Source organism: Hydra viridissima, unplaced genomic scaffold, assembly GCF_058129835.1.
Source record: "Hydra viridissima isolate aposymbiotic clone 2 unplaced genomic scaffold, HvirCarnegie_v1 scaffold_1, whole genome shotgun sequence".
NCBI lineage: Eukaryota > Metazoa > Cnidaria > Hydrozoa > Anthoathecata > Hydridae > Hydra > Hydra viridissima.
The window spans coordinates 453,760-525,848 of NW_028324300.1; the positions used below are offsets into that span (position 1 = coordinate 453,760).

At 30.9% G+C, this 72,089-nt stretch overlaps 1 protein-coding gene and 4 pseudogenes across 3 annotated transcripts; 2 read left to right on the forward strand and 3 right to left on the reverse strand.

The window, feature by feature from the left end:
• Positions 1-11,021: 11,021 nt before the first annotated feature.
• LOC149892774 (uncharacterized) lies at positions 11,022-39,098 on the reverse strand. Of its 3 annotated transcripts, XM_090066590.1 has the most exons (11): positions 38,917-39,098; positions 32,135-32,161; positions 23,958-24,213; positions 23,818-23,843; positions 21,757-23,748; positions 21,113-21,635; positions 13,803-13,828; positions 13,406-13,714; positions 12,939-13,293; positions 12,172-12,730; positions 11,022-11,220 (listed from the first exon to the last, which is right to left on the reverse strand). In XM_090066590.1, the coding sequence occupies exons 2-11, from the start codon at positions 32,136-32,138 to the stop codon at positions 11,176-11,178; spliced, it is 4,095 nt and encodes a 1,364-aa protein (XP_089922716.1). In that variant the 5' UTR covers positions 32,139-32,161; positions 38,917-39,098; the 3' UTR covers positions 11,022-11,175. The 3 variants fall into 3 exon arrangements, 1 of the variants encoding a protein (XP_089922716.1); XR_016444936.1 differs by lacking the exons at positions 11,022-11,220; positions 12,172-12,730; positions 12,939-13,293 and having other exon boundaries at positions 13,620-13,714; positions 21,761-23,748; XR_016444933.1 differs by lacking the exons at positions 11,022-11,220; positions 12,172-12,730; positions 12,939-13,293 and having other exon boundaries at positions 13,620-13,714; positions 21,761-23,843; positions 38,917-39,095.
• Positions 16,150-17,418, forward strand: LOC145195960 (uncharacterized; annotated as a pseudogene).
• LOC145189158 (uncharacterized) lies at positions 28,314-30,764 on the reverse strand (annotated as a pseudogene).
• An 8,547-nt stretch (positions 39,099-47,645) lies between the features above and the next one.
• Positions 47,646-48,695, forward strand: LOC149892775 (uncharacterized; annotated as a pseudogene).
• Positions 48,696-57,285: 8,590 nt separating this feature from the next.
• On the reverse strand, positions 57,286-57,955 carry LOC149892776 (uncharacterized; annotated as a pseudogene).
• Positions 57,956-72,089: the final 14,134 nt, after the last annotated feature.

A 72,089-nucleotide genomic window follows, 5' to 3' on the forward strand; every position in this document is an offset into this window, starting at 1 on the left:
AGTATTAATTTATTGATAATATAATTATACTATCAATAAATTAATCAATTTTTAGTTAACTAAAATAGTTCATTTACTAATGAACCTAAGTCATTCAAATTGTAAAACAATACATTAAAAAGATAACACAATATTAATGAAAATAATAGTTAAAAATAAAATGAATATTATTATAATATTACTCATTAATATATATTATATATTAATGAGTATACAAGAATTTTATTTGTTTTTGAAAATACCACTTTAAAAAACTGAAAGCGTCAATCATTACGCCTTTTAATGGCGTTCGATTTTTTAAGCATAAAAACCCAGCGGCTGAGATAGCTCGTTGGGACTCCTCACTTGTCAGCCGTATGAATAGTATATTATCATATGCTTTTTGAAGGTGATTAGCTCTTCCCAGCAAACACAAAACGTTCAAGAAACGTTCGTAGAACGTTAGAAACAGCCGGGCACGTTCTAAGAACGTTCTAAGAACGTTTCCAACGTTTTTCGAACGTACTTGAACGTTTTGTGTTAGCTGGGTTGTGGCACCACTTTTAAATAACGAAATTTCTTTGTGAATTTCAGAAGTTACACTTTCTACCTTTATAGGTTATAGGTTAAAAAATATTTACTTAATTTCTAACTTTTTTTTAAATTTCTAAGGTTCTTAAACTATTTCAATTTACGTTTCTTTATCAGATCTATAATTAAAACTGAATCTGTTTCTGTGAAAATAATTACAACTTTGAATAACTGTAAAAAAGTTTATTTATCTAATTAACCTGTATTTTGAAAGCTTCATTAATTTAAACCGCAGTTGAAGAATTTTTTAGAATCACGAATACATTTCGTCGCATAAGAATTATTGGGTTCAATCGAATTTTTTGTTGTTGTTGTGAAAATTTAATTTTCAATTTTTCTCAGTTAAAATGTTTCATTCCTGTCATTTTTTATAATTAAAACTATACGTCTTTTTCCTTATTTATGTTTCATAATTAAACTGATAAAATTATTTATATAATTTTTAAATTTTTTGTTTTTATTAATAATTGAAGACATAAGTGGATGAAGGCGTTATGTGGCAAAAATCAAAATTCCACTTTTTGGCACAAATAAAGGTGTTAAGTAACGCTCTTTCACATGAACATAATGACATCCACTGTGAAAATCATATTTTAGCACATTTTTGTGCGGTGCCATTATGTTCATGTGAAAGAGTGTTACTTAACACCTTTATTTATGTAAAAAAGTGGAATTTTGATTTTTGCGACATAACGCCTTCATCCACTTATGTCTTCAATTGTTAATTAAAGCTTTTATTAATAAATTCTTATAATATAAAAAAAGCAGATAGAATCCTCTTATTCTCATGCGACGATTTGGAATTAAAATGAAGCTGGAAGTTCGAAATAAAACTAATTAAAATATTGCAAAGAGAATAAACAGCTATGTAACAAGCATTTTACAAGACACTTTAAGATGTACGAATAAGTTAACAGCTTAATCCCTATTTATCTTTACTTTTTTTATTTTATTCCCGAAATCCCGGGAAATTTTTATGAAAAATGCCGAGATTACGGGATAAACAATTTATACGGGATCCCGGGATTGTCATCCCAGGGTGAAACGCGCTTGAGGAACTCTTAAGTTTAACTTTTTACAATTCAAATTTCTATAATTCGAAAACCTCCACAATTCGAATGGATTTTTCAGACCCATCAGTTGCGATTATCTCCATAAATCGAACTTTTTTAATTTCTAAAGGGTAAACTTATTTTTCAAATTTCGAATGTTTTGATTTTTTGTTGTGCGAATAAGCCGGGAAATATCTTTTAAATACTTGAAATTTAAAAAAAAATTCACGAAACTAAATTATTTTGTACTCATACCACGATTAAATTTTATACATGGTTCCTTTTTGTAAGATTATCAAAGCTTTTTCTTGAAATATATATTTTAATTTGATCCTGTTCAAATTAGCAAATTATTTTCATTAAAACTGTTTTGTTTTTTTTAAACGCATTTTAATCGAAATTTTAATTGAATCTTTTATTTTTTAGTTCAATGAATTAAACTAAATTGAAATGTTTTTAAACTTTTATTACAGTGAAACTAAAAATCTGTCAACAAAAATTTACCTTTGAATTAACGAATACCGAATAACGAATACAAAATAAACCAACCAATTAATTTGAATTTCCTTAATGACTAACCCACGCCATTCAAGTTTCTTCTTCGCTTCATTAGAAAAGAAATCTTTTAACAAAACAAATGCAACTTCGAAGTTCTTTTTCTGTAACATAATACTAACTGCTAACTCAAGTTGAATTTCTCTATTCTTAATAACTGATCTGTTTAAAACAGCTTTGATAAATATATATATATATATATATATATATATATATATATATATATATATATATATATATATATATATATATATATATATATATGTATATATTTTAAATAATATTAAAGTTTTTTAAACAAACCTTATTGAAATATCTGTTACTGCGGGCTTAATTTTATCGGGGAGATTCAAATCCATATTCGTAGATCGTGGTTGGTTCTCAAGTAAAATCTCTAGAAGTCTGTAATTATTTTCATTTGCCGCCCAACATAACAAAAGCATGGCTGTAACACTATGACGATTTTCTTGAAGTGATTCATGTATGATTGTTGAAAGTTTGCTCGGAAATTTGTACATAACGTACCCCACAAATTTAGGATTGTTCTTGTTGGAAGCTAATTTTAGGCACAAATTGAAGCAATCACGAGTGACCTCAATGGTTATTGTTGCATCTTAGAGGTTTCGGAGATCCTGCTCTCGGTTATCCGATGCATCTTAAGAAAATAATATAGAAGCACATTATGCTTTTTCAAAAACTCATGCGAAATGTTAAGAAAAGACAAAAACAAAGATAACCTAATTGCAACATCCAAGTAAAATGAAAATCAGTCAATCAAATTCTAAACGGTGCAAGGCACTACAGCCATATATTTGCTCAGGCTTTGCTGTTGAGCTGACGGGCAAAGTTGACATGGTTAATTAACATTTTCACCACGGATAGCGAACCGCCTCAGCACGTCCTTCATATGTTCGAGCTGCGTGCCATACATGCTGGATAGGGAAACCATTTTTGGCTAATTGGTGAGATAATAGTTGGTGAATGATCCGACTCTGTGATAGAAACGTTGTTAAAATCTTTGATGTGCTATGAATACCCCTAAGTGTATTCCTTTATCAAGAGATGATTTAGCAAAGTTTATAGATGACTATGCACAGGAAGGGTAAGATGGGATAACAGAATTTTTTCTATGATCCACACCATTTGAGCAGGGTACCACACTTGGTTTAGAACTATCGCAAGGAGTGATGGTGTTATCCTCAAACCCCTTGATTGGAACAAAAGCAATTTTAATTTAAAAGTGATTGAAAAATTGGGTATTGCTAAAACTAGAAAAATATGGATACCAACAAATATCTTTAAGGAGATGGATGAATTGAAAGTTAGAGTGCTTACCGACATTGAGTCTCCTGAAAATGCGGTCAAAAGTCATGAACAGTCTAGAAAACTTGTGTTAATTAGTCAAGGAAGGTAGAGGAAATTCACCCATCTTTGATAGCGCATCTGAGGAATTGAGGAGATGTAGTTAGAAATTAGGAGACTAATAAAGAGAACTTCGCAAAGGAGAATATTGTGATAATTAAAATGAAAGCGAGGAAATATATCGGAAAGAGATATGAATTACTCAAAAAGCAGAGAGACAACCTTGAACAAAGAGAAAGTGAATGTTCTGGTGCTGAAGGCAAGGTAAGACATGCAACGTTTGGCATGAAGAACCAGTTCCAACGGATAGGCGAACGGAAAGAAAAAATAAAGTATATCGACGAAATGGTCGCCATCGATGTAAAACCCGGTACTGAGGGCATAGATGTATTAATCCCAGGTTTAACGAACAGACCACCTAAGGGTAATGACGATAATTTTCCTCGGGTAAGCAAATACTACTATCCAAGACCCGAGTTTAATAAAAAATATGTGTATTAGCCAACTACGCCGCTTCCTAATTCCATTTTGGGAAAAGCAAATGTCAAACAGACAACTAAGGCATCCGTAATCACAAACGGTATTTCGCAGTGCTCGATAAAAATTTCTCATATTCAGACACCGTTAATCTTCATCAACGCTGGTTTCTCTTTTAGGCTGTTTAAATTTCGCCGTAAATATAGCGACAGTAGCGTGTCTTAATCGCTATGGTATACTTCAGCAACCATTCATGGGAGCATTAAACAGGTTCGACCTTTATTATAGATTTAGAAGAATTCTCTGGCGTTTAGGCGTTCTGCTTCCTATTTCTAAAATCTTTGATCCATGGAAAGCAGAGATTGATACTTCAGCGCTTGAGGAGATAAAAAAAGATTTTAGTGTTCCAGCCGGGGTTGAGGTACAAACATGGGCAAGGCGATTCAATAAGTGGCGCTTCGTACAGGGTGGAAAAACCGACGGCTATTTGATCATTAACACGGCTGCCGGTCAGATCCTTGAATTAACGAAGGGGATTTCTACAGCTTGTTTTAGAGCAATCTCAGAAAGTATAAAAGCTTATACAACATATCTCCTCTCAGCGCAGCCAACGACTCATGGAACCATCATAGGCTCTTAAGCCAGCGCAGTAGATGCTAAGGCGGAGTTCGTAAACGTTCTAATAGTCTACATTGAACGCCCCAATCACTTCGGTTCCGTCATCACCTGCTACCAGAACATATTATCAAACGCCTCCAGGTCTTAATCTTATTGCAATCAACCTCGGATTTATGACTGATCCAATGCAAGCGTTTAACAATGAGTGCAACATGAACCAATGCAAGAGCACAATAACCAAGCTCATCGCTGGTTCTTGTTGTTGGGAGCCCTGGACTTGTACCTGCATCAAGTACACCGAAGAACGGGATTAGACCAGTGTATTAACCATTTTCTGTTAATTTCGTGATTTCGCGAGGTTAGAATTATTTTGTTCTATCTCCAATTTTAAAAGTTGGGAGAAAATGAGTTATAAATTTTAGTTAGTAATAATAACTTTTAAAATACGCATTATTTTATAAATTTTTTTCTAAATAATTTGCTTAAACATAAAGTGATTAAAGCATAAGTTATTATTTCTTTAAAAATAAAAGCTAAAACTTTAAACAATTTTTACTTTTAGAAAAATCAAAAACTTTCTCCCAACATGTAAACTTGGAGATAAAACAAAATAATTCTAACCTCGCGATTTCACAATTAAAAAGATGAAAGCTACAGTTCCTATTGCAGGCGCAATATAGCTGGGGTTCGCTGTAAAGCTGCTAGTAAAGCGCTGCTTTTTCACCCTCTTACTTGTATTGCCACCAGTATCCTGTTTCTTTTCTGGTTCGGATTGCTCATATATCTCATCATCCACATTTTCTGTAGCAGCGGATGCGATCTCCAACTTCTGTTTTTCCTTGTCTTACTTTGGTCTTGACCGTGTCTGATTTGTGACTGTGTCTGACTTCCGTGTCTGACTCGTAACCGTGTCTGACTTCCGTGTCTGACTTCCGTGCCTGACTTGTGACCGTGTCTGACTTCCGTGTCTGACTTCCGTGTCTGACTTCCGTGTCTGACTTCCGTGTCTGACTTCCGTGTCTGACTTGTTTCTGACTTGTGTCATTTGCCTGAAATGTTTAGAAGCTATGACTCTGATGATGTGTGTATGAAATGTTGTAAAACCATGGCTCTGAAGGAACAATTGATTGAAGTTTGGTTCTTTAAATAATAGATAGGTGTTACAATCCGACTATTCCTTGAGTTTTATGCAATATTGGGTAAGAAAACTGAGATGCGCGCCCAGAAAGTACTAGACTGGTCTTGACGGGTCATTAGGTTCCAATTGAAGTCTTTATAAATAAGTGTATCACAGCGCAATGTCAGATAATGGAGCCCTAGCCATATCTTAAGACATGGAAAAATCATAACTTTTGTCGAGGAACGAACTAAGAATGGATATGGAAGATGCTAGGAAAGCAGATGATGGTCGATAAGGAATAGTTCCTTGCCAGCCTCGTTCCCAGCAATTGAAAAATTGAAGTGCGACACAGAGAGCACATAATGGCTGCTGCTATTAAAATGGCTATATTCAGCACCATCGCCAGCGCGGCTGCTTTCACTGGCAGTCAAGTCTCAAAAGTCACAAAAGCTTTCAGGGAACGAGACCAACAATATGATCGAACGACACAGTTAAGCCATGGATGGTTTCACTAAAGAGCAGCAAGAATACGCAAAAAAGCGCGCTGAAAACCTGGATAAAACCAAAACTCGTCACGCAGCTGAAAGTACATGAGTGCTAGAAGAAAGAAACCCGCTAAAGAAATATTCAATCCACATCACCCACTTCTTTGCCGCTCACTAGCTACCTCAGAGCTTCCTCAGAGAGCTACCTCAGAGAGCTACCTCAGAGAGCTACCTCAGAGAGCTAGCTCAGAGAGCTACCTCAGAGAGCTACCTCAGAGAGCTACCTCAGAGAGCTACCTCAGAGAGCTACCTCAGAGAGCTACCTCAGAGAGCTACCTCAGAGAGCTACCTCAGAGAGCTACCTCAGAGAGCTACCTCAGAGAGCTACCTCAGAGAGCTACCTCAGAGAGCTACCTCAGAGAGCTACCTCAGAGAGCTACCTCAGAGAGCTACCTCAGAGAGCTACCTCAGAGAGCTACCTCAGAGAGCTACCTCACAGAGCTACCTCAGAGAGCTACCTCAGAGAGCTACCTCAGAGAGCAACCTCAGAGAGCTACCTCAGAGAGCTACCTCAGAGAGCTACCTCAGAGAGCTACCTCAGAGAGCTACCTCAGAGAGCTACCTCAGAGAGCTACCTCAGAGAGCTACCTCAGAGAGCTACCTCAGAGAGCTACCTCAGAGAGCTACCTCAGAGAGCTACCTCAGAGAGCTACCTCAGAGAGCTACCTCAGAGAGCTACCTCAGAGAGCTACCTCAGAGAGCTACCTTAGAGAGCTACCTTAGAGAGCTACCTCAGAGAGCTACCTCAGAGAGCTACTTCAGTGAGCTACCTCACAAAGCTACTTCACAGAGTTACCTCAGAGAGCTACCTCACAGAGCTACCTCAGAGAGCTACCTCACAAAGCTACTTCACAGAGTTACCTCAGAGAGCTACCTCACAGAGCTACCTCAGAGAGCTACCTCAGAGAGCTACCTCACAGAGCTACCTCAGAGAGTTACCATAGAAAGGCACTTCTAGAGGACTACCGCAGAGGGTCTAAAATGCTTAACGGAGTTCAGCCCTCGATTGAAAGAAATATTTAATAAACGATATTTCCAGCTAGTACTTTTAACGTACATCATTTTCAATTTATTGTCAACTTTCACAAAAGATGTTAAAAAAACTCACTCAAACAGATTTTGATGAAGCGGAAACTTGACATGGAATATATATCCAATTATAAAAAACTTCTTTAAAAAATATTTGCACAATTTATATTTGTCAAATCCATAAAAATATCTTTAAGACCTACTTAAAAATACCTCTTAAGGTATATGTACATGATTTCAAAGAACTACGTCAATATGCGTTTTTCGTAAGTTTTTAAAAATGTTCGGACATTACTATCTGACACACACATACACACACACACACACACACAGAGATATATATATATATATATATATATTAGGGTGTCCCGTTTTCAGGTTCACATTTTATTTTGACTGCTCCTAGCATTTTTCTGCTGTGTATATGTGAGAAAATGAGATCTGTAAAGTTTTAGAGCTCTAACTTTATTTTTGTGACTACACAAGCCACATTAAGTTTCAAAAATCATGATTTTTGGGTGAAAAAAGCCTATATTTACAGTGCTTGTGTAGTCACGGTTTGAAAGATGCAGGCTAATCTTATGTTGAACCATGTACTACTAACCCTCATTAGTTAGAAAAAAATTAGGAGCAGTTTGAATAAAACAGTTAGTTAGGTTTGAAGTGAGTTCAAAGATACGCAGTTGACACAATTTACCCATTTTTATGCGGTTTGATGCTGTTGACAAAATCAAACAAAATACTGATCTAAAATCCTAAGATCAAAGATAACACCCTTCTCTGCTGTGGATTCTCTAATGATTCCAAGCTCATTTGTGAGGAAAATTGTCAGTGTTTAATTAAAAAGGTCACTGCTATTTATGAAAAAGGTGGAATTCCAATATATAGAGTGGACAAAGTGCAGAAGAAAATGATGGAATTACTTATTTCTCTTCAAAAAAGGCAAAACACTAAAGAAAAGACTATAATTTTCAAAGACAATATTTTTTCTGTACTTTTTGATGTTATGCTCAGTGATGTGATACAAATATTAGAGAAAGATAAGAAAAGATCTCAGGAAGACAAGGCAGAAGATATCATTTTCATAAATGATCAAAGAAGTTGCAGGAAAATGTACATTAGGAAGAAAGATGAAAGGTACATTTATTCTGCTCAAAGATCTCAACAGGCAAGAGTAAGAATGTCTGGAGCAGATCATGACCAGAGTTATCAGTCTGAGCTGCAGATTTCATCTTCAAGTGAAACAGAAGTATCTTCAGAGGAAAAAGACACCTCTAATTATACAGACCTGAGTAATGATGAGATAGATCCACAACCATCTACATCTGCTGGCATAGTAGGATATACTGTCCTTGTTTCGAAGGTTAAACATGTAAGCATCAGAGTTCAATCCAATATTTTAAAGCAGGTGGCTGATACAAGTGGACTTTCCAGTAAAGGTATGTCAAAATCCAATATACACAGAATTCGTAGAAAGGTCATAACGGAAACAGTGGAGGAAGCCAGGGAAGCTTTAAAAGCAAAGGCTGGATCAAACATGATTCTTCATGATGATGGTAAGCTAGTCAAAGAGTATACTATGGAAAGAAACACAAAAGAGAGCGCTTAGCATTGAGTGTAACTTGTGATGGAAAACATTTTTTGCTTAGAGTACCTCCTATCACTGATTCTACTGGAGCTTGTCATACTGAGAAGATTATTGAGATTTTAGAAGAAAACTCACTCAAAGAAGACATTAAAGGTCTAGTATTTGACACCACTGCGTCAAATACAGGTAAAAAAAAAGGAGTAAATTCCAGCTTAAACATCTATCTTGGAAGACCTGTTATGCATCTTGCTTGCAGACATCATGTCTATGAGTGTCATATTTAAAATGTTGCAAAGCTCTTCAGGACAACCTCAGTCCAGATAATCAACTCTTCAAGAAACTTTTGAATGAGTTTTCTCTTATTCAGATTGAACAAAATAAACTTTGCAAATTCAAATATGGAGTATATCAACAACTTGACAGTGCTGCTAGAGTACCCCTAGTAATCATCGCAAAGTTGTTGGATGAAGAAAAATTACCCTGAGGTAATTATTGGGAGCTAGCGGAAATTGTTCAATTCTATTTATCCCCAGAGATTGATCAACTGTAAGTGCGACAATCTGGAGCAATTCATCATCAAGGTTTATGGCACAGGCTATATATTTCATGAAGCTGCAAATTCTGAGCCAAATGACAGGTATTGTTTACACAGCTTCTATAAAAAGAGAAGTTGAGGCCATCTCTCAGTTTGCAGCATTGCATTATGCAAAGCGGTTTTTAACCTCGTCTCAGACTGCAATTTCTTCAAGACATGACATAGAAGCAATCTGGGAGATGAAGTCATACATGAAGAGCAGACCTAATGTTGCAGCCGATTTTCTCGATAGCTTTGCAAACTATACATGGTATCTTCATCCAACTTTGATCCCATTTAGTTTACTGGATCCTGGAGTGTCAGATGAGGAAAAGACTGAAATGGCTGAAAGAACCCTGATGATAAATGATTCAAAGGAAAAAGATCCTCTGTCATTAATGTATAAGAAGGTTAATTTATCAGGTTTCATTGACAAAAAAGAAGAGAGCCCCAGGTTGTCTGGGTTTGGTGATTCAGAATCCATTTTGATATTTAACATCTTAAAAATGGATAGCCAGTAGCTTAAATGGATGATGTAGCTTAAAGTAAAAATAAAGCTTAAAATAAAGATAAAGCAGCTTAAATGGATGATGATTCCACCTAGTAAGTGGAACAGATTGTCTGGCTACACAAAGCCCAAGGATTTAATCTCTAACATTCCTGTAACTAATGATGTTGCAGAGAGGATTGTTAAGCTTATACAGGGCTTTGTTGATGGAAGCCATGATGAAGAGCTGAGGCAAGATTTTCTCCTAGCAGTGGACCAGAAAAGAAAGGCTGGAAGACCCCAAGGGGTGGAAAGAAAAGAAAATGTTAATATGTTGTAGAATTAGTGGTTAAAATATGTCTAGTATAATATATAAATAAAATTAAACATGTAATAGGTACTTTTTAACCGATTTTGAATTTTTGTTGGTCTAATTAGGTGTGTAAGGGGTTCGGAGATCGATTTAGACCCATTTCATAATGATTAGATCAGTATTTTGTTTGATTTTGTCAACAGCGTCAAACCGCATAAAAATGAGTGAATTGTGTCAACTGCGTATCTTTGAACTCACTTCAAACCTAACTAACTGTTTTATTCAAACTGCTCCTAATTTTTTTCTAACTAATGAGGGTTAGTAGTACATGGTTCAACATAAGATTAGCCTGCATCTTTCAAACTGTGACTACACAAGCACTGTAAATATAGGCTTTTTTCACCCAAAAATCATGATTTTTGAAACTTAATGTGGCTTGTGTAGTCACAAAAATAAAGTTAGAGCTCTAAAACTTTACAGATCTCATTTTCTCACATATACACAGCAGAAAAATGCTAGGAGCAGTCAAAATAAAATGTGACCCTGAAAACGGGACACCCTAATATATATATATATATATATATATATATATATATATATATATATATATATAAATTGTGCAAATATTTTTTAAAGAAGAATTTTTCAGAAGAAGAGAAAATATAGAATCGCTAGGTTGTGTTCGCTGTGAGAGAGCTGCACATATCGATTGTAAGAAAAACACAATTAGCTGATGTTAAAAGCTAATCTAATTAAAGCCCAATGAAAGCAACACATTATTTTACATAAGTTTTTCTGTTTCTAATTTTTTTTTAACATAAATTTATAAAAATACAAATGTTTTTGTTTACAGAAAAAAAAAAAAAAAGACTTAGCAACAACAAGTCATCGGCGATGGACGATATGCTGAAACCTTTTGTCATATCTAACCTGTAAATGAAAAGCCATTTCATAAAATCATGCTTAATATAATTTTATTTCTGTGTACGCTTGCGTGCGTGTGTGTATAAGCGTGTGCTCGCATATACTAAGTAACGTTAGCCGATTTTTACTTATCTTTTAATAGCATCTTAAATAATTAAAAGTGCAGCAAATAAAATATTGAGAATCTATTTTGAAATTTTACTAGTACCATTTATATATTGGCGCGTTGTTTACTTTAAACAAAAATTATTTACGCTATTTCAACCTTCAAAAAAATAAAAGCTCCCCTTGGAGTTGGTGATTGGTTAATGAAAAATATTCAACTTGCATAAACTTGCATAAACTTGCATAAGTCCGGATATACTGTTTCTTAACTAAACGGACGTAGGAACAGTTCTAAAATGCTTAATCTCAGAATATCACGTTTATTAAACTTGAAAAATTCATCTTTTACAAAAAACCAGATAAAAAAATCATAAGGCAGCTAGAGGTTCATAAAAGAAAAACAGAAAGGAAGCAAGAACTTAATATAAAAATAGTGAAAAACATTGAAAAACATTATAAATCTTAATTTATAGAAATTATTTTAAAACTTATTGATATTTAAATAAAAAAAAGTAAAAAGTGAAAAAGGCGAAATCAATACATCAAAAGATTGCAATTGTAATCTCCATTTTATCAATTACAATCACTTCATTCAATCATAAAGCCTGTTAAGAAATTTAATTAGTGTTAACTCAACCAGAATTATTTATTAACATGTTATCCTTTTTTGTGAAATTATTTAAACTTTGTCTTGACATATATATGTTTTGTTATTTATGTCAAGAGAAGGACATACATATATTTATATATATATAGTATTATTATTATATATAATATAATTAGCAATTTATTTTTGCATCGCATTAACTTTTATTAAAGTGAAACATAAATACTCTGTCAACAAAAATTTACCTTTGAACTAATGAATACCTCTCTAAGAGATTTGTTGTTATATAAAAGGCTGGGGAGTGAAGAAATTCCCACATTATCTCTCAAATCCAAAGACTCCAGATTATTAATTTTGCAAATGCTGGATGGCACTACTTTTAACAAGTTTCCAGTCACATTTAACACTCTCAGGCTTGCTCCACTAAAACGGTTTTCTAAATTAGAAAGCTTGTTCTTACTCAAATCAAGATATATCAACTTAGGACCCCATTTATCGATTTTCGGCAACTCTTTCAGTCTGTTTCCCGAAATATTTAGACTAACAAGGTGAGGTAACTCAAACAAACCTCGTTTTAGTAGGGAGAGTTTGTTGACGCTTAAATCAATATATTCAAATTTTTCAAAATAATCCAACCAATTGCTTTGAATTTCTTTAATTACTAACTTATGCCATTTAAGCTTCTTCGCCGCTTCATCAGAAAAGAAAACTTTTAACAAAACAAGTGCAGCTTCGAAATTCTTTTTCTGTAACGCTAGACTTACTGCTAACTCGGGTTGAATTTCTTTATTCGTAATAACTGATCTGTTTAAAATAGCTTTGGTTAAAATATATTTAAACATGAGTTTATATATATATATATATATATATATATATATATATATATATATATATATATATATATATATATGATTGATAGATAGATTGATAAATAGATTGATAGACAGATTGATAGATAGATTGACAGATTTATGTACATATTTGAACAAATAATAAAATTTGCAAACCAAACCTTATTGAATTATTTGATACTGCGGACTTAATTTCTTCGGGGAGATTCAAATTCATATTAGAAGATTGTGGTGGGTTCTCAAATATTATTTCTAGAAGTCTGTCATTATTTTCATTTGCCGCCCAACATAACAAAAGCATGGCTGCAGCACTATAACGATTTTCTTGAAGTGACTCGTGTATGATTTTATTAACGTTTCCCGGATCTTTGTACATAACGTAACCCACAAATTTAGAATTGTTCTTTTTGGAAGCTTCTTCTAGGCACTTATCAAAGCAATCACAAGTGACCTCACTGGTTTTTGTTGCGTCTAAGAGTTCTCGGAGATGCTGTTCTTGGTCATTTTTCAATGCATCTTAAGAATATAATATACAAGCACGTTATACTTTTTCAAAAAACTCATGCGAAATGTAAAGAAAAGACAAAAACAAAGAACCTCAGCCGATCAAAATCTAAATCAGTCTAACCGATTATTTCATGAGTTTTTAACTTTTGCATCACTTTCCTTCTGTGATCGATTTCAGCTAATTTTGATGGTGTTCTTTCAAGATTGTCGGTGAGGTTATAATCTGCACCCAGCTCAAGTAATAAATCAACACATGAGTGTGAGCGAGCTAAATGGAGAGGTGTGTACCCGAAAGAGCCAGCTTTGACATTTACATTTGCTCCGTGTTGTACAAGTTTTATTATTTTTTTTTTGTTGCTTTTTACGACGGCATCATGAAGTGGAGCATTTCGTAGGAAACCGGCTGGTGTTTCAAGATATGCTTTATATTCTGAAGTTTAAACAGGAAAGTTTTAATTGCACAACGTTGATAAACTTAGTGATGCAAGTTTAAAAAAAAGATAATTAATTAGATTTACCCTTGCCTGACCGATCTTCGATGTACCTAAAAAAAGTTTACTTTGCATTCACAAATGTGGTTTTTAAACAACACTGTTTATACACACAAACAGACTTGCACACGAGGGAAACATCCTCCAACTTAAAATTTGCTCTGAGCCAGTTTTAAGGAGCTAATCTTCAGCCAATTTGGAGGCGTGCAAGTAAAGTGGCTGGTAGTCAGTGATGTTATGAGAAAAGAAAACATTAGGAAAAAATACAAAACAAAACAAAAATATTTGGGTTTTTAAAGTTTCTAACTTAATTGTTATCGTTAGCCAATAAATAAATAAAAAAAAACAACAGGCGGTTAAAAAACAGACACATGGCGTGCAATGGCTTTCGACGTTATTAAGAATTGAAGAAGAATTGTCGCTCTTTCACTTTTCAACATGAAACGGTGATGTATATTATGCTGGTACGTATTTTGGGATGTCGTTATTTTCCTTAATCCAATAGTTAATTATGCTTTATTTCTTATGTTTTTATTGAAAATCATTTTGTAAACTTTATTGAAACTAAATTACCAAAATAATGATAAGATATTTAAAAAACTTTTATGTCAACATCTACTGAATCCAAATTAAAAAACATTATATGAAACTTCTTGCTAATTTTTATTGAAAGACATTTAAATAATTTTATTGAAATTAATTTTCAAAAATAATGACATACTTTAAAGTAATGCTGTCTAAAAAGAAACCATAGCACTCTTCTTTCAAACTATCAATCCTCAGTGCAACAAATTAGAACTGCATTTCATTCCATCTGAGTCACAGAAAAGCTGCACTTGTGTTTGTTCCAGCGATCTAATCTGTTTCTTGTTACCCGTCGAAGTTTAATTTAAGTCTATCATTAAGAATCAGGAATAACAAAAAAACTTCTGAAAGTTATAGGAAGGAGTTTAAACCCACAGTGCCTCTGATTATCCACTGTGGCGGAACAAGCTCCAAGAAATTACCGGTTACGAAACAGTGGACCGCTTAAAAGTTTCTATCGGAAACTAGTGAGGCATGTGCATCAGCAATTTCGATACAACTTCAGTGCTTCTGTAAAGGAAAAACGGTGCATAAACTCTTGTCAAACTGAAATTTGTAAAGGAAACAATTAGACTTGCATGTTGTCACCAAGTTTATGAAATCATGGTTACAGCAGTAATTTGTCTTTATGTTGGGACATCATTAGTGCCCGTTAGTACTCGTTAGTACTCATTAGTAATCGTTAGTGCTCGTTCATAATCGTTAGTGCTCGTTCCTAATTGTTAGTGCCTGTTCGTAATCGATGATAAATGTTAGAGCTCGTTATTGTAACAAAAATATGATTGACGAACAGCTCTGAATGATGTTTTTGGACATCTGTGGTAAATGTTGGAAGAATTTGTTGATTTTGCTATTTTTGATCAGAATGCATTTTTTGAGGTGAAAAATGGAATGGTTTGTGATTTAAAAAGAAAGAGGCCTAGAGCTTCCAATGAAACAGATAAGATTGAGGCGGAAAAAATCGATAACAGATTATTAAACCTAAAAGGACTTCCATAAAGTTCTTCACTTTTAGGATTTAGCAAATTCAATTTTGTTCTCTAAAGTACGACACCATTTGAAAAAGTTTTTTAGGATGCTAAGCTAAGGAGAAAGAAGAATACAAGTCTATCAAACCAACAATGAATCATATAAAAGTTTTCAAAGAAAATGCAGAACGCAGCTCTGACGGACGAATATGACAAACGTCATACAAACAAACAAAATCAAAAACAGTAGTTATTGTTGATTGTTAAAGAACATCAGCGTTATTACCCAGATTCAAAAAAATGATGACTTTGTTTTCCGGATTCAAGAGAATAATGACGTCGTTACCTGGATTCAAAAGAAAATGCTGAATAGTTATCACGGCAGTTTCAAATTGATACTTTTTGGAACTTTATTCTGAATATGCGTAGTCAACAACTGCAAAACATGAAAGAACGTCTAGTTTTTTCCATTTCATTTTTATGAAGTTCAACCATTCTAACTTGGATTTTTTTATGTTTTATATTTCAAATTTCTTCTAAACCGTAGCGATTTGTTTCATTGTTGACAGATGCAACCTTTTATTATAAGTTTTATTTTTGTAACAAAGATTTTCAACAAATGTTTTTAAATCAAAAGGTAAAATATTTTTCTTGAAATATTCAGTTTTTAAATCAGCTATATTTTAATGAATGTAAATTTTTTTGTTTTCTTAATCTTATTGTTCCTTTTTTTAAAGTTAATTCTAAAAACCGGTTTGTTTTTTTTTTCGCACTTTTTTTGTTCATCTTACATAACTGCTACATTTAGATATTTTGTAAACATGGACCATTCAACCAAGTTAAATCTTATTTGTTGAACAGGTGGAGAAGATATAATGAAAGACTCAGTTGATGTGAATAACTATTCTGAAAGAATTGAGAATTCATTTCATGTAAACACCAGCATTGACAATAAAAAAGTTCACGTAGAAAAAATATGTTAGAGATACTTCAACACTTTGAGGAACATTGAAAAAAGTTCAAGTGCCAGTGTTAAAGCAATCAACTGACCATTATCATGCGCAGACAAATATTTTTCTTTCCTAAAAATTTCTGAGAGGATCCTTAATTAAAACCTTGTCGCCCATGTATCATGGAACAAAATCAAAAGAGATGGACCAGGTCGATCATAAATAGCTTAATCGTTAATATACCAAAAGCAACGTTGTGTTTAAATCCAATTGATATTGACCCTGCATCAAAACCATATCTAAAATTGTGTATACGCAAGTCATGCAACAACATCATGTACATGCCACTAATACTAAAAGAGTTTACACATTTGTTTTGCTCAGTGTGTTTGTTCAAGGAGATTGAAGGAGAGCTGGAAAAAGAAGTAGTACGCTTTATTTGTGAAGAAAATATTCCTTTAAATACAATTTTAAACTCTGAGCACATTCTTTTAGGTTGCAATTAGGAGTGCAAATTAAAATATATAGTAAAAGAAAATGAGCTAAAAAATTACTCGAAGAAAATTGTATTGGTGATAAGTTATTGCACTCAAATTTGCTAAAAAAACCTACAGATGGACTTGATACAACACTTGCTGATGTATTTTTGTTAAAAGGATATGATGCTTAACCACGGATTGTAGAAGATGCTGGATTCCATGTTATAAAGCAAAAGCTGGTTAACTCTGAATCAAACCCTTTTACCTTTCCTTCCGATGAACCAATGGATCCATTCGGAACTCCGTCTCGTCGGATTTTTCTCAGCTTTTCGGAGTTTCGAAGTTCGAGAGAAATCGAGAAACCACGACAGAACTTTGACAAGGTTTTTAGAAAATTTCAATTTTTACTCGTAAAATAATTAAAGTCTTATTTTATTTCTACGCTGCTTTTACAATAGTTCATGTTGTTTTCAAAATACAAGTGTTCTCTTTGTTCAATATCAACACTTATTTACATCGCAAAATAATAAGTAATGCACAGTGGGATAGGAGGTGGTGGTGGAAAAAACCTCAAAAAGAAAGCTTGTTCTATTCAAAACCATATAATAAACCATACTTGAAAGCAAAAGGAGAAACATTTGGACTAACAGGTGAGCAATAGTGTAACAATTAAGGTAGATACTACAATTTAAATATTCATCACGACCGAACATATTGTTTACAAATGGTGAAGTTGCCATCTTCTAGTTCTGCCAAAACATTTAACATTTTGATAATGCAAAAATTAAAAGAAATCGGTATAGATGATAAAGATGCTGCAGGTAAATCTACGGATGGCTGTAGCTGGATGGTGAAATTGAGTACCATATTTAAGTTTCCACATAAAATCTGCCAGAGTCATTCAATTCATTTGACTGTTTGTGATTTGATATACGCTAAAAAAGATTGTCGCCAAATTTTGAACAAAGAAACTGAATCGGATATTGAAACAGAAACGGAAACTTATGGAGAGACTGAAGGAGAGTTTCTGTTTGACTTTTCGGAGCATGAAATTGAGTATGAAGAAAATATCGAAAAAAGTCTACAGAAACTTCGAATACTAATTAAGTTTTTAAAATATTCATCGATATGAATTTCTTAAAAGAGTAATACACAAAATTTACGGATCTTCGCATGACGAAGGACTGTTGCTCAACAACCGCACTAGATGGTACAGTGTTTTTTAGATGATCAAAAGATTTTTGGATTGCTTAGAAGCTGTAAAAAAAAAAAACACTCAAAGAACTAAACTCTTTACATATGTTAGATGAAATTGACTTGGATTTCTTAAAATCGCTGTCTGACTTATTGAAAGTCATTGCTGACGCTGTAGTTCGCTTGGAAAAACCAAGTACAACAATTTTGGAGTGTGACATCATTATGGAAACGTTAATAAGGAAATTGAAGGTTGTAGAAACGGACATCAGTTCTAATTTTGCAGAAGCGTTAATCTCCAGATACGAAAATCGTAAAAACATTATATGGTATCATTGAGTCGTTATTTGCACTATCCCAATTTTTTTAAAAATAAAAACCACACATTTTTTTACGCTTCCAAAAAAGATATTTAAGTTTATGCTGAAAATTATTTGATCATCTGTTTGCAACAAAAGAAAATAGTCTCCAAACAAAATCAGATGATCGCGCTAAAAGCAAACAAGAAGATCCATCTCAATCGACATCTTTTTTTTTCGAAATTCAAGAAGTTTTTTATCAAAATCAATCAACAGCTAAAAAGTCAAAAAAAGTCAATACCTTCACCGATCAGTCAAAAGAATACGAAGTAACTGGTGTGAAATCAGAAGCAGTTTTGAAATTTGAACTAGCCATCCATGTGTTCATCTTTTTAAAACATTATCTTAAAAGATCTTCAGAATAAATACTTTTTTAATATTTTTTTTAGTTTTTACTATAGGTACCCGAAGAAGTCTTTATTACAGAGCACCGCGGAAGGGCATTTAACTGAAAGTTCACGCCTTCTTCCTAACTGATGCCGGTTAGAAAGCCATTTATTAGATAAAACTTGATCGTTAATATTTGATATTTAAGTACTAAAAAATGTAAAAATATAAATTTTTTCAAAATTTGTTATGAATTATAAATCTAAATACATAAAATTTAAAAACGTAAATATAAGAACAATGTAACTTAATTATCAACTAGATAGTTTAATATTTTAATTTGTGACCAAGTTTTATCAAAACTCCGATTTTTTCTTGACTCCGACGGAGTTTTTTCTCGATTTTTCTCGACTCTGTTTTTTCTCGATTTGGGATCCTCTGCGGAGAACCAAGGGTAGTTGCATTTTAAATTTTATACTATAACTAATTTTTGTATAATTTATATAATTTGTATAATTTTTATAAAAATGAATACATATATAACTTTTTTTACATGGCTGTTTGTATTAGTAGAACTAATATTTGAAAAATCTCATGGACCACTTGTGAACAAACTAGATCAAATTCTATGTGGTCTTAATGTTCAAAAGCAAGCTTATTATGGAAAAGGTTTTATGGGAGACCATGTTCATAAAATGTTGTAGGTTCCTTTCATCCTTATCTCTGCATACTTGTAAACATGAATTGTATAAATATCTTCTCAAATACATAAGTTCATATATACATAAGGGTTTTTAAAAACTAATTTTGCCCAAAAAGGATCTTTACTCATTAGCTATCTAAGAATAAGGTAGTAAGCAATCTTAAATTTATTGATACAGATGCTCAAAATGAGGCAAAGGTATAGAGTGAAAAATTTTTTGTTTTGTTCTGCAGATATGTGACATGCTATAACTTAATGAATTCAAGTGAATTCATTATTAAGAATCCATTATCAGCATTAGGTGAAATTACATTTTTTTAAAAATACATTGTCTTGTATTACAGAACTCTCATTAAAATTTACTCTTATTTAAATTACATTTGTAAGGGTTATCGAAGATATTTATTTTGTTTTTCACGTTCATTTATTTATTTACTTATTTTGACATTGGATAGAGCCATTGAAGAATTAATGAGTAACTTTTGTAAAACTTGGCCTAGTAAGTCCATTACGAAAAATATGCATTTGTTGGAAAGACATCGTGTTGGTTTTATAAGACATTGGGATTTCGGTCTCGATATTTATGGAGAGCAAGGTTTACAAAGCATGCTTGCTGAATTTAAAAGTATGAGCAGCACCTTTTGCCATATAAAAGGAGCACAGCGACATAAAAGTTTCCTTTTTGAAGATTACATCAAAAACTCCACAGAGGCTTTGAAAATCTGACCAACCATTCAAAAAAGAAAAAACTTTGTGAAGTTTTTCAGATGAATTTTATAAACAAAATATAATATTGCAACCTAATTTCAATGTTTTATGTAAGAAGTTTTTATTTTATTTATTATATATTGTGTATTCCCAAATAACATAGATAAAAATAGTTTAAAATTTGAATTTCAATTAATGGTCTTAGAACAACAATGAATATTTTGTTTTATTAACTCAATATATTTTAGTTGTTATTCATTACGTTTTACATCTTGTTCAGTACCTATAACAAAATGGAAGTTTTAGGAAAAAAACGTATTTTTTTATACTTAAAAAAGTTCTAAAAACATATAGAAAAAAAAAAAATTGGTTCTTCTAAATTCTTTAATTTTTAAACTCTTTAAATACCATAGTTTTTTCTCTTAAACATTTCAGATTTTCTCAAAAAATTTATTAAAATACTTGTTTCAGAAGAATTATTGACTTCCTTAAACTTCTTACCAAACAAATAGGCCAAAGTTCTAGATCTTAATAAAGTTTGAGAAATTCTTTTGTTTAATATTTTTCTGTCTTGAAAGCTAGTAATAATAGATATTTGATAAATAAACAAAAGTTTAACATGGCATTCTTATAAAAAAACATATAAAATTAAGTGATTAGAGCAAGGTTTTTCAAAGTTTTTTGGCGGTTTGCACGCTTTATTAAAAATCCAACTGAAAAAATTATTGTTATTGGGCAAGCCCGCAATAAAAGTCCATTACGATACTGCCTTGTTATGATTGTTTAGCTAGTTAAATATTGCAAAAGTAGTTTATTTAAATTCAAAAGTAACATATATATAAATATATATATATATATATATATATATATATATATATATATATATATATATATATATATATATATATATATGTAAAATCAGAAAACAGAACATTGCCTAATTCGATAATCCATTTTTGATCGCCTTTTTATAGAATAACATTTATATATACACGTATTTACATTTATACACAAACAAACATGCTAATTTCAAAAGACCGAAAAAGAATGAATGCAAATCAAACCTGTTGATGATTACTTGATTGTTAGCCAAACCACTGTTATCACTTTTTCTGTAAGAAAATGATTTATCATTATTGCAAAAATCCCTGAAGATATTGTTGCTGTTTACACAGACTTCTACATCAAGCATCTCCGTCTTAACTACTTGCTTTTGCTCCCACTGCTTAACAATTGCACTTAACGTTGGATTATCTATCGTTTTGGTAAGCATAATGATAACGAGGTTTTTTGTACATCTCGCAATTGCTTGCACAACATTTTGATAAAGTGCGGACTTATTTGAATCAAGAACAACCATCAGATTTTCACATTCCATTCCTCGAAAAGCTCTTACATCTGTTATGAGCAACTTTTCATCTAAAAAGTGCTTCACTGCTTTATCCTTATCTGTCACCGTAACACATTTTGAGCTATTTCCCTGGGAAGTATACTTAACGTAAGCGTTTTCATTATCATTAAAAAAACTAATCACCGTCGCAATATATTCGCAATCATTATCATCCATGCAGAGTATAACCTTTTTACCTAAAGCCAAACAGTTATCAAAATATAAACCGTAACTAAAATTTAAATGCTTAAAATTTTACCTTTGTGCTTTAAATTTGCATACAAATGTACAGTTACACACACAAAGATAAATCATTACCTACTTCATTTCTAATCTTCTCGCACAAACTAAACAACGCACAGGCATTTTTTTTTTTGTTGTTTGATGGTATAAACCGTTTTAAGACCGGCTTCTCATGGTCAATTGCATGACCGAGATCGGATTTATCTCCATATGTAAACTTCACACGAAAGTTTGATCGAATAAAAACATTGAACCAAGGTTTTTTTACGATCTTTAACGCTTCATCTAAATCAGGCTCATAAAAAATAGTTTTGTCTTCGCATGATTCTGACTTGTTTTCCGACTCATTACTCAAGTCTGGCTTGATGCAAGTCTCTTCATCCGAGTCTGATCTATTGTCAAGCGAGCCTCTCTCATCTTCTGACTTTTCATTCTGATTACAGATTTTACTTTGAAAAACAGACATGCAACAAACCAAACTGTTCCTTGACTCTTCATCCGAGTCTGATCTGTTGTCACGCTCATTGTTAGTATTGTTGCTTTGAGACTGTAATCTATTATTTTTATGGACTGCTTGTTCTTCAGTATACTCGGAAAATGGTCTATCCAAATCTTTACCTAAGAACAGTTTCTTTTCCTCTCTTGAAGCAACTTCTTCGGCAACATTGATAAGCTCGTTTATCGACACAGTTGTGCGCATGGTGTAAGGGAGACCATAGACATCCATTCCAGTTTCCTTTAACATGTGAGTTTCGTACTCGACATTATTTTTTTTGCGGGTGGCTTTCATTGTTTGAGGAATCAACACAAAGAAACTTTCTTTAAACTCGTTATCTAACAAACTTTTTATTTCTCTTGCTTCCTCCTCAGTTAACTCCTCTCCGTTATATTCATCAACGATGATGTGCAGTTTCTGATGGAAATGCTGTTTTCTCAGTTCTTTTAAAGAATCTGTTAATCGCTTTTTTAAATGCAAAACATTTACGCCCTTGCTTGAGATTTTAGGAGATGCAAAGTTTTTCATGTAGCTATCAATTATACTGAGAGGATCGTGGGAGATGTAATATATAATTGAGTTTTCATCGGACACGTCTAGCGTTCTTTCAAGTTTTAGCATAGCCAGCAACGTTTTCCCGCTCCCATAATGACCAGTAATTATGATGTGGTTATTTGGTGACTCTAATGTTTCCCGCTGCTTTTTATTTAAAAGAAGAAATCTTGATTCAATATGAGAACTTCTGTCATCTCCTGGTAAAAAACATGGCATGTAATCATTAACCGCCGCAAGATATGTTACCACTCTACTACACACAACTTCAAATAAATCTGAGTTATTGTTTTCCTTTTGTTCTCTATGAATGTTAATAAAATCAATCCTAAATTTAATAAAGTCTAAAAACTTCTTTTGATCGCTGATTTCTTCAAAAAAAATAAAAAGATCTGTGTTTATTTGATCTTTAACAATATCTTCTCGAGAAGCAAAGTCTTCTCGCTTAATTTCTGGAGCAGCAACAAACGCCATGAAACATGCGTTGCTACCTTTCAAGATATCTTTATTCATGAAATAAACTAAAGTCGCATTGAAGAACGAGTCCTCTAACTCGGCCCTCGGATTATTTAACGCTTTCGCGATTTGGATAAATAAAAATACGTTTTGTTTTTGCATATAAGCAAGGAAATAGTCGCGATCTGGAAGTTCTCTCGAGTGATTATTGCATCTAAAAAACTGAATATGGTGATGGCTTGGGTTATACTTACATACCAAATATAATCCAGAGGAACCATTATTTAATGTGCTACATAGTTTATCTAACAACTGTACCATATTTTCATTGTTGTTGATGACAATAGGTTCGATGATTCGATCATTTTGGTCTTTAAAGTTTCTTTCAAAGTAATCTCTTGATACTTTTTGATATTTTTCAGGTGACATAATGTTTAAAATAAATCCATTTTCCTTTATGTATCTGACCTCTTTTGGTTGCTCGCAAAAGTTACATTCAGAGCATTCAACGCTTCCGGCATTGTAACCATAGAAAAAGTTTGAATACCAATTACATAACAGTGCTAAAAGTAAAATATCATGCAGGTTATAATCAAGCATTTTTTTGCAACGCCGAAAAGTACCTTTCGTACCTTTCATTTCTTCTTCTCTTTCTTGCCTAAAAGAATAAGTTTTTAGAGATTTAATTGTTAGATATGCGTTACTCAATCTTATTTCATTAAACTGTCTTCGAAGTTGAATAATAAACAAGTAAAAAATAAAAAAATCTCACAATTTCTTTGAAAGACATTTGCATTTTTTTATTACATCATCACGATCCAAATCAAAAAGTGCTTGGCGAATAGTAGGCCATTCGTTTCCAGGCAATTTTTCAGAAAGCTTCTCAGTGTAACGGAGAATTCTTTCACTCTTGACTGTAGTTTCGTGGTTAATTTCAGCAATCTCAGAATTATCCAATCCAATAAGATTAGCGTACCTATGACAAACTTCTTGCAATTCCACTGAAAGGATGTCACGTATTTTTTTGTCTATTTTTTCAAACAAAAGAGAACAATTGTTGAAAGCTTGAAGTTTGTTGTGTCATTGTTTTTGTTATCATCATCATCATTACCATTATTAACATTATCATTATTTTTATTATTACCGTTATCTATAATATGATTCCTACAGAAACGTTTAATGTTTAACGTCGTTTCGTCATTAGTTACTAGGCTTTAAAAGAGCGCGTTCTCTAAATGCAAGTGGCAATTGGAGAAAGATAGCTTAAGCGAGTTAAAACTTTTCCCTTTTGGAATTTAATTAATAGTTTGGCTATATTACACAAAGAATCATATTAAGATAAATAATCGTTAAGACCATATTATAATTGAAGTAAGTATATAAAATAGTTATATATACATTTTTATTAGATAAAGTAGGAAGAATTTTTATTAGAAAAAGTAGAAAGGATTTAAAGTGGAAAGAATTTTAACTTTTTAAACCGTTTATATTTTGTCTGTTTAAGTTTTTCTTTTAGCAGTTTCATTTTTACTAGCAAAAAGCAACCCGTAAAACGGGTTATGGTCGGTCTGTTACTTAATTTGTAGTATTTTATTTTTTAGAAAGAAAATAGGGGTATGGATGTTATTAATAGTTATACTAATGCTATTTCCATAATATGGTGATGCTATTAACTATTTTTGTTCTTCTTTAGAATATTTAGAAAAATAAATTAAAGTTTTGTGTCAACACTGACATGGCACGTTGCATGTTGTTGTATGTAAAGGTAAAATTTTATTATGAGAATTGCAGTTCTTATGAAAAAAAAAACAGGAAGATAAAGAGTTTTATTTGTATATATATATTTTGCATCTTTTTAAATTTTCTCTTGTCATTTTTAAAATTTTTGTTTGCACACATTTATTGCTTGCATATATGCTTTTTCGATATGTATGTGTATGTGGTAATATGTGCTTTATAGTTGTTTCATCAATTTGTTTTTATAATAATGTAGAGAGTTTTTTTATTGTTTGTGTATGTGTTAATGTGTGTTATATAATTGTTTTAAAGACGTGTTTAAATATGTATATAAGGTATACATTTAATCTTCTATACATGTTTAAACACATTTATTGTGTTTAGAGTTGGTACATATGTTTATATTATGTTGTTTCTGTGTTTTTAAAGGGCTGTGACTTGGTAAACATCTACCTGAAAATCAGTTAGTGTATTTTAGAGAAGAAGCAGAACAAATGACTTCAGACTGTGCAGCTCAACGTGATACGCACCTAACGGCATGGTTTAAGTTAAATACTGAAAATGAAAGAGCCATTTGCTATTCGTATGTAGACATTCCCTATCACTTTATATTTGATGATAAACATTGTAAATGGAAGGTTAGACAAAGGGGTGGTGATAAGGTGATAATAAGAATGTATAAAGTTAATCCAACCGGAGAATTGTTTTTTCTTAGACTGTTACTTTTGCAAGCAAAAGGAGCAACATCTTGGGAGGATGTGTGTACTGCTAATGGTATTGTCCTTGAAATGTTTCATGAAGCATTTGTTTTGAAAGGTCTGTTGCAAGATGACACTGAATGGCAGGATACTCTTTCTGAGGCGGTTTTTACCCGTATGCCAAAGCAAATTAGACAGTTGTTTTCAATTATTTTGACCTTTTGTGAACCTGTCAATCCTTTACATTTCTGGAATACCTACAAAGCTTTTATGATGGAAGTTTTCATTCACCGCTCAGTCCCACTTCTAATAGCTGAACAAGCTACTCTTCATCAAGTTAAAATGATTATTAATCAAAGTAGTGAAACGCTGGCTTATTACAATCTGCCTGTTATTGATGAGTTTATAGGCTTAAATCTAGAAAATTTTGATGAAAAGGTTCAACAATCTATTGACAATGCAAATCGAATGAGATTGTTGCTTAATGTCAATCAATTAAATGTATGTAATGCTATCCTTGCTGCACTGAATGAGCAACCAAGTGTAAGAAACCAACATTCTTGATTGTTTTTCATAAATGGACCAGGTGGTAGTAGAAAAACCTTTACTTATAATTATTTGATTGCTGAAACCATAAGTAGGGGCTTAAAATCTGCTACAGCTGCATGGAGTGGCATAGCAGCAACTCCTCTTACAAATAGATCTTCATTGCGTGGCTTGTTCAAACTTCCTGTTCCAATATTGGATAATAGCACATGTAATGTAACTCTTAACACTTTTCACGGGCATTTTTTAAGACAAGTTAGTTTGTCTTTGCTTGATGAAACATCCATGATACCTAAACATGCCTTAAATGCAATTGATAGGTTGTTAAAAGATATTTACAACGACAACTTTCCGTTCAGAGGAAAAATCATTCTTTTTGATGGTGACTTTAGGCAAATTCTGCCTGTTGTGAAAAGAGGACAGCCAGCTGAAATAGTGGAATCGTGTATAAAATGTACTTTGCATTGGCAATGGGTGCAGAAGTTTGGTATAGCTGTAAATACGAGAGTACAAGATGGGGAAGATGAATTTTTCCAATGGCTACTAAAACTTGGGAATGGAACAATACCTGTCAAAGAGGAGGATCCTTTTAAAGGATGCATTAAAATACCAAATCAGTGCATTATTAGAGAAAATGAAACCATTTTTGAAAAGAGTTTTGGAGATGCTGATCAAAATGATTATTCTAAACGCGTGATTTTAACACCAACTAATGTTGATTCATTATCAATGAAGAAGTGCTTGAATGTCTGCTGAGTGAGGTAAAAATATATATAAGTGCTGATCAAATTGATACTGATGACCTTAATGAAAGAAATAACTTTCCTATTGAGTTTTTGAACAGCATAACTCCTTCAGGTATGCCACCTCATTGTTTAAAATAGAAATTTGGTTGTGTAATTATGCTACTTAGAAATTTAGTATTCAAAGCTGGATTATGCAATGGTTTTTCAATGAAAGTTTGTGCTCATCAAAATAATTATATTTATGCAGAGGTTTAGACAGGTGTTTCTGGTGGTAAACAGGTTTTTGTTCCTCGAATTCAGTTGGCTCCATCAGATTCTAATTTACCTTTCTTTCTGAAACGTCGTCAGTTTCCTGTCAGATTGGCTTATTCAATTACAATTAGTAAAAGTCAAGGTCAAACATTTGATAGAGTTGGGTATATCTCAAACAACCGTGTTTCTCTCATGGTCAACTATATTTTGCATGTTCAAGAACTAGAGCATATGATATTTTGTTTATCAAAATTGATAATTATCTCATTCAAGATATGGAAGGTGAAAAGTGTTACACAAATAATGTTACATTTTATAATGTTCTTAATTTATAGTCTTCAGATTTTCATTTCAAAAATTTACTGTTTGTAGGTTTTAAGCACACTTTGTATGTTTAACTTTATTATTTTAAAATTTTTTTTCATAGCTTTTGATAAATATATCTGTCATTTAATATTGGTATAAAATGCTTTTATATGTGTTATATAAAACCATATTTGTTTAAAATTGTATATATGTCTAAATTATGTTGTTTCCATGTTTTCAAAGTGGTGTGACTTGGAATTATGTTGAGCAAGATTGATAACCTTGCCACCCAAGCGAAGTACTTACAGCAGAGGTGTGACTTGGCAGCATTTAGTGCCAGGTGGTGTTACTGCTTTAGAGCTAGGTTGTGTTGTTTAGCCTTTTTTAATTATTCTGGAAACACATAATAATGTCTGTTAATGTATAGCGTAATGTGTATGAGAGTGTATGCAAACTTGATCTTTGAATCTAGGGTGTTTTAATTTCCTAAATTTGAAGTAATTGAATAATTAATATTTAACATAAAAACAAATATGCTTTTATGTATTTGCATGTTTAGTCAAAAGATAAATATAGTTAACTTTAAATTGGTTTTCTAATTTGAATCGGTGAATGTTAAAAGGGCGGAAGTCCAACAATGTAAACTTTCGTGAAACTAAAAAAAACCGTACTACTTACTTAGTAAATTTTTATTAATGGTTTAAGAACTTTTTTTTTGAAGGGGATAATATTTTTTACCTTAAAAGCAAACATATACTTTTTTATATTTGTTTTTAAAGAACCTACAAACCAATTAACACTGTGGACTTCAGCCCTTTTAACATTTAACAAATAATTACTGCTTTTTTTATTAAGATTTTATTTTTGGGCTATAGGAAATAATGTCACAAACTGCAATAAATCTTTACAAAGTGTATATTTATGAATTGTTTATACATTTTAACAAAAATTATAATGAAAAAAAGGTCAATTACAGAAATTTTATCAGCTATGCTTAATCATTTTCCCCAACATCTTCTGCTTCTCCATCGTTGCTTTCTGCTGTAGGCCATTTCAGTAGTTCATTATAAAAGTCAATATGGTCTTGTGGGATATACTTAATACACTTTCTTAAGTCATTCAATTTAGCAGATTTTATTGGAACCTTTCCGTTTGGGTAAAGTAGCTGTTCTGGCAGGTTCACTTTGCTTTGAGTATTTTTTCTCATCATAAAAGTATGTTTGGCAATACCATTGATAATTTCACTGGCTTTACATTGACCTATGTCATAATCGTATTGAAAATGGTGAAACTTGCTTATTGCAAACTGAGTTTGTTGGTTTCTGGGTTTACCTATTGTTTCGATTGAGGTAACGTTTTTTTTATAGTGAACTGGCCACCAACTTTTAACATCGTAAATTAGAGATGAACTCTACATCAACCACTAAAAACTTTCTTTGATTACTACATTTTAATATAATTTTTTTTATTTTTTGAATGCTGTACACTCTGTCATGCCTTCTTAACTCTCTTTTTATAATCGATAAGTCACGGTCACAGGGCAAAAAGCTGTGCCCTCTGATCGGGAAAAATTGATTGACCTTTTTAATCCACTTATTGTCAGTAAGCGCCATAAAAAGTTTTGAAAAGCAATGGTTTTTATTTTGCCCCCCACAATTATCGGCATAAAAGTTGAGTTCATCATCCCAGCTAACACAAAACGTTCAAGAAACGTTCGTAGAACGTTAGAAACGGTCGGGTACGTTCTAAGAACGTTTCCAATGTTCTTCGAACGTACTTGAATGTTTTGTGTTAGCTGGGATACTCTTGAGAACAGGTAGACAGGTAGTGCAAAAGAAAGGAGCAAGTTTCATTTGGAGACTTTCTAGCCTGCCCCTCGTGATAAAGGTAGAGTGTTGCAACGTTTCTCTTCACATCATGAATAGAAAATACACAAACCGTTAACTGCCTTAGGTAAAATAACTCTTGTACAGGTATTTTTGGCAGTGAAATGTTTTGCATATAATCTATGGCTAGGGACAAAACATTTGCATTTTTTTCTTCCCTAGCATCCTGTACATCTTGCTTTATGGCTTGGTAAAACATTTTTGCGCGTCTGTTATGTACTGCCAAGTCAGTTACTGCTGCTTGCTTAGCAACTTCATTAAGGTGAGGTGATTTTATCTTAAGCTTTAACTCTTCGCATATGCAACATGTGTCTACTTGATGTTGCCTGAAGCGTTAATGAAAGTGCTCATTGTAGTAGTTATAATAGGACTTGTAACTGAACTTTATCCCTTCATTTTTTTTCACGAATAGTTCATACATTAATTTCACGTTCAAATCTGCACTCAAAAAATACCTTTCCTTTCCGCCATAGTGGATCAGTTTTTTTGGAAAGGAGTCTATGTGAGCGTATACCTTAGCTAGTATATCATGGTTGGTAATGTAACTCGTATGTACTCCTCTCAAATCTTTAACTGCTTTTCCATCCATTTTTAAACCCCTTACTCTTCGAATGCTCTTTTCTGACACAGAAAATATTGATAAAAATGCCACAACACATACCTGTACTCGTTCATCTCCAATCAAAACATGGTACTTAAATTCCTTTTTGTTTCCGCCGTTACTTTTTCTTTTTCGTATAGTATCTTCATTGGCATCACGACTATTTTCTTTGCTATCTCTGGAACCAGGCCTCTTCCTCACAATATCTATAACGTCAATCAAGCCGTGTAAAAATAAATCCTCCTCATCTTTTGTATTGAACTAGCTGTAGAAGTTTATAAATGCATCATCGAGGTTGTCTTTGCCAATAGAATCAAAACACTTTCTTGAACAACTGAAAAAAAACATTATGATGTAATTTTACTTTATAAAAAAAATTATAGAAAGCCTAGTCTAGGAAACAAAATAGAATTTAAGTTAAAATACGATAAGTAATTGTAGACTACCCTAAAAATGTCATTCTATTGTCTTTGGCCTACAAATATTTACAACCTAAACACGTAATCAACTACCTAGGTCTATAGGCCAACTATAAATTACAGAGCCTAAATCTGACCAAATTTTAGACAAATTAAATTTGAAATACAATATGACAAAGGCCTGCCATGAAATTAAGAATTATTGTGTATTATCTCTTACCTGCATGGATCTCCGATAGACTTTGCATCAACTTTTTGTCCCCTGTGGTTTTTATATGCCATACCAGTAAGCCTAGATTTTTTAATCTTGTTCCTTTTATAATCATCTGGGTTTCTTATCTTTTTTTTTATAACTTGTATGATGGAACTCACAACCACTATCATCCATTTAAAAAAGCAGTTAATCAATTTAAATCACTAATAAAATGATCAAACGTAATAAATCAACTTTATTTACCACGCTGTTGTACAATCAAAACAACAAAGTGATGTTACGTATGGTCCGCTGTCTTCAGAGCAAAGTTTCTTGTTTTTTGTTAAAAGGGCTGAAGTCCGGACTTCAGCCCTTTTAACAAAAAACCATAACTTTTAGACACTGTACAGGCTAGAAAAAACTTTTGACAGACATCTTTTTAACACAAAATGATGGAGCTATCCTTTGAATAAACAAATTTGCAAAAAAGTCAATTTTGTAAAATATGTGACTTTCGCCCTTTTAACATTCACCGATTCATTTAGCCTTTCATATTTTAATTAGATTTGTTATTTTCGCTGGATTTTAGGATCAAAGGTGTAAATATTCTATTGTTATGTGTTATTGTTGTGATGTTTTGTTTTGATATTCATTTTTAACAATAGACACTTTCATGTTGGTGACTATTGTTAAAGATGAATAATAGGTAGTTTTGTTTACAGTAATAGAATAATAAAGGTAAAAAAAAATATAATATTAATGATAAAAATATAAATAATAAAAGTAATAGTGTATTAATAATAGTAATATTAACAATATTAATTCTAACAAAAATAATACTGATGATAATAGTATTAATAATAATAAAAATATAAATAATAATAATAATAATAATAATAATAATAATAATACAAATAAAAATAATAATAATAAGAATAAGAATAATAATAAAAACAAAAATAATAATAATAATAATAATAATAATAATAATAATAATAATAATAATAATAATAATAATAATAATAATAATAATAATAATGATAATAATAATAATAATGATAATAATAAAATTTAAATTAACGAATAAGAAGAAGAAGAAAAAGAATAATAATATAAGTAATAAAAATAGTAATAATAAAAATAATGGCAGTGTTAGCGATGAAAGTCATAGATTCGAAAATAATTTTAAAAGTTGTAGTGAAAATAAGAATTTTATAATTACAACCATATCAGCCGAGAGAATTATCGGGCCCTGTGGAAACTTTTTAACGGGCCCTCATTATGATCAATTATATACCCAGGACCTTTAGATGCATGCTCTGTTTATTGAAAATTAAAAATGAATAATAATCAAATCATGTAAAAGTCAAAACTTTTTCAATGTTTTAAAAAATATTTTCAAAAACTATTTGTACTGACTTTTTGCCCCAGGTAAAATATTCCAAGTAAAAAAAAATATCTCAGTCATGAAATATAATATTAAACTATATATTAATAGAACTAATAAAACTAGTTCAAAAATGTATTAATCCAACAAAAGATTAAAAAAAAGAAAAGTTGCTTACCCATCTTGTTCCCCTCTGCAAGTAAAACTATTAGAGAAGAGGTTGTAATAATTATTAAAAACAGTAACTAATAATTATGATAATACTAATAGTAATAATAATAATAGTAATAATAACAATAGAAGTAATAATAGTAATAATAATAATAACAATAATAATGATAAAAATAATAATAATAATAAAAATTGTAATAATAATAATAATAATAATAATGATAATAATAATAATAATAATAATAATAATAATAATAATAATAATAATAATAATAATAATAATAATAATAATAATAATAATAATAATAATAATAATAATAATAATAATAATAATAATAATAATAATAATAAGAAGAAGAAGAAGAAGAAGAAGAAGAAGAAATAGAAGAAGAAGAAGAAGAAGTAGAAGAGGAAGAAGATGAAGAGGAAGAAGAATAGGAATAATATTAAAAACAATACCAAAATTAATAATAATAGTAAACATGTTAATAATAAAACTAAATAATAAATAATAATAAAACTAAAAATAATAATAATAATAATAATATTAGTAATAATAATAATAATGATAGTAATAATATTAATGATAGTAATAGTAATACTAACAATGTTTGCTTCTATAATAATACTAATAATATTAGCTATTATAATAATACCGGAAATAATATTAGGTATTATAATAATATCATTAATAATACTAATGACAATAATAGTAATAATAATAAAAATGATAAACATTTCTTCTTCATTTTATTATTATTTTTATTGCTATTAATATTACTAATTTTATTCTTAATAATATTATTATTGTTGTTATCATTATTAATAATATTGTTTTCAATATTGTTTTTTTTTATTTTTATTATATTATTTACATTTTTATAATTGTTTTCTTTTTTTTTTTTATCAATATCCGTGTTAATATTATTCATATTAGTATTAAATGAAAGTTTTTAAAAAATGTGCTCAACGAACAAAAGAGTTTTGAAGTCTTTTTTCATAAAACCTTTAAATATTTCTGTGTTTTAACTAAAGTAAAAAAACGTTTTCTCAGTTATTTATAGAGATCACGCTGAAACTTTAGCCTTTCTCTATAAGTTTATCATTTTCTCTATAAAGTTAATCATTTTGTGTTCTATATTGTATATTTTCAAAAATTGATTTCTGATTTATTTACAAAACAGAATATTAATAAATCAAGAATTATTATAAATGTACAACTAGGCTATCTAAAGATTTTACAATATTCGGAAAGTCTGCGTATGACATGAATTCAGACTTCAGAATTCATTAAGTTGTTAAAATAAATAAATGCTCTCGTGTTCCAAAACATTAATTTGTTAAAAAATACCTTAAAGGACTGCATGCTACATTAATTAATGCAAGATGTGTTATCTCATTTTTTCTCTACCATACAAACCAAAGAATAGTCTTGGCATGCGATTCTTGGAATATATGCAGTTTTTTTCGTATTAACTCCTTTTTATTGCAAAACCTACGTGATATCCTTAACCTTCTTTCAAGTAAAAAAATTTTGATATTAACAGTAATTCACTTTGAAGCGACAATAAGAAAACAAAAACTTATGACTAGTAAGGAATATTTCCGGATATTCGATAGAAGATTTTTGAATAGAAAATAAACTAAATAGAAAATAAACCAATATATTTAGTCGGCAATACATGATTTACTCATCACTAGAGAGGTAATGAAAATCTTTTCTACAAATAAACAAATGAATTTTTCAAAAAAACTTTTATTATATTTAAATCGCAGACAAAGTAAGACTGAATTGGTCAAGTCAATAACTAATTATCAAACAAAATTATCAGTAATTTAAAGAAGAGTCAAATATTATGGCAGAAACGTGTTTTTATAACTTGGAATAACGCAAGTGTAAAACATCCTGATAATTCAAACGACCTTAAAGTTTTAGATCTCAAAAATAGGAAGAGGTAAAAGAAGAGTATCTTAGGTTACAGCTGAGTATTGTTTACGGACGTTAAATTTTGTGATTCCGTTTGGCTCTGGATAACCTAACAGATATTCAAGATAAACCTTAAATAGCAGTCTTTGTTTGATTTTTGTAATATGCACTTATTGCACTTATTAGCTGTTAAAAACAAGATGTTAATGCAAAATTTTAACTTTTTCATTTGATGTGTTAATGAACTGTTTATGAAATTAATCATTTACTTTTGAAATAATTTTTTTACGAAGATTTAAACTCCTTAAAGCTTTTTTTTGTAAAAAATGTTTTACTTTTTGTTCAATTGATGATAATGTTGTAGTTTTTCAAAGAAATATAAGAGGTCAGATCTCATCAGTTGCACTAATCTAAGTTTGTTACGAAGGCTACGTACTCAATGTGTAACAAAAATTTTAGTTAACCGTGATAAGTTGTAATATTTCAAAAAGTTTCATTAAGTATATCGAAACTTGATAAAGAGTTGCTCCCTTGGTACAATATGCCAATCAGTGTTCACATATTGTTGTTTCATGAAGGCGATTTATTTTAAGCAATTGCCTGACAATTGAAAAGATGTCAAAGGTAGCCTTAGAGCCTATTAATAAAGGATTCAGAAACATTTGGGAGTACAACACGCGTAATATTTCTCGCGAAAAAGCCGTGAATGTTTTATTTCATGTCTTAGACGTGTCCTCAGATACCCTCATTTCACTCATTTGCAAAAACATATTACATCGTCAAAATTCAGCGTCTTTAACTAATGCTACTTCATGTTTGCTGCTTGATCTTTGCAACCCAAAAATAGAAGATTTTGATAATAACTCCAAAAGTGAGTGAAGCTATAATACAGCTATTTTTCATTTCCGTCCACTACTACGACTAGTTAGAAATTTATTAATGGAAATATAAACTTAGTTTTTTTTGCTAGTGTAATGTTTCAAATGGATAAAATGAAAGCTTTTGTTTATATGTTAGCTTTTATTATTTGTCTATTTAATCAATTTTGAGACTTCAATATTTATATGCGTTTCTGTATTTTGTTTATATATATGATGTACCACGCCAACTTTATTTAAAGCATCCATTTTTGTAGACAGGTTAGCCAATTCATGCACTTGTGCAAAGTTTCATATCTAAATCTCCTTTTAAAATAGAATTATAACTTTTTCGTGCTAGATTAAGAATTTTTCCAATTTACTGCAGTTCGTAAATGTAATCATGATTTCCTTAATGAAACAGATGATTTCAGAAGAGATGATACAATTTAAAACAGTTCTTTATGATAGCTTATTTAAAAAGTGCTTTGCAATGATCTGCTGAAACATAAAATTCAGGTAACAGCAGACAAAGTTTTCCTTTTACTTTATATAATTCCACGAAACCAGTTATTCTGGAATTTACAGCTTACTTCAAAACGAAAATGCAGCTGTTGGTTTTTTACAGGTTATTAAATATTTCTAATTCAAAGGTAATGTTGAACGACGAATAATAGGATTAAAAATGCAGCTATTCCAGTTGAAGGAATTTCAGTAAATGTTGCCTAATAAATTGCGGAAGATTATTTTGTCAGTTTACATGAAGATCGAAGCTCTCAAATGCTTCTAAAATCTATGCAAGAAATCTTTAATTAGAGCCAATATCATTTGTTGGAATAGCTTGAAAAATCAAGTTCTTAAACCTGATGTAAGCAGTGGCAAAAAAAAAATCTTTATATGACTTTAACAATATTTAGAAATGAAATTTGGAAGAAAAAGCTGAGTCATGATTCTTATCAAGTTGCAATCAATTTGTTTCATAATAAAAAAAAAAGATATATCTGACTAAGTTAACTGCTTGACATGGTTAAAGTTCAATCAATTCTCAACAAAATATCTTGAGAATCTGTCACGTGGTTTAACAAAATCTTCTTAAGCATGAGCAATTGTGTTTTTTATACATTCATAGTTTGGACATTCTTAAAAATATTTTATGCCAGCATTCTCAAAATGAAAAAAAGACATCCTTTTTGACGCTTGAAACATATAAAGTGTGTTGTTATTGAAAGAATTAGAGATATATCACAAAACAAGTGTAGAGTGGTGAAAATTACAGACAAGCTTAACATTCAAATACTGCATTTTCATGAGAAGGGAAATGCACATATATCGCAATATACCACAATACAAACATAAAAAGACGAAATGCACAGTCTAACTAACCATTCAAATACTGTGTTTTCATCGGATATTATCGAAATGCAAAATTTGTGCAGTTATTTGCATTTGGTATTTTATTACTTTATTGAGCGGAAAAACAAGTAAACGTTCGATTGTTTGTATTGAAAACACTCTCTCCTGAATGTTGCACAGTTAAAAAATCGTTGATCGATTTGTTTAAATGCAAACGTAAGCTCCCAAAAATAGTTTGGACGAACTAATAACTTCAAGAATACAACGATTCATCTAATGAATAAACTATTTTATCTATGAGATTTCTAACTATATTTTATCGACGATTTTTGTATTGCTCAAGATTAAGAACTTGAAATTTTACCTTTAAAGAAGCTAAACTAAGCTAACCTAAAAATTAAATTATAAAAAAAAAAGGGACGAAAAATCAATGCTACCAAAAACATAATATTTAACATTTACAATAGACTGTAATAATGCTAACCTACATTTTAAAGGAGAATAAATTATTGATTATTTAAAAATCTTTTTTTTATAAAAATATAAAAAAACTCATTTGACGAAATTACCAAGAATTTAGTTAAATTACTTTAATTTTGTTTTCTTTAATTTATTAAAGTTAATATTTTTCTGCTAAAAGACATACACATAGTTCGTAATGAAATATTGAATCTAAAAGTAATTCACAAAAACCCAAAACAAAAGCTTGATAAAAAATTGGACGAAGTAAAATGAACGGATTGTTATTGCTGAAATGTTCTGATCACGGATCAAAAAACTTTTAAAAATGAATGAATGATAATAAATCAATTAGAGCACAAACATAAAACTTTACCAACCAAAACTGTTTCGAAAGAGTCAAACACCTAAAATGTTTAATGAAACAGAGAACAAAGCTGAAGAGGTTTAAGCTCGTTTAACAGGGGTAGATTGTATCACTTTTGCAACTTTGTTCATTGGTAAAGTTATTAAAGATGGCTGGAAAGGTCAAAGATTAACATCCCTGATGATCGACATGCTATAAAAACGATTGTTATGAAATATGAAAACTCGATGAAGCTTAAAAGTGCTCAAGATTTTCAAAGAAAAAATTTTAATGGAAAGAGAACTTCAACTCCTCTTAATGAGTGGACTTCAGAAGGAACTAGAAGATACTTGTGTCTTAATGTGGGTTATTCAGAAAAATGTCATAACGGTCTGAGAACAACTTGAACAAATGTTTCAATGCCTTTTGAAAGAGTAGTTATAGTTGCTACAGGCAAATTGAATGAATTCGGATTGAATTCCACCAACAAAATATATGGCTGTGTATTTGATAGTGCTACACTAATGAAGAAAATGGAAGGAAAAACGGGAGTTATTTGCTAACTTTGCGACTGCCATGCCATTCTCTTGCAGTATGTGATATTCTTTATACGAAAAAATGTTTAGCAATGGAAACAACCCAAAAAGTACTAATCAATAATAAAGGTAATGAAAATGAACAAACTGATTCTGATTCAGATGATGATCATGGTGGAATGAAAAAGTAATCGCTCTGTTGTTAAGGCAACCCAATTTAATGAGGACTGAGAAAATCACCTCTTAAAAATAATATTCTTCAAGTTCAAATGAAGATATTATTAGTAACTTATGTTTTTTAAGATCAAATCCTACGAAAAGAGAGAAAGAAAACTATTATGGGTAAAAATATACTTTTTGTAAATCACAAAAACGAGTTTTTATAAAATAATTGTAAATTAATCTATCATTTTTGCGAAATATAATAGTTAATCGATTAAACTAGCACCCCTAGATATTAGAATGGCGAAAAGAAAAAAGCAAAGTTAGATATAGATGTTCCGTTTAAACAAGTTTAAGTTTCAATTACAAAAGATTGCTTAGTATGCTCGATCGATATGCTATTACTAACAGACCAAACTTACTGATCTTTTGAGCAGTAAGAGATGCTAAAAATATTCTTTAACTTGCAAGTCAGCAAGGATCAGGAAGAAATCCTTCAGTTATCACCCCCTGGCTATAAAGTATCATCAAAGCCGGATTGGCTGGAACACATTAGGTCAATCAGAAAGATGGCAACCGATCTCGATTTTTCTGATGCAACAAGTGAACAAGATAAGCTGCCGTTAAAATGCTGTTTAAAAAGGTAATATATAAGAAGTATTTAAGGTATAACGTACTGACCCATTTTAGATACATTTGCAAAGTCTGTAAAAAAAGGCAAGTTTCTTTGTTTGATATTTTAAAAATCACAATCTACTAAAATATCTTTAGTCTTTGCAGGCGTTTTTATTGAATGAAGTTTTTTTAAATCGTTACGCAATGCAAGTGGAAGTGGTCACTGTTTGCTGCGATTCTTTACGCATGAGTTAGTAAGAAGCAAAGCTCATGTACCAATTGCTGCAACTACTCAGTTTTTTTGTGATTTGAAATTTTGAATGTTGTGAAAAAGAAAATGCTACTAACAATTTTATTTCAGTTTTTTTTCAAATCTTTATAAAGATTTTATATAAAAATCAGTTAAATATTATTCAGTTAAATCTTAATTCAACTGATTTAAGCTATTTCATGATCCAACATATTCTTAAAATCTAGAAGGATGAAAATCTGTTAGAAAACTCATATCGGAAATAAAAAATCAAATCATTTTACCTGATATTAATGTTTAATAAACCACGAAATTTCTCTCAACAACCCTGGATAAAAAGCGCTAAAGATTTTAATACGAGTTTAGATTTTTTTTTAGGAGTTGCTTTTTTAAATCTGACAACATAGTTTCGATTTCGATAATAATTCGATGATTTAGTTTGATTTAGCACCTCAAAAAGATTGTCTAAATTTACAAAACGCCAACGTAGATGCTGTTTCGGATAAAAAAGTAAATAAATAAATAAACAAGAAAATTACGATGCGATTATTCTAAAGTTAACTTTCAATGAAAACAAATATTATGCAGTTTATGCAGTTATTCTAAACTTGGCCGCGAAAATTTAAGCCCATAATAAGTTTGCTGGTTGAGTCGATAAAGTTTTTATTAAGATTAAAACTTTTTATGTAAATCAAACGAATGGTGGAGAAATTTCATTTATATCTAAATCACTTACAAAAACAAAACTTTGAAACGCAAAATAGCAGCAGCATAAAAATCAATACATTTTGCGGTATTTCCTATTGGCAGAATAAAACAGTGTTATAATTAAAATGTGTTGGAGACTGAAACAAAAAACTGCTCATTACTTTTTTAAGGTTTAATTTCTGATGTACCATCAGGAATACCCTCTAAGGTACCCCTCCGAAACAACCTCTATGGTACCTCCGATACCCTCAGAGGTACCTTAGAGGTACCCCTCTGAAAATTCTCAGAAGTGTCCCACTAAGACCTCTGAGGTAGCCTCTAGGACATGGAAATGTTAGATAAATGCTGTCAACTGCTCCTAAGTCAATGGAGAGGATAACCTGTGATCGATCGCTGAATACAATTTCATATTGCAGTTGATTCCCAAAACCTGAGGGGTGGAAAGAACCTCTATCTGCACATATTTCAAAGTCAAGAGGGGTGCAGTGCTTTGAGGGGTTCCTACCGGAAGCTATTGCATCACCACCGTTTGGTCCAATGACAATCACCGAAAAAGCCCAAGACCATAATAGGGTTGGATTGCCAGAATCTGTTGAGTTAACAACATAGACTAGACATACGGTACAAGGCACAATAGTCATATCTTTGCTTTAACTTTGGAAACAAATCTGCACTGTTTGACTAGAAGGAACTGCTATAGAGCTGATGAGCAAAGTTGACATGGTTATCAATCTTTTCACAATGTATCGCCTCAGTACGTCCCTCATTGGGTCGAGCTGCGTGCCACACATGCTGGAAAGAGAAGCCATTTTTGCTAATTGGTGATACAATAATTGGAGAAGGATCCTACTCTCTTATAGACACTTTTTTCGAATCTACGAAGCAGCAATGACTATCCCTAAGAGTATTGCTTTGTCAAGGGATGATTTAGCAAAATTTATAGATGACTATGCACAGAAAGGATATGAGGAGGAAACGGAATTTTTACTACGATCCACACCTACTGACGAAGTTTTAATTCCAGAAGAAAGGGGCTTCAAATAGATCAATGAATAGTTGGGTGAATTAAAGGCCGATGAGCTTAAGGACGGCTTCTATAGAATTTACAAAGCAGGTTTTCGAAGGAACCCCAGAGTTGTTATCAGCCCCATTTCTGTGGAAGGGAAGTTTCTAATAAAGAAGGTGAGAGATCATCTAGAGTTCGGATTAGAGCAAGATACCATACTAGGTTTATAACTATCTCAAGTAGTGATGGTGTTATCTTCAAATCCTTTGCTTGGATCAAAAGCACTTTTAGTTTAAAAGTGAAAGGAATCTTGAGTATTGCAGAAACAAGAAATATATCGTTACCAACAAATATCTTTGAGGTGATGGATGAGCTAAAGGTTAAAGCGCTTTCCGACCCTGAATCTCTTGAAAACGTAGATTAAGACATGAAAAGTCTAGAAAACTTATTTAATTAGTCAACAAAGATGGAGAAAATTCAACCATTTACGATAGAGCATCTGAGGAAGTGAGGAGATGAAGTCAGAAACTAGCTTAGGAGAATAATAAGGAGAATTTCGCAAAGGAGAATATTAAGATGATTACAAAGAAAATAAGGGAAGATATCGGAGAGAGGTATGAATTGCTCGAAAAAAAGAATGATAAATTTGAACGAGGAGAAAGTGAATGTTCAGGTGCTGAAGGAAAGGTAAGATATGCAAAGTTAGGCTTGAAGAACCAGTTCCAACGGGCAAGCGAACGGAAGGAAAAAATAAGGTAGATCGAGGAAATGATCACCATTGATGTAAAACCCGGTACTGAGGCCATACAAGTATCATTCCCAGGCTATATGAACAGACCACCCAACGGTAATGATGATAACTTTCTTCGGGTAGGCAATTCCTACCAACCAACCGTATATTTTAATGAAAATTTCGTGTATTAGTTAACTACGCCGCTTCCTAATGTCATCTTAGGAAAAGCAGAAGTCAAAGAGACAATTTAGGCATCCGTATTCAGAAACGGTATTTCTCAATGCTCAATACAGATTTCTCAAACTGAGACACCGTTAGTCTACATCAACGCTGATTTCTCGTTTAGGCTGTTCAAAATTCGCGGTAAACATTGCGACAGTAGCGCGTCTCAAATGCTATGCTATAATTTAGCGTCCATTCATAGGAGCATTTTACAGGTTATACCTGTATAAATCTCTATACCATTATACAGGTTATACCTGGAAAGCCGAGAAATCTCATAAATAAACTATTTTATCTATGAGATTTCTAACTATAATTTATCGACGACTTCTCTATTGTTCAAGCTAAAGAACTTGCAATATTGCCTTTAAATAAGCTAAACTAAGCTAACCTAAAAATTAAATTATAAAAAAAAAAGGGACGAAAAATCAATGCTACCAAAAACATAATATTTAACATTTACAATAGACTGTAATAATGCTAAGCTACATTTTAAAGGAAAATAAATTATTGATTATTTGAAAATCTTTTTTTTATAAAATATAAAAAAACTCATTTGACGAAATTACCAAGAATTTAGTTAAATTACTTTAGTTTTGTTTTCTTTAATATATTAAAGTTAATATTTTTCTGCAAATAGACATACACATAGTTCATAATGAAATATTGAATCTAAAAGTAATTTCAAAAACACAACACAAAACCTTAATAAAAAATTGGAAGAAGTAAAATGAACGGATTGTTATTGCTGAAATGTTCTGATCACGAATCAAAAAACTTTTAAAAATGAATGAGTGATAAAAAATCAATTAGAGCACAAATATAAAACTTTACCAACCAAAACTGTTTCCTAAAATGCCAAAAACTATACAGCCAAGTTCTGCCGCCGACTTTTATAAAATAGGGAACAAAGCTGTAAAGGTATAGGCTCGTTTAACAGCTATAGAACGTATCACTTTTGCAACTTTGGCCATTAGAAAAGGTATTAAAGATGGCTGGAATGGTCAAGGATTAACATCCCTGATGATCGACGTGCAATTAAAACAATCGTTATGAAATATGCAAATTCAATGAAGCTTAAAAGTGCTCAAGTTTTTCAGAAAAAAAGTTTAAATGGAAAAAGATTTTCAATTTCTCTTAATGAGTGGACTTCAGAAGGAACCAGAAGACACTTTTGTCTTAATGTGGATTCTTGAGAAAAATGGCATAACGGTCTGGGAACGATTAGAATAAATGTTTCAATGCTTTTAGAAAGAGCAGTTTTAGTTGCTACTGGCAAATTGAATGAATTCGCATTGAATTCAACAAACAAAAAGTATGGCTTTGTCTGATAGTGCTTCAATAATGAAGAAAATGGAACGAGAAACAGGAGTTATTTGCTAACTTTGCGACTGCCATGCCATTCTCTTGCAGTATGTGATATTCTTTATACAAAAAAATATTTAGCAATGGAAACAACCCAAGAAGAACTAATCAATAATGAGGGAAATTTTAATGGAGAAGCTGATTCTGATTCTGATGATGATAATGGTACTCTAGAATGCTGGAATGAAGAACGTGATGGCTCTGTTGATGAGGGAATCCATTTAATAAGGACTAAAATAATCTTAAATCAAAGGATAGTAAAACAGTAAAGAGGTTTACAAAATCACCCCTTAAAAATTATGTTCATTAAGTTTAATTGAAGATACTATTATTAGCTTATGTTTTTTAAGATCAAACCTGATGAAAAAAGAGAAATAAAACCTTTATGAGTAAAAATATAGTTTTTGTAAATCAAAAAAATGAATTTCTAAAGATTAATTTTAAATTAATCTACTATTTTTGCGAAAACTTATTGATTATCGATTTATCGAGGTTTGGGAATAGTTTAGTTAGGAATGGGCAAGGTTTAATCTAAAAGGGCTAAACTTATAATCGCCGTCCTCAGTATATTCTTTAATATAATAAAACTCAACAAATGTTCTATTAATGTGTAATGCTAGCACTCTTACTCTTATAACTTTTATATAATACCAATAACATTCTCTTACGCTTCTTGCAGTGTTTAATACTTTTTATTTCAAATACTCCTCTTTCTTTTATATCTTCTTTTATTACAAATATCTCTTCTTTAATAAAATCTTCTGGTTATTCTCCAACAATTAATATTAAAATTTTCTTCTTTTCTTCTTTTATTCAACTGCTTATTAAACTGCTTGTTCATCAAAGTACTCTTCTTATCACAAAATTCTTTTTGTTCTTTAAAGTCCTCTTTAAATCTCTTAAAACTCTTTTCTCATCAAATTCTCTTTAAATCTCTTAAAAACTCTTTTCTCATAAAATTCTCTTTTAAATCTTTTCTTCTAAAGAGACGAACTCCTTATCTCTAATTCTCTCAACTAACCCTTCTAACTGTTAACTTCTCCAAATCTTCTCCATGCAACAACTGTCCGATTCTTTCCTTTTTTTGAGCTTTTATAGTTTTTGCTTGTTTTCCTGTTGCGATATCTTTTCATTTATTTATATGGCAGGTTGATGAGTCTTCGTGTTTACGTCTTTTCTCAGTTGTGTTTAACTTTTCTTCGTCTACTTACGTGATAGATTGATGAATCATCGTATATACGTCTTTTCCGATCGTTGTTTTTGACTTTTCTAATTGTCGCTTTATCGTTTACGAGTCTCCACATTTACGTCTTTTCTCAGTTATTGTTTTTAACTTAATTCTTTTTGCTTTATTATTTATTTACGTGAATAGTGGACGAGTCATGTAGTATGTGTCTTTCCTGATCGATGGTTTTAGCTTTTCTTATTATCGCTTTATCATTTACGCGTCTTCGTGTTTACGTTTTTCCACAGTTGTATTTAACTTTTCTTCTAACGCTTTATCACTTATTTATGTAAGAGTTGGTGAATCATCTTGTGTATATTTTTATCGATCGTCGTTTTTATTTTAGTTCTCCCTCCTCACAATATATATATATATATAAATATATATATATATATATATATATATATATATATATATATATATATATATATATATATATATATATACGCATATAGAAACATACATGAGTGTATGTATGTATGTATATATACACTAGACACTAGATAATCGGTCTCGAGTCTCAATTTCTCGTCTGGTATCGGTGCGATACCATACAGTATCGGTATCGAAATCACGCGATACTGCTACCGAAAGTATCGTTAATGTTGGTGCCGTTTGGTATCGCTCGGTCTCGATGCGATACTTAACAGTATCGACTTCGAGATCACGTGATACTGGTATCGAAAGTATCGGTTATGTTGGTATCGTTTGGTATCGCTGCGATACCATTCAGTATCGATATCGAGAGCACGCGATACTGGTATCGAAAGTATCGTTTATGTTAGTATCGTACGGTCTCGGTGCGATACCTTACGGTATCGATATCGACACTAGTATCAAAAGTTGGTATTGTTTTGTACCGATAGTATCATATGGTATTGCAACTCGGGTCATCATGAGAACTTCCATGTTATTTTTATAAACGATTTGTAATTTGAAATAGTAAATTCGTATAATTAATGAGATATACATATGGCTCATTTATTATAAAAAATAGTTCTCTAAGCTGGTTGTATGACATCATGTTTTTAACTTAATTTCTCATCTGGTATCTTTGTTTTAATTTAAATAATTGTGTGGTATCACTTCTGTATTTTAATTTCTCATCTGTTATCCTTATTACAATTTTTTCTACCGTGATTAAAAGGAAAGAAAAGTTTTTTTCAACATTTATTTTTATATTAAATTTTTACAAATAATTTAATTATGTTAAACAGTGTGCAAGGGCGGACAAAAATGTAAGGGAGAGGGGTGGTATTCAGGGTAACTACCCCCTTCCATTATCTAAGAAACGTCAAACTTCAAAATGTTATTGATAAAATTAAAAAAATAAGAAAAAATAAAAAAAATTTATATAACCATTCAAAATATTTAATGTAACTAACTATCTTATAACCTTTCTAAAATCATTCTAAATATCAAATGAAACAGTTTTTTTATTTTTAAAAAACGCAAACCTTATTTTTTATATTTTTTTTTGGTCCGACAACCCCCCTAGAAGAATGACCTGGATCAGCCCCTGCAATGTGTAATTTTCCATGACGTTATTCCATTCAAGCGAAAATTTTCTGTGCGGATATAATCTCCAAGGGAATAGTTTTGCAATCATTAAAGAGTGTTTTTCATATAATTCTCCAAAGAAAAACGCTTGTGATGCAATGGTTAATGATTATTCTAAACGAGTATTAGAAATGGTTATTCAAAGGGAATTAATTTTGTAACTATCATTAACTAGAGTTTTTCATATAATTCTCCAAAAGGAATCGCTTGTGATGCAATCGTTAGTGATTATTCTAAATACTTATTAGAAATGATTGTTCAAAGGGAATTGATTTCGTCACAGTCACTACAGTTATTTTAATTTAGTTAATTGTGTGATATCGCATTCATATTTTAATTTCTCTTCTGGTATCGTTACTTTAACTAAATCTCTCGTGGTATCGTAATTCTCGCTTTGTTCTGTGTTCAACATTCAACAACTAAACTTTAGTTTTAAACAATTAAACATAAGTATACTTTAGATGTTAAAGAAAACTAATCTTCACTCGTTTTGCCTTTTACAGCATCTTTTATCTGGGATTATTTCAAGAAAAATATAGGTAAGCACTACTTACTAAGTATTCTTTATACTTTATTCTCAAAAGGTAATTGGCGGCAATGTCGGGAAGTAATTCTAAAATTTATTACCGGCAGAATTATTGTTATATTTAGTAACTTAACTTTTTGCGTGGCTAAGCGGATAAAGCTATGGCGTATAAGCACGGAGTTCTAGATCCAAGTCTTTCATGAGAGTTAAACTTTTTAAAATTTTTTTTTAACTAAAAATGCAAGTTTTTTTTTACATCTTTACGTTATAACTATTATTGTTTATTAACTATTAAGATTTAAAAAAAAATTAATTTAATTGGTGGAGCAATAGTTCATAAATTGCCAAGCACAATGTGCTAAATTGATGGCCAGGTTGTATGCCAGTCCACTCTGAATTTGTTTTTGTTTCATACTAATTGTAAAAAAGAAAAATTAAATTCACGCATAGCAAAGCGTCTTTTTTTGATAATAATATTTTTGAAATTAACTCTTATGACATTTTATAGATGTAAAATTTACAGTAAATGCCCCAAAAACTTACTTTTGCCTCAGGCCCCAAGTGAGTTCGAAGCGTCCTGGTTCTGTTGTTTTTAATAAAAATAAAATAAAATGATAATAAAAAAGTAAAACTATTCTATTTGTTATTAAACTGTATTTTAAATTTTCAGGAGAATCCGCTCTGTGTAAAACTTGTGGAAACAAGTTTGCAACAAAGCAAGCCAATACTACTGGCTTGCGAAAGCATATTCAAACACAACATAGGAAGTTATTCATCGAACTTCAAAAAAATGAAGACGAGCGGAGATCAGAAGTAGATGAAGAACTAAACGTAATCGAGGCAGGTGCTTCTGGATCCGCAAAAGATGTAGCCTTCAAAACTCTCACTCTCCCGAAGAAGGCGGTTAATAAAAAGTGGCCACTTCAAGATCGGCGTCAATTAGTAGTTGATCATGCCATCATTACTTTGATTGCTACTGAGTGCTTGCCGTTCAGATTTGCTGATTCTGAAAATTTTAAGAGGTTTATGAACAAAATATTACCAAATGCCACAGTAAAACATTCAACGACTTTCTCAAAAAATAAATTCCTTCGTCTTTATCATACACTGAAGGTAGTTATGCATGAAGTTATGGAAAAAGAGCTCATAGATCTTAATCAGGTTGTCATAACCACCGACCACTGGACATCAAGGGCAAATGATTCATACATGTCCGTGACATTACATTATATCTCGCCAGACATTGCCCTAAAGAAATTTACATTAGAAGTGTGCCTGTTCAAAGAGCGACACACTGGTATCAACATTGCAAAAGCACTTGATAACGCACTCTCATACCCTGAACCATTAAAAAAGATACCCAATAAACTGTGTGTTATTGATCAGGCATCAAATATGGCATGTGCTCTAAACAACAGTGTGTCTTTAATAACTAAAGAAGAACGTTCTGTTACATGCAGTGATCACAAACTCAACACTGCACTTCAAAGAACAGTTGAGGGTACCCTGGAACTGAAAGATGCTTTTCTTAAAGCCAGCTCACTTACTACCAGGCTTCATAAATCGACAGCCTTCAGTGCTTCGTTGAAAGATGCTTGTTCTAGGTTAGATGTGAGTTATCTTAAAATACCCTCCACAGTAACCACGAGATAGAACAGCCATTACGATATGATGCACGTCATGCTTCGACTGAAGGTTCCACTCATATACATACGCGATACAGAAGGTGATGATTGGGAGAAAACCGTACCTACAGATGAACAGTTCCTACTCTTTCAAGCTATTGTTCCAGTGCTTAAATCTGTTAAAGAATTATCAGTTTTTTTATCTTCTGACACAGAGATCCGAATTGACATGTCACTGTGGAAAGTAACAGCACTCATCAACTTCATCGAGAAAAAAAAAAAAAATTATGTTACTCATAGAAACAACAAATTAGTAGAATAGTTCTTGGAGGACTTATCAGAACTAAATAAGAGATTCCCAGACAATGGCCGTAAATTACCCGCATTTGCACTAGGACATTACCTTCATCCATTTTTTCGTGGACATCTTCTTGATGTTGACGACGAAAATATTCAAAAACTGGTTGAAAACCATCCCACAACCAAAGAATACTTTGAGAACTCTTCATTGTCTGTCTCAAGCTCCAGTAATAACAACGGTAGTAACGATTCCGTTGCTGATAATGCACAAGGTTTGGAGGAAAATGAGAACAATATTATTTTAGCAAAATATAATGAAGATACTTATTCATATCATATACACGAAAACCCTCCTATTAAACTTGAAATGGAAAAATACCAAAAAACAATAAGATCCAAAAATGCAGGAAAAACTGACACCTTAGCATGGTGGAAGCAGCATGCAGAGAAATTTCCTATCCTTTCGGGTGTTGCAAGATCTTCGTTGGCAACTCCATCAACCTCCGCATCATCTGAAAGAGCATTTTCTGCTTCTGGCCTTGTCATCACTGATCGTAAATACAATCTCGATAGTGACAAGGCAGATAAGCTTTCATTTATAATGCAGAACTATTCCGCTCTTGAAAATTAAATTAAAAAATGGCCTATCGAACAAGAAAATAAAAGTGATATAGAACATGAATCAGACTTATCTTTGTCAATATTAATTGAAGAAAATCTTAAAATACCAAAGAAAGTACGGGAAAGGAAAAAACAACTAATGGACAATAGCCAAAGTATTGTAGATTATTAAAAAACAATAACTCTCTAAAAAGGAATTGTACTTGTATTTTGTTTATAAAAAATTCAATAAGTCACATTTTAATTTTTTGTTTTTTTGCTTTATTGAGAGATTCGAGTCGAGACCATGCGATACTATACGATTCTTTTTATTATCGGTATCGAGTGGTATCGAACCGATACTGATAGTATCGACATTAGTATATAAGCGATACCATACGAAACGAGACCATTCTTCTCGGTATCGACTTATACGATACCGATTATCTAGTGTCTGATATACAAACATATAGACTCCCGTCCATAAGTTTGGATGCAACTATGGCAACTACAGATATTAAGAGAAATGTGTCAGAATAATTTTGATTTGTGACTTTAATAAAACAAATCGATAATTTTCTTTTCTTTTATTAGATGTTATGAAAAAATATATATAATAGTGTCAAAAATTATTACTAAAATAAAATGTTTTTATTTTAATCATCTTTTCGTCAAAATGATGATTTAAATAAAACCTTTAGCTTTGGCTAACGCTTGGCAGATACGTAGCATGTGATCAATCAATTTTTTAAAATATTGCGCATCATTATTTTTCCATATGTTTAAGATTGCCTCCCAAAGATTGTTTTTACCCTTTGGTGGAGTTTTTTAGACTTCTCGATCTAAATGATCCTACAATTACTCAATTTGGTTACAATTAGGACTCTACGGTGGCCAAGTCGTGAACTTCAACAATTCTTCCTCTTGTTTTTCATTTAAATACTGCTTTAGCACTTTAGCAGCGTGTTTAGGATCGTTATCTTGTTGGAAAACGAATCGTAGGCCAATTAATTCGGTTCCACAGACTAAAACATGTTCTTTCAAAATCTTCAAACAGACTTCTTCTGTCATTTTCTCGTCAATTTTAGCGATTGATCCCGCTTGGCCACCACCGAAACAACCACAAACCATTATATTCCCACCTCAATGCTTAATATTTTGCATAGTAGATTGCTCCAGCATTCTTTCTCCTACCCGACGACGAGCAAATGACTGGCGTTTATTCTCAAAAAACTCAAACTTTGATTCGTGTGACCAAAGTACTCGATTTCACTCTTCTACCGTCCAATTTTGTGTTCTTTGGCCCAGACCAATCTTTTTTGTTTGTTGGGGGTTGTAAGACGTGGTTTTTTAACAGCCACACGACCTCTAAGCCCTACTTCAAGAAGTCGCCTTTTTACCGTCGTTGTACTAATTTTTGTGGTATGATGTTCATTAAAATCAGATTTTGTAAAGAATTTATTACTATGAACTTATCCTCTTTTTTCGTAGTAGAACGAGTTCTCTCTACTCTTTTACCTTCGCAGAAAGACCCCATTTCTATTTTTCTTTTAATCGTTTTGCGGACACAACTCTCTGAAATGCTGAGGCGTCGACCAATATCTCGATTAGAAAAGCCTAAATTATGAAGGGTCCTAATTTCAATACGGTTTTTGAAATTTATCTGCCCTCTTTTTGCCATTTTAAATAACGAATCTTATAAGAATACTAAAATAAATAATTAATTTGAAAAAATGAGAAATAAAGTTAAAAAAATTTTCTTACCAAAAACTAATAGTTTGAAATCACTAAAATCATTAATTTTCAAAGACTATAGATTTATTAAATTTTTAAAGCAAAAAAAAAAATCTTATAACACACTCAACTTTAACTAATAATGAGAAGAGACAAAATAAAAAGTAATCTTATCTAAAAATTTATTTATTTTACGATACAAGTGGGCATCGCTTAAAAATGTTTCTCTTAATTTTATTTTGTAAATAATAACAAATTTAATAATGTAAGAATATATTTCTTTTAAAAATATCTCCCTAAACTATGTTCTCACAATACTTTAAGATGAGACCAATGTAGACACTCTTAATTAGTTTTATTTATGAGTTTAAAACGCGTTTTGTTTATTTTTGTAAGGTGCGTCCAAACTTACGGACGGTAGTGTACATACATATATATTTTATAGCAAATAACTTTTATAACAAATCCTTATTAGAAAAGTCTGCATCAAGCTCGCACTTGAGTTGACATTAAACCTGTATTATGCAACTTATTTTTAACAAGGTAATAAATTAAAATACTGAAATACATTGCAATATCCCCTGGAAATGCTGTATGAGATCATAAGAAGAATCCTCAGAAATGAAGGATTATTCATTCGTAAAATTTCTCAGAAGAAAATCTCTGGTATCTACAGCAAATCAGAAAAAACGACTTTGTAATACCAATAAATACCAATATATAGTATAGCAATAAATGTTTTGAGTTTATTTTAAACCCTTTATCGATATACTGTTATAAAATTGAAAAATATCTGTTTTAGTAAGTACAGTGTTATTGGAAGAGATGTGGATTGTAATGTTTAGCAAAGTAAATTGGTTGAAAAAACGTTAGTATGAACGAAAATTACTGCGGATTCACTACAATATTGTTAATTTTAAGAGGTTGCAGACAGTTTTTACGGTAAACGGAGAGTGTTTTTTAACTTAATTTTAAACGCATAAATCATCCACATATTTCATGTAATCATTTGAAAATTACACACCTTTCAAATAATTACATGAAAAGATGATACAACCTTCTAAAGTAAATGTTTGAAATTCTCAACACTTTGTCCGCCATTCTTTTTCGAGTTTATTTCGATGTAATTTATAACTAATATTCCCACTGGAAACAACATTTTTCTATCAAAATAAAGTTTGAGAGTAATTTTGTTTTGATTTTACACTTTAGAAAAAACTTTTATAAAATGAGTATACATTTTGTTTGCTCCAATGCTATATTAATGTAACCGTGTGTTAAAATTTTAAATATTTAAAATGTCTCAAGATTGTAAATATTTTTAAACATTTTTAGTTTATAAGCATTAAATTTAAACTTTTTAAAAGAGAAATTTTTAACATCGGAAATTGATACTAAAATGGATACGGAAATAGATGTACATATCGCGAGGTTAGAATTATTTTGTTCGTTTTTTAAAATTTGGGAGAAAACGACTTATTAATTTGAGTAAGTATTGCGTTTACTACTTTTAAAATAAAGTTTATTTTTAAACTTTTTTTTTCTAAATAATTTGTTTAAACAAATAATTTAAAGCATAAGTTATTATTTCTTTAAAAATTGAAGCTAAATCTTTGAGTAATTTTTACTTTTAGAAAAAAAATCAATATCTTTCTCTCAACGTTTAAAATTGGAAGATACCGTGGTGTGACCGAACAAAGTCCTCTGCTTTAAGAAAGTCCTAATTTAAGAAATGACAAATTTCGTCTATATAACAGAAATATTTGGAGAAAATTACTTAGTTATTTTAACTAGATATCTAGTTAGTTAAAATAACTAATTTTTTTTCTTAATGTTTATTTTATATTTACGAAATTTGTCATTTCATAAATTAGGATTTTCTTAAAGCATAGGACTTTGTTAGGCCACACCACGGTAGAACAAAATAATTTAAACTTCGCGATATACTGAACAAATTTAATACGATGTAAAACTTACATTTCCTTTTTTATCTTTACGGAAAACGCACGATTTGGTTTATGATTTTGGGATTTGCTCATTAGAAAAGATCTCTTTTAAAATGTTCGTCGTGCTTTGTAATTTGAAACGGCTGGTTTTGTGAAATTTGCTCATTCGGTGTTAAAGAAATATTTTATGCATTTAAAAATCGGTCAATGTTCGGCGGTTTACAGCCTGTGAAACTAGATCTATAAATTCTCCCCAAACATGTCTGGCATCATGTTATTCAATGAGAAATTTATGGCAACATCAATTGTTCAAAGCTGACACACAACCCTTGAAAGCACTTCTATAATAATAGAAACTTTAATACCTCTCCTAAGGAATGTCCGGGTCCTGATACAAACCGAACAACATTCAACCCGAACGGATATCGGATATTAATATGAGGCAAAAAATATTTTATTTTTACTATTTACGGGTATAACCCGATAACGTCGATAAGATCGGATAGTTGAAAATTTTTCATACCTGACCCGACTCAATCTTTTGAGAAATTTAATCATCGGTACCCAAAAGTTATTGATCCTATCGATGCTCGAACCCAATTACCCGTTAAAAAAAAAAAACTCAAATAGTTTTTGAGTGTTCTGAGGCTGTTTTCTGCATAATTTGATACTCAAAATTATATAAAAAAGCTCTTTATTTCAATTAACTTTAACAAATGACGGGGAAGCTTAAAGTTCAAAAAATCTATTGCATACTACACCACTTTACTTCTTGTTAGTGTAGTAGTTTACTTATGTTCAATCCTTACAGCAGGACTAAGTCTTATCTTAAGTGAGTACAACGCAGTAATGGCAAATATCTCATTTTTACTTGGCATTTCGGCAGTGAATCAAAATTTAATGTATTTTGTCATTCTATTCGTGCAATCTGATTAGCAAAATTACTGTATCATACCCTTTATTTGAAATGCTCAACTCTGATTAGTTGTTACGTAGATAAACCAAAATTAGCAAAAGCGATCGCAAAGCATGATTGTGTGTTTTCAGAATTATTTCCTTTTCCGTTTCTTAATGTTATATGAGAAAGGCTATTATATTAAAATTAAAATCGGCCGTGCGTAAAAGAGCAAAACTTTTCAAAAATGTTTGCAAGCCAGTCAAGTGCTCTGTCATTACAAAGTCTAGGTGAAATTGGTACTGAAAACGAAGAAAATTCATTCCAATACCATTTTCAGATCCGGATGACCCACTTCCCCATGAAAGGGAAGCCAAAACACCAGCTAATATATTGCTAATTACCTTAATTTCTTTGTTTAGTGCTTGTGTTTTTTACACAAACTTAATTGCCTTCAAGAGTTGCTTTAAGTTGCCAAGAATGAAGAGACAATAGAAAGCGTTCAAAGTTTTATTCAAAATTAATTTTAATTATTTGGCGTAGGTTTTATTAAACTTGTCATCTTCGAGGGCCGCCCAAAACTAAAACGCCTTCTTACTCACGAAACTGAGGAAGGAAGTGCATGACAAAAACGTTTTTCAGGTGTTCGGGCTATCGATTGTTTAACGGGCATATACTTAAACTGGTTCGGGATCCGAAATATTTTTTGAAATTACCCGTTCGGCGGCCGAACATGAGCCGATGACATTCCCTGATCTCTACATCTTCAGCAAACACTTTAAGTTCATAAAAGGTCAGGAATTAACTTGATTAAGCAGTTTTATAGTTAGATTACTTCAAACCTAAAAAAGCCTACCCTATGCTTCATTTAATGGATATTCGCTTTTTCCATAAGAAAGATATCATTTTTAAATGGTCATGAAGGTTTAATGGTGACTTTTGTAGAACTCGCTTTTAAGATTATACTTTGAGTATTTGCTTACCTAAACTACTTCATCAAAAACATGAAAGAGTACGAAATTATTTGTTATATAGTGATTGAAAATTGAAAAACACTCACTTTTATAAATTAGTTTGTACATATATTGAGAAACAAAAAAAAAAATGGTTTGAACCTGCATGAGTTCTGTGCGTTCCGAGACCTTGTTTTTGAATAATCAGCTGAAAATCTCTTTAAACTTTAAACGCCACCCTATCTTTTGAAACATGCTACAGAATCTCTATGCTTTTTCGTGCTACTGCTGAGCTGACAGCCATCAGTGCCAGTATTTTGAAGTTGTTTGTTTTTTCTTTTCGGCTTGCTAATGTGTTATATCCAAAGGATAAACGCCGCAACACGCCGCAACACGCCGCAAAACCAACTAGCAAAAACTTTCAAAATGTTCTCTTTCGCATTTCTTTATCAGCGCAATCAAAGCAAAATGATCAGAAGAACTTTTTATGGCCAATATAAAAGAACATTTCAAAAATATAAAAAATGATTTGAAAAATGAGTTTAAAGCCGTAGGCTGTTCTCACAGAAACCTAATGCCTGTTGATGGCAATTAGGTATTTTTATTCTAGGCAAATGGTTCTAGAAAATGTTAGAAGTATACAACAATCTTCAAAAAATGCTCAGCTACATCTTTTTTTAATATTTTAAGTGCATGAACATAATTTCCCAATACTTAAGGCATCTCTAACTATTTCGCGCCTTTCTCATTTATCAGAACGTTATTGTGACCAGTGCACTGGTCACAATTACGTTCTGATAAATGATAAATCTCATTACACTGCAGTATAATGTGACCAATGTTGAAGTTTACAAAGATTTTAGGGAAAACGCGGGAATAAAAAAAGGAAAATTATCTTAAAATTTGAAATGAGTGTTCAAGTTTAACCCTACTTTTATGTTGGGGACCCCACAAGTAGTTTGTTTTTGCATTATATATTTATGTAGTTAGTATTTTTTTTCAAAATTTTATATATCTGTTAAATATCAGATGTACAAAGACCAAGAAAATGTTTTTCGAATATTGTTTCCTTTTTTTAGTTATTTTCAAAAATATCATATGGACCCCAACATAGTTTTTCTTATAAACTTAATTGTTTTTTATAACTTTTGGTTTTAAAAACTGTTTTTATTTTTTTATTTGTAAATCAATCTTTTTCTTTGATATTTTTAGATAAATTAGTTAAATTTAGATTTCATAACAAATGTTAGAACTTATGGCTGAAAATAAAAAATGAGTTTGTATTGGATACTCGGTTTAACAGGCTCAGGAACTATTGTTTGCATCACTTGATAGAGATCCATCAAGTGAAGAAGAGTTAACATCTGATGAGGATGAAGAGGAAGAAGAAGTTGTTGAAGAAACAACAGGCAGCTCAGAATATACTAAGTTATCAGATGATGCTGATTTTCAAGTAGATACTCCTACAATTTCAAAAGTAGAGAATAAGTCTACACCAGTATTAGGAGCTAGAAGATGTAGAACTAGTGGTGGTGTTAGAGGCACTAGCAGCACTTATAGTACAAATAGTCAAGGGAAAATATGTTATACAAATCAGGTATTAGAAAGAGGAATTATGCATAATGATAGAGCTGGGGAAATAAGTCCTGGTAAAACTAATGAAACATGGAGCTGGGGAAATAAGTCCTGGTAAAACTAATGAAACATGATCTAGTTGAAGTCATAAAAGGACCTTGAAGAAATGTTACACTGGACAACTTTTTCACAACAGTAGCACTTGCACAAGAACTTTTGGAGAAAAAATTAAGTCTAGATGAAACGATGCGCAAAAATAAAAAAAAATTCCTACAGATTTTTTACCTGCTAGAACACGAGAAGTCTACTCTTTATTGTTTGGTCACTAAGAACATATATTTTTGGTTTAAATAGAAAATGAGGTAGATGCAAGCTCTGTGTTAAATCACTTGATAAAAAAGTTCGAAGTACTTGTGATAAATTTAATAATTTTGTATGCTGTACACACAGCAAAATGTTTGTGAACATTGTGCAAAGTAAACCATACATGCATTTATATTTGTATATATGTGTGTTTATATCATTGGCACATACAAATGTCATATTTGTATGTTAATATATTATATATATAATATATATATATGTTTAGATTTTTTTTAATAACAAAGTAATGTATTATTTTTGGTAAAACAGAATAAAATTATCTTTGTTAATCTTTTTAAACAACGAATTATTTTATTAATGTATTTATTTAGTTGGGGTCCGTATGGACCCCAACGTATCAAGTGCAAGTCAATTAGCGACGGCATAGTAGGGTTAAATGTATTTATTCATCAATAGTACCACCGACACACGTGGATATTTTTTTTTTAACGTGAGATTTATGAGGAATTAACGGATTACCTTAAATTTTTAATTTTTATTGGAACTACTTTTTTTAGTATTATATTATAACTTTGACAGGAACTAAGTTTTTAATAGGAACTTAAATAGGTATTGTTTAATATTATAATTTTGATAGGAGCTTTAATTTTGATAGTAACTTTTTTTACAAAACTGGAGATAGAGTTCTCTGTTTTTGCAACGGGAATTTTTCATCAAGTTATGAAGATATTATAATCTAACCGATGAGTTACCGAGGTAAAAGTTAATAAAATGTTGGAGAGCTTTTTGGAGAAAGGCAGAAAAAATTCGAAATATAGAAAACGTTGGGAAAATGTAGCATTATTTTGTACGTTAAGGTATTTTTTTTAAAGTAGGCATTATATTGCACCAGGGAGCTTATTCACCAAACATTTTTTTTGCGAAAGTTTAGCGTAAGTTCTGCGCAACTTATGCGCAACCCTAACTTTACGGAAATGCTGCAAAAAATTGGTGAATACCAGATAGTAACATGAACTTACAATTTCCGTAACTTTAGTTGAGCTGCGCAAAAGTTACGAAAGTTAGGTGAATAAGCACCTAGATGATTAAATATTTCTCAAATACCGATTTTTGTACAGCAACTGCTATGCGGTTGATAAGTAACTATGTTGTGATATTTAGCTAACGTTTTATAAAATACAGTACAATCTCTCTAATTCGATTTTTATGGGGAAAAAGAAAAGTTCTAATTAGAGAGATTTTCAAATTATTAAAAATTGACGATTTTTCAAATATTCTGATCAAAGTAACAAATAGAAATGAAAAAAACAAACAAATAGTGATTCTTAGGTCTAAATGGAATAGATATTATGTGTTTTAAACTTTTGCATTTTCAAAAAAAAAGTCATTAATTGTAGGTTGTCTTTTATGAGCTTGTAAATCCATACCAATGACACGATTTATGTCTTTAAGAAGCTTCGTCAAATCATCTCCAAAGTTAAAATAAAGACTGTAATTCTCGAGAAGAGTGACAGCATGCATCGCTACGTTCAGATTTGGTTTTGTAGCATTGTCAGAAACATCAATGCGCTCATCATCGGATTCCTCTTCAGCTTCAATAGCATCACATCCATGAAACTTCTGCAATGATGTCCTCATCTGATGATTTGTTGGTAATGCAAACATCGAAATCTATGTCTACTAACTCGTCGGCCGTGAGGTTAAAATCTGCATCGATTTTTGGTTTTAACAATTCAAGATCATCTCTCATGTTTTCCATTTCAGTTTCGTCTACAACTTAGCCACAGAAAGGGTCGTTATTATCATTTATATGCTTTTCTACTGCTTCTAAAAATATTCCTGATTTCTTGAAACAATTTATGAAGATTTGGTCTGGAATGGCGTTACATGCTTTTGTTAGCATAAACGTAGCAGTTCAGATACAAAATTTAAGCATCTTATTCTCTTTTTCTAAGGCAGCAATATGCTTTTTCACTACAAATGAGCGATATTTGGCTTTAAGAGATCGGATAACTCCTTGATCCATAGGGTGATCGAAGTTGCATTCGGTGGAAGAAAGATAAACTCCATCCAATCAAGTTTCTACACGTTAGGATGGGCAGAAAAATTATCTATAACTAAAGCAATTTTTCTTTTCTGAAAACTAAACTTTAGGTCAATTTCTTTAACCCACTCCTCAAATAATTATGCCAACATCCAACTTTTTGGTTGGGCCAGATAGCAAAAAGGAATAATTTTCACACCTTTAAAGCATCTAGGAGACTTCGATTTTCAAATTACAAACATTGAAAGTCTTTTTCCTTTACCATTACCCACGGCCATCCCAGCCTGGCAAATTTTATTATGCTTGCCTCTATACACTTTTCATTTTTTAAATGTAAACTTTTGTTAGGCAAACATTGATAGAAAAGACCGAATTCATCGGCATCAAAAATATTTTCAAGTGGGTTCGATAAAAAACTGTAAAGTAATCATATATTGTAGAATCGTTCATCATGAAAATTGGATAGAATAAAGTAAGAAATTAAATTACTTTTTTAAAAATCTGTCTAGCCATCTATCCGAAGCTTGAAAATTTTCGAAATTTAACTCTTTCGCAAAAATGTAATGTTTTTTCTTTTACCAGCAAAGCACGAATTGGGACATTATCAGCTCTCATTCGTTTGAAACATTTAAGTACAGCTTTGTTGACGTGATAGTACGTATCAACTTTCATCCGTCAAGCGTCAAAGATTTTATCTTTATTCTTTTCCAGGTTGAAAGAATACTTGGTGGAATATCAAAGATTTTCGAAGCCTCTTCTTTTGTTTTTCCTTTCTCCTATTCCAGTAGAGCTTCGTTTTTTTGCTTTAAGATGTTTTCTTTATGCAGTCTATTTGTTGCCATGATTTTTTTTAAAACAGAAGAAAATAATTCACGCTAATCGCACAACAAAAAATCAAAACATTCGAAATTTGAAAAATAAGTTTCCCCGTCAGAAATTAAAAAAGTTCGATTTATGGAGAGAATCGCAACTGACGGGTCTGAAAAATCCATTCGAGTTGTGGAGGTATTCGAATTATCCCGGGATCCCGTATAAATTGTTTATCCCGTAATCTCGGCATTTTTCACAAAAATTTCCCTGGATTTCGGGAATAAAATAAAAAAAGTAAAGATAAATAGGGATTAAGCTATTAACTTATTCGTACATCTTAAAGTGTCTTGTAAAATGCTTGTTACATAGCTGTTTATTCTCTTTGCAATATTTTAATTAGTTTTATTTCGAATTTCCAGCTTCATTTTAATTCCAAATCGTCGCATGAGAATAAGAGGATTCTATCTGCTTTTTTTATATTATAAGAATTTATTAACAAAAGCTTTAATTAACAATTATTAATAAAAACAAAAAATTTAAAAATTATATAAATAATTTTATCGGTTTAATTATGAAACATAAATAACGAAAAGACGTATAGTTTTAATTATAAAAAATGACAGGAATGAAACATTTCAACTGAGAAAAATTAAAAATTAAATTTTCACAACAACAACAAAAAATTCGATTGAACCCAATAATTCTTATGCGACGAAATGTGTGCGTGATTCTAAAAAATTCTTCAACTGCGTTTTAAATTAATGAAGCTTTCAAAATACAGGTTTATTAGATAGATAAACTTTTTTACAGTTATTCAAAGTTGTAATCGTTTTCACAGAAACAGATTCAGTTTGAATTATAGGATCTGATAAAGAAACGTAAACTGAAATAGTTTAAGAACCTTAGAAATTAAAAAAAAAAGTTAGAACTTAAGTAAATATTTTTTAACCTATAACCTATAAGAGTAGAAAGTGTAACTTCTGAAATTCACAAAGAAATTTCGTTATTTGAAAGTGGTGCCACAAGAGGTAATCACCTTCAAAAAGCATATAATTATATACTATCAATACGGCCGACAAGTGTGGAGTCCGAACGAGCTATCTCAGCGGCTGGGTTTTTATGCTTAAAAAATCGAACGCCATTAAACGGTGTAATGATTGACGCTTTCAGTTTTTAAAGTGGTACTTTCAAAAATAAATAAAATCCTTGTATACTCATTAATATTCATTTTATTTTTAGCTATTATTTTCATTAATATTGTGTTATCTTTTTAATGTATTGTTTAATAATTTAAATTACTTAGGTTCATTAGTAAATGACCTATTTTAGTTAACTAAAAAATGATTAGTTTATTGATAATATAATTATATTATCAATAAATTAATACTTTTCAGAGTTTGATGAGTACTTTGTTCTTCACATGCTTCACCGCCAATCATTGTTTCTGTTTTTTTATCAAATCCTGGGATTTCCCTGGGATAAATTTCTCAATCCCCAAATTTGGGGATTAAGAATGTCCGTGATTTTGCCATCCCTAATTTCACGGTTACTTTGCATTTAATCGAAGTATGGAGGTTTTCGAATTAAGGAGAGATATTTAGAATAGAGACAGTATTAGAAAGATAGTATGTACTGTAGTACTGTAGTAGCGTTTTATAAATAGATTTGTAAAGTTTCTTTCTTTTGAAGAATGCGCTAAGCTGTCAAGTTAAAAGTTTGTAAGAGCGGATTGGGGCGTATGGCAAGTAAATAAAAAAAAGCAAATTACTCTAGGAGGGAATGAAAAGCCTAAACTTTAAATTATTATTATTAAAAGTATTATTAAAAATACCATAATTAAAAAATTTAACCTTATGTTAAGCAGATTTTACATTTTTATGCAGTTAAAACAGTGATGTAGCAAGAGTCCTGCAGATGCAAGGTTGCGCATTATCAAATTAAAAAAATCAGTAGAACGTGGATTTACCAAATTATATTTATCTTTTAAAACCATTTTTAAAGCAACCCCTTTGTACTGAAAGAAACAAGTCATTTAGATTTGATAATATCTTGATAAAATTAGGAAAATGTTTTTACTGCTCGAAAAGTATTAGCAATTGAAATTTATTCTCACAAATTTTTATAAAACTTTTCTTAATGAGAATCCATGTTTTCTAACATCTTGTTTAAATTGATTCCATCCCAATTTCACACCGTTGAAGAACACTTTTTAATGCATTGGCTAATTTTGATCGCTATTCACCAAAAAGAGATCCTCTTTTTCAAGTCGTTGTGTTTGCTAAGATAGCAGCGGATTGGTTAAAAGACATTTTGGTGATTGCAGAAAAAGTAAGAGATTTTATCAGGTAGTTTATAGAAAATTGCTATAGCAGCTAATTAAATCATCAACTTTCGGTTAAGTCAAGTTTTAACTTTTATTTATCCAATTGTTATTACCTTACAAAGCGTTGGAGTACTTTAAAGTTGCCGAAAGGTTAACGATTTTGGTCTACAAGTCTCCAGAAAGTTCCGAATTGAACCAGAGGAAACTTGTTCTTCGATGTTGCTTGCCACATTTGTAAAAAAGTTCCTCTAACGAAAAAGTTGTTTCGAATGTTTTTTTACGCAAGTAAAAATATTTATTGAAAATGGTTTTTTAAATTTCATAACTTAGATTAATGCTATGTTCTATCAGAGATATTTGTGAGCTGTCGACAACAGAAAACTTCCATGGGCCGGGGTATTACAACTTTTAACAACTTTAAAAACTGTGTAAAAGCAGTATTGGTGCAATTTTATACAAACAAAAAACTTTAACGAATGGGCTTTTAATATCTGTTTTTAGGACTGTTATTACAATCTTTACACGAATTATGCAGTTCTTTTGAGTTTTTATTGCGTCCTAAAAAATAGTGAGAAAAATGATTTACATTATATTTAAATTAAGTTGATATTTTATTTGAAAAAACTTGAACGTATTTGTAAAAGATTAACAAAAGTTTTGTAAAGTTCAAAAGAAAAAGTTACACATCTTTGATGGATACCCTTCCAATTGTTATTGTGAAACAAATTACTCAAAATGACCTCGGGTTTAATGGAAAATGTTTCTCTCGAATAAAACTGTTTTGTTCGTTAATTTTTTAAAAGAAAACAAAATAAGACAAAACAAAAAGAAATAAGAACTTGACCTTTAATTGATTTTCATTGGCATTCGTTTGGCATGGAGCAATATGACTGCTATATTCTCGCCATGATAAAATCAATGCTTCTCTAAAATTCAAAAATAACTCCTACTTCTGTCTCAGGCCTCTCACAAAGTTGAGGTAAAGAGGAATAAAAAATACTTCCATCAAATTTACCTAATTTAACAGTTCATAGAGTGAAGATGCTTCATGGGTACCGTAACCTTTTTAATTAAATTTGATGTTAATGTTTTAGTACTATTCTGATGGGGTGGCAAGACAAAAAAAGGGATATCAAGACAAAAAAAGGGATATCAAGACAAATAAAGGGATATCAAGACAAATAAAGGGATATCAAGACAAAAAAAGGGATATCAAGACAAAAAAAGGGATATCAAGACAAAAAAAGGGATAAATAATTAGACAAATAGGCCTCATTTAAAATAGTAATTATTTATTCTTCTTACACTTCCTTTTCTTTCTTAATACACGTTTTTTGTTGTTGTAAGAAACCAAGCAAATGGGGTAGTAGTAGAAAGTTTCTTATTTTAAGGGTACTTTTTTACAAGTCTAGTATTAAAGGTTTCTTAAGAGTTTCTTAAGTTTCAAATAATCAAAAGAGAGAAAAAGATGAACTTGAAAGAAATTCAAAAAATCAAATGCCACCTTATCAACCAAAGGGTATTACACGTCTACATCTACCGATCAAAAAATCGTTTAGAAGCACGCGATGGTGATCGCCAAAGATTACCTTTTATTTTAGTTGTATTCATCAACAGCTGCAAGTTTAAAGAAATCTACATTCTAAAATGCAAAACGAAGTAAAAGAGAAATAAACAAAAACAAAAAAAAACACATTTAGAAACTTTTAGAAAGTATTTCTGATTCTAATTCAGCTGATGATCTTGTTAAACCGTTTTGGGAGCCAAATGTATTAGCAATCCATAAAAGAGTTATCTAACGTCAAATTTTTGCATCCAGTGCACTTGCTTTGTTTTGAAATTTTTTGGGGTAAGAAAAGCGTTGGTACTTGAAATCCCAAATAATTCATGAAACTTATCTTTCTTTCTACATTCCATTATTGGAACAAACCAATGAAAAGTTATTTCGAAGGTTTGGTTCTCCGGAAAGCTTTTGAATTGGCTTGTAAGAACTCAAGGGCATGATTGCAGCATCTCGTGTTGATATTAGAATGGCCATCATCTGTAACTTCAGACAGAGAGATTAGGCTCTCCTAAGCTCTCTTAAGCTAAGACAAAACAAATGTTTTGTGTTATAATGAAATACTAAGGTTAGCAGTGTTATTTTAGTTCTCTCTGGAACTAAAATAACACCACAAACCTAAGCTACGTGGTCAGTAATATGATGAAGCAGATGTATAAAGAGGAAAAAATGGGTTTCAAGCTATATATTAAACCATCAAATCCACAGGCAGTGTATATCCGATGTGCTGCAGTTTTATTACAGTTAGCTGAGTCCGATTCTTGCAAAGTATAGGCAATAAAGAACTGCTTGAAAAAATGCATAACTTTTCTAGACACCGGAGTTTGGTTTTTCGATTTTTTACAATTAATAAGAAATAAAATTTTTTGTATAAGTTGTTTAAAATAACTTTGATTTAATATAGGGGAACATGGTGTAAGATGACGAATGGGCCAAGATAGCGATCTACCATTATCTTTTAAAACTTAACTAAATATAAAAGATGACTGAAGCTAAGTGAAAAGCAGATTTAATCTACTGATTTATTTTTGCTTTCTTTATAAATATTATTTTTGGGATAAAAGAAAAGTATTGATAAGGTTTTTCGTATATAAAGAAAAAAAATTTATTCACTTGTATTTAATTTATTTAATCATTACATCACTAGCTAAAGGTAAGCAAAAATTTGGCATTCAGTTTGTTCATTTTAGAAGCCATACAAGTAATATTCAGATATTATAACTTATATATGTAGAGTTCTGAATTATTTTGAAGATTGTGTAGCCTAGGGGCAAGATGAACGGGGCCTGGTGCCTTTTTCGTCGTATCGCCAAAGTACATGTTTGACTATAATCTTGTAATGTAATAACTCTTGTGTAGCGTCGTCATTATTACATTGCTTTATTATGCATTAAAATATTTTGTTTGATATTTGCTTTAATTTGTTGTGTTGGAGTTTGCTATGAACTGATTTGTACGTTTTTTTTTGCATAACTCTCATTAAATATAAAGTTTAATTGTTTTAAAAATTACATAACCATTTATATTACTCTCTTATAAACTAGAATTTATGATGCAATGTTATTTCAGAAGGCAATGGATCATAGAACTTACTTTCTTTAAAGTCGCCAACTTGCCCTGCATACGGAGCAAGATGACAATTGGAGGTAACATTGGTTAATGAGTTTTTTCCAGGCTATTTTCAATTTTCATAACGCTTTTTTGATAAATAAATGACGCATAAAAACTTTTTTTTCACTTCTTGATAAAGTTTCATTTAAACAGCTATGGACTAAGATATAAATGCTTTTCAAAACGTTCTTCATCTTGCCCCATGTTCCCCTAATTTTTATATTTAGACATACAGATTTACAGTTTTTCAGAAAAAAATTGCAATACCTTGCAAATCTTATGTTATTTTGTTTCAAGACATCGCAAAGCTGCTCTATTCGATTAAAGCTGATTCAATTCGATTAAAAAAAATTTTAACAACTTTACGTATAAGTATGTCCCACCAAAGTCCTAGCTGTTTCAAACGCCTATAGAATTCTATTTTAATGAACTTCAGAAAATTAGATTTGGTTTCAATAACTAATACAAAAAGTTTTATTAGAGTCGTTATTAATCATAAAAAATTGAAAAACCAAATCCCTGTGTCCAAATATTTCTTAAACATTTAAAATGTCCGTTCATATATCGTCGTGTAGATGATTTGCGCGGAAGAAATTAAGTAAAGCGGATATTGACGGAGTTTCCTTGAAACCATGTAAATATGGCTTGAGGGGTTTTTTTAAGGTCTTAGAAGAACTTTTATGGATTTTGATTAATATAAACTGTACAAAGATAGTGTAAGGAAGAATTTTTTTAGAAGAGAAAATATAGAAGTGTTTGTGAACGCTGTGAGAAAGCTACACACGTCGATAGCGAAAAAAAACACAAATAGCTAATTTAAAAAGCTAATATAAGTAAAACACACTGAAAGCAAAATTTTATTGTAGATAAGTTTCTTTGTTTATAATTTTTTTTGTAAATAAATTTATAAAACGTCTTTTTGTTTACAGAAAAAAAAACGTTTAAGCAACACCAGATCAGCAGCAACGAACGATGTTTTGAAATTTTACATCAAATGTAACCTGTAAATGAAAAGCTATTTTATAAAACCGTGCTAAATATAATTTTATTTGTGTGCGTGCTTGTGTGTGTGTATTTATATGAGTGTGCTTGAATTTGCTTTGTAATGTAAGCCGGAAAATATTTCTCGAAACTTCGAAAAAAAAAAAAAAAAATTTCACGAAATTAAATCTGTTTCTACTCACACCACGATTAAATTTTATACTTGGTTCCTTTTTGTAAGATTATAAAAGCTTTTTTGTTAAAATTAGCAAATTATTTTCATCAAAACTAATTTTTTTTTTTAAACGCATTTTAATTGAAATTTTAATTGAAATCTTTTATTTTTTAGTTCAATGAATTAAACTAAATCGAAATGTTTTTAAAATTTTATTAAAGTGAAACAGAAAAATCTGTCAACAAAATTTTACCTTTGAATTAACCAATACTTTTTTAAGATAAATATTATTGGTAAATAAAAAGTCGGGAAGCGAAGAAATTTCCACGTTATCTCTCAAATCCAAAGACTCCAGATTATTAATTTTGCAAATGCTGGATGGCACTACTTTTAACAAGTTTTCAGCCATATTTAACACTCTCAGGTTGGCTCCATTAAAAAAGTTTTCTAAATTAGAAAGCTTGTTCTTATTCAAATCAAGATATCTCAAGTTAGGACCCCATTCATCGATTTTCGGCAACTCTTTCAGTCTGTTTTCCGAAATATTCAAAGACACAAGGTGAGGTAACTCAAACAATTCTCGTTTTAGTTGCGAGAGCTTGTTGACGCTTAAATCAATTTCTTCAAAATTTATAAAATAAACCAACCAATTGATTTGAATTTCTTTAATGACTAACCCACGCCATTCAAGTTTCTTCTTTGATTCATCAGAAAAGAAAACTTTTAACAAAAGAAATGCAGCTTCGAAATTCTTTTTCTGTAACGCTAGACTTACTGCTAACTCGGGTTGAATTTTTCTATTCGTAATAACTGATCTGTTTAAAACAGCTTTGATTAAAATATATATACACATGCGTTTATACATATATATACATATATATATATATATATATATATATATATATATATATATATATATATATATATATATATATATATATATATATATATATATATATATATATATATATATATATATATATATATATATATGAAATAATATTAAAATTTGTTAAGCAAACCTTAATAAATTATCTTCTACTGCGGGCTTAATTTCATCGGGGAGATTCAAATCCATATTCGAAGATTGTGGTCGGTTCTCAAGTAAAACCTTTAGAAGTCTGTAATTATTTTCAGTTGCCGCCCAACATAACAAAAGCTTGGCTGTTACACTATGACAATTTTCTTGAAGTGATTTATGTATGATTGTTTTAACGTTTCTTGGAAATTTGTGCATAACGTACCCCACATATCTAGGATTGTTCTTTTTGGAAGCTAATTCTAGGCACTTATCGAAGCAATCACTAGAGACCTCACTGGCTTTTGCTGCATCTAAGAGGTCTCGGAGATCCTGCTCTCGGTCATTTTGCAATGCATCTTAAGAAAATAATATAGAAGCACATTAGGCTTTTTCAAAAACTCATGCGAAATGTAAAGAAAAGAAAAAACAGAGATAACCTAATTGTTATAACCAAATTTAATGAAAATCACCCATCCAAAATCTAAATCAGTCTAACCGATTATTTCATGTGTTTTCAACTTTTTCATCACTTTTCTTCTGTCATCGACTTCAGCTACTTTTAATGGTGTTCTTCCAAAATCGTCGGTGAGCTTATAATTTGCACCCAGTTTAAGTAATAAATCAACACATTTGGATGAGTGAGCTAAATGGAGAGGGCTGTACCCGAAAGAGCCAGTTTTGACATTTATATTTGCTCCGTCTTGTACAAGTCTTTCTATTTTTTTGAGGTTATCTTTTACGACGGCATCATGAAGTGGAGTATTTCGTAGGAAACCGGATGGTGCTTCGAGATATTCCTTATATTCTGAAGTTTAAACAAGTAAGTTTTAATTATCCAACGTTGATGAATTTAGTGTTAACGAGTTAAAAAAAGATAATAAATTTAGATTTACCCTTGCTGGACCGATCTTCGATGTACCTAAAAAAAGTTTATTTTGTATAAATAAACGAGGCTTTAAACAACACTAACAACTTTAAACTTGCACACCAGGGAAATTTTGTAACAACTTAAAACTGGTCTCAAGCCAATTTTGAGTCGGAGGCGTACAATTTAAGTGGCTTATAGTAAGTGATGTAATAAGAAATAAAAACATTAAAAAAAAAAAAAAAAAAAAAAAAGCAACAATTTTTGGGTTTTAAAGTTTCACACTCCATTGCAATTATTAGCCAGTATATAAACGAAAAAAACAGAAGGGAGTTAAAAAACAGAAACTTGGCGTGAAATAACTTTCGACGTTATTAAAAATTGAAGAAGAATCGTCGCCTTTTCACTTTTCAACATGAAACGGTAATATATAGCATGGTGGTAGGTATTTGGGGATGACGTTATTTTCTTTTATTCACCAGTTAATTATGTTTTAATAGTCATGTTTTTATCGAAAAATATTTTAACAATTTTATTGAAAGTAAGTTTCAAAAGAAATAATGAAATATTTTAAAATAATCTATATCAAAATCTACTGAATCCAAATTAAAAATTTTTCTATGAAATGTCTTGCAAAATTGAAGAGTTCAAAAGAAGAATGGAGTTGGTTGCTTAATGCTGTGTTCGGTAAGTTCATAAAAAATAGTTATTTTAAAGCTTTATTTCAACTTTTAGAAGGAAGTATATAAAGAATAGCACTCTTTCTTCACAGCAAGTTTGTTCATATTTGTTTTGAGAATAATGCATCTTAGATGCATCATTTTTGTAATATATTTCGTATTTTATTGCTTTTATTGTATTTATAACGATTTGCTAATTTTTATTGAAAATTATTTAAATAATTTCATTGAAATTAATTTTCAAAAATAATGACATATTTTAAAATAATCCTGTCTAAAAAGGAAGCCATAGCACTCCCTTTTCACAACTATCAATCCTCAGTACAAACAATAAGAGCTCCATTTCATTCAACCTAAGCCATAGAAAAGCTGCGCTTGTGTTGATTCAAGAGATTTAATCTGTTGCTTGTTACCTGTCGAAGTTTAACATCAGTCTATCAGTGAAAATAAAGATTAAAGATTATCAAAATTAGAACTGCAGTAAGTTAGAGAAAGGAGTTCAAACCCACAGCGTCTCTGACTATCCACTGTGACGGAGAAATGCTGCAAGAAATCACCGGTAATAAAACAGTGGACCGCTCAAAAGTTTCTATCGGAAACTAGAGAGGCATGTGCATCAGCAGTTTGTGAAGGTGTTGCTGCATGAACTATTAAAAATTAAACGAAATATTTGTGTTTCGATACAACTGCAGTGCTTCAGGAATGAAAAAACGGTGCAAAAATTCTTCTCAAACTGACCCAGTGGGCACGCGATGTCAAACCGACGTCGGGTTTATGTTGGGTTTTAATCGGCGATGTCAACCGATTTATTACGACGTTGTTATAACGTCGCTATAACGACGTCAAAACTATGTTGTCTTACCAACGTCGTTCTGACATCGTGCGATGTCATTTGCCATAAATACGACGTAAACGACAATTTTATTATATTTTTTTGAACTAGAAGTTTGAATACCGGAATCAAAACATCTTATTGGAAAAATGTAGTTATTCTACCGGAAAAATTATTATTACTGGAAAAAAGTAAATTTACCGGGAAGATATAAATTTAATGCATAAGACTTTATAGGTACGTGCGTATCTGCGATTTACGGCACCGATTTTAAAGATAAAACCTGTGACCATTTTTACACCGCGTGCTCTAAGTAGGTGTCGTAAGGATGGATTTTTCTCGTCTTTTTTTTAGAATTTTATGTTGACTTAGATAATATTTTAAAAGTAGAGTGCTGTAAGTTTATTGCAGTTTTTTTTTTTTTGCAATTACAAACGTTTTTAGTGATTTCATTGCTATTGAAAACTTCATTCCTGTTCTGGAAGTGAATTGACATTGAAAGGATGATGGGTTTTTTTTTCTAACTTTTGAATCAATTTTATTTATCTATTTTCTATGTACCTGCCACATTTTATTAAAAAATAATAACACGCTCATGTTCTATTTTTGCACGCAGTAAAGGTACCAAATATTCTTCAGTTGTAGAGGTTGGGGGGGGGGGGGGATTCAAGATTTTGAGCATTTTGTACATATGAGTTTTTTATTCATTAAAAAGTTGTTTTTTTAGAAAAATAAAATTTTATTTAAAATATTGGTGATTTTTTTAAAGTATTCAAAACATGATTTACACACAAACACACACAAAAAAACCATATTCTGTTATTAGTTGAATAAAAATATAAACGAGGCAAAGTAATGAGCTAAAAACTAAACAATGAAGTTCTGTTATAAAACCACCGTAAGCCGAACGCTAATTTTTTAAGTTGGTTGCAGTTTTCTTCAGCATTCCTTATAATGAATTTTTGTCATTTAAATGGGCATAACTTTTAGTAGAATCATTAGTTTTTTATAAAATTTTCACTATCGTAATACTGATTTAAAGCTCATTATAATGATGTAAAGTAATTAAATAGTTGAATAGTTTAAAAATTTTGCACACATACCTAGACTTTATTGACAGCCATTAACAAACCATAAAACGCATGCTTTTTATGGCAAATGAAAGTTAGTTTCTTTTTCTACTTGATTTAACTAATTGTGATACTTTAAAGCATATATATATATATATATATATATATATATATATATATATATATATATATATATATATATATATATATATATATATATATATATATATATATATATATATATATATATATATATATATATATATATATATATATATATATATATATATATATATATGTATAATCTATATATGTGTGTGTGTATGTATATGTATTCTGAGAATATATATGTATTTTAACGATCTCTCTGTTTATATATATGTATGTATTTATATATTTAAATTAGTAAAAAATATATATATAACTTTTTTTATTAATTCATTATTGCACTGTTTTTAATTTTATTTGTGTATGTAAATTCAACAAGAGTGCTCAATGAATAAAATCAGAGTAATATATTTCATGTTATGTGATAAATTTAAAATAAAACTAGATAATGTTTACTAATTTAAGTTTCATGCTTATTGCAATCATCAGGTAAAAAATTATGCTTTTTTGTTAAAAACTACTTCTAAACAGTTAAGTTAGGGAGCTTGTTTCATAATGGAACGTGATGAATTTTTCTTTCATTTCTTACAAATACTTAGTGTTGTTGAGTATTTGAGCTTTTTGTGAATAAATGTTTGTGGTTTGCACATCTTTATTTCCATTTTTCTTTGGATCAGCAAATTTACACTTTGTTAGATGTATTAACTGTTTCATCATGCTTTACAGATCTTGTCTCTGTTGTTTCCATGATCTTCTCCCACTTTCTTTTTTCCATGTTAATTTTTTTGGATTGGCACACAGTAAGACAAACATGAATATTCAAAAATGCATTTAAATGGATTGATATCACAATCTATGACTTTTCCAACAACTTTTTATCTTTATTCTTTAGATGTCTTACATTAATAATTGAATCAAGAAATCAATAATCTAATTAATGATGCTCTGCAAAATAATTCTGATGACAATGTACAATTTATTAACAATGAAGTTGAATCTCTTTATTCTGAGTCAGCTAACAGTAGTAATTGATCATTATTATTGTTATCATTAATAAATATCATTATTATTGTATTAGGGTCACTCACCCTAATACAATAATAATGATAAAATAATAACCCATTGGTACAGTTAAGGAATCTAAGTTTGTGAATGACTTTGTAACCAAGAGGGTAGACTTTAGAATACATATTAAATTATATAAGAATTTTGTTATGTGTTACTAATTTTGTTTTGTTAAGTTATTAGTCATCCTAATAAAAAAATAATTCAATATATCCCTCAATTCATATCAAATCAACATCACAGCATTCATAAAAATTAGGGTATAAAAATTATGGTGAATAAACATAAAAACTCTGTCTTGTTAGTATAATTTAAAATTATTAACAAATTTTATAATAAAAGTATCTGTTTTTATACTATTTACAGTAAAACAAGCAATAAGACAAAAAGTAAAACATAATATCAATAGTACTTTAATGCTTTTCTTTTAGGTTGCTTGTCTTTCAAGAGATGGTGGGATTAAATTAAAAGAAAATATTAACAACATGTTAGAAAGGTAATATTATGATGCTTTTGTGGGGACTGATAGCACTGAGTAAACATTAAATGTGCTATATTATAACAAACACAAAAATTTGTCAAAGCGTATTAATGGTAGAGTAACTTTCAAGTTTATAAAATTTTATTTGTCTATGCTATTGAAGTTCATGGTGTTAATTTTTTTAACAATTTCTTTTATGCAGACTAAAAACGTGGCTTTTATGAGCTAAATCAAAGTATGTTTTTTAATTTTTGAAAAAATACTTTTTTACCTTGCGTCAGCAGAAACATTTTTAAAAAAGTCAGAAGTTCTCACTAGTTATCAAATATTTGGAGACCTGAGTGTGCTACTGGCATGCATATTTAATAGTTAAGAATTTTTATTTATCAATATATTGATTCCAAAAGCAATATCTTTTGTTTTCGGACTCAACTTTAGAGTCTGATACAAAAAATGAATGCACACTTCATTTGAGAACCAGAAATCAGGGGCAGACTGTTACTGTTGTTAAAGAAGATATTGGGTAAACCATG

Coding starts and splice junctions, on each gene's coding strand:
- LOC149892774 (XM_090066590.1), bottom strand. Junction 13,829..21,112: donor AATCAAGTAATCATCAACAG/GTTTGATTTGCA, acceptor AACTTTTTTTAG/GTACATCGAAGATCGGTCAG. Junction 12,731..12,938: donor GTATCAAATAATTCAATAAG/GTTTGGTTTGCA, acceptor TATTTTAAACAG/ATCAGTTATTACGAATAAAG.